The sequence below is a fragment of the Phasianus colchicus genome, chromosome 11, assembly GCF_987193195.1.
Source record: "Phasianus colchicus chromosome 11, bPhaCol1.hap1.1, whole genome shotgun sequence".
Classification (NCBI taxonomy): Eukaryota; Metazoa; Chordata; class Aves; order Galliformes; family Phasianidae; genus Phasianus; species Phasianus colchicus.
The window spans coordinates 3,770,324-3,834,547 of NC_143446.1; the positions used below are offsets into that span (position 1 = coordinate 3,770,324).

General features: G+C 55.8%; 4 protein-coding genes across 4 annotated transcripts; 2 read left to right on the forward strand and 2 right to left on the reverse strand.

Annotated features, from left to right (window-relative positions):
• The first annotated feature begins 6,753 nt into the window (after nt 1-6,753).
• Nucleotides 6,754-29,957, forward strand: TEX264 (testis expressed 264, ER-phagy receptor). Its single transcript, XM_031611663.2, has 6 exons — nt 6,754-6,884; nt 7,533-7,603; nt 8,453-8,743; nt 11,755-11,976; nt 25,313-25,481; nt 29,249-29,957. The coding sequence occupies exons 3-6, from the start codon at nt 8,465-8,467 to the stop codon at nt 29,560-29,562; spliced, it is 984 nt and encodes a 327-aa protein (XP_031467523.1). The 5' UTR covers nt 6,754-6,884; nt 7,533-7,603; nt 8,453-8,464; the 3' UTR covers nt 29,563-29,957.
• A 1,430-nt stretch (nt 29,958-31,387) lies between these two features.
• On the forward strand, nt 31,388-39,893 carry GRM2 (glutamate metabotropic receptor 2). The gene is made up of 6 exons (XM_031611687.2): nt 31,388-31,504; nt 33,705-34,313; nt 36,181-37,018; nt 37,579-38,642; nt 38,814-38,988; nt 39,205-39,893. The coding sequence occupies exons 2-6, from the start codon at nt 33,813-33,815 to the stop codon at nt 39,276-39,278; spliced, it is 2,652 nt and encodes an 883-aa protein (XP_031467547.1). The 5' UTR covers nt 31,388-31,504; nt 33,705-33,812; the 3' UTR covers nt 39,279-39,893.
• On the reverse strand, nt 34,651-35,680 carry IQCF6 (IQ motif containing F6). The gene is made up of 2 exons (XM_031611686.2): nt 35,157-35,680; nt 34,651-35,070 (listed from the first exon to the last, which is right to left on the reverse strand). The coding sequence occupies exons 1-2, from the start codon at nt 35,166-35,168 to the stop codon at nt 34,684-34,686; spliced, it is 399 nt and encodes a 132-aa protein (XP_031467546.1). The 5' UTR covers nt 35,169-35,680; the 3' UTR covers nt 34,651-34,683.
• Nucleotides 39,892-47,733, reverse strand: LOC149916401 (maestro heat-like repeat-containing protein family member 7). Its single transcript, XM_090148001.1, has 22 exons — nt 47,581-47,733; nt 46,085-46,295; nt 45,865-45,981; nt 45,620-45,699; nt 45,373-45,493; nt 45,172-45,258; nt 44,799-44,903; nt 44,493-44,673; nt 44,286-44,395; nt 43,916-44,065; nt 43,613-43,767; nt 43,367-43,514; nt 42,975-43,153; nt 42,754-42,891; nt 42,475-42,589; nt 42,187-42,324; nt 41,826-42,002; nt 41,541-41,696; nt 41,259-41,360; nt 41,083-41,188; nt 40,292-40,995; nt 39,892-40,165 (listed from the first exon to the last, which is right to left on the reverse strand). Exons 2-21 carry the CDS (start codon nt 46,292-46,294, stop codon nt 40,931-40,933), a joined length of 2,640 nt encoding a protein of 879 aa, XP_090004127.1. The 5' UTR covers nt 46,295; nt 47,581-47,733; the 3' UTR covers nt 39,892-40,165; nt 40,292-40,930.
• Between the last annotated feature and the right edge of the window lie 16,491 nt (nt 47,734-64,224).

Here is a 64,224-nt window from a genome sequence, read left to right on the forward strand (position 1 = left end):
TCGCCCCCGGGCTGGGCCTCGCCGCCAGGACCGGCTCCTGCGGCGTCTTCGGCGTCTTCGGGGCTGGCTGTTGTTCTCTGCAGCCCGACGTGTGAGAGGCGAGCGGCTCCGAGTCCGGGCCCGCCCTGCCTGCCTGGAGAGCAGCTCAGGCACCTGGGAACTGGGATCTGGTCCCGACGGTGCCTGGTTGGTGGTGCCGGAGCTGCTGCTCTCCCGTCCTATGGGGCCTTGGGATGGCCCCGGTCCCTGCTGGCTGGTGGTGGTGGGGCCAGCGCTGTCCACGTTGGTGCTGGAGGCTGGAAGGGGAGACAGCAAGGTGAGCGGGACAGATCTCCAGCGCTGGGGAGGGGCAGGGTCCCATTCGTCATGGGCCAAAGGGACTTGAGCAAGGCCTCGCCTGGCCCCAGCCCAGCAGCACGCGGCCGTTTGCCTCTTACCGGTGCCCTCTCCAGCACAGGTGTTGCACTCCCATGCAGATGTCCTTGGACTCAAGTTGGAGCAGAGTCGATGTGTGCCTTGTGCAGCACAGGAGCTGCAGAGGAGCAGCTGCCAGGGCCTGGGGAAACAAATGGTGTGTGGCCATGAGGACAAAGTGACTGGAGCTACGGAGTGCCCCTTCACAGCTCTGGTGCTCAGTCTGTTCCACCCCAGCCTGTGGTGAGGCCGCAATCCCACGCAGAGCCCCAGAGGGCTGCTGAGGTAACTCACCCCTCTCCTTCTGCCCGCTCCCTGCCACGTGGATGATGGCAGTACCTGGCATCACAGCGCTGATGCCTGACTCCCAAGGATGCATAGGCATAGTTGTCCTCCCATGTTGGTTTTCTGCCAGAGAAGGGAGAGAACGTGATGCCCAGGGCTAAAACTAATGCATGGCATCCCTCCCCTTCCACCCCATGCCCAGTTCCAGCTTCCCAGTGAAGCTGAGGCCCATCTTAATGGCCGCAGAGGGCCAGGCCTGCTGGGCACAGCTTGTGTGCCCTCACATCTCAAGGGCTGGTTGAAAGACACCAACCTGAATGGGATTCGGATCCCCGTAAAGAGCATGTCCATAATAAACCAGTCTCTGTCTCGGCAGAGGGGGCATTGGAAGCAGTAAATCCCTGCGCTCACGGCCTGTTCCTGCAGCAGAAACAGAAGCAGCGTGAGTGTGAGCTGGGCCCGGTGCTGCTGAGCATCTGCTGTGCCTGTTGGGTGAGGGGAGAACTCCTACCTGGATGCAAGCCCGGTGGAACCAGGCGTGTTTGCAGGCTGGGCACACCATGGTGCAGTACGATCTGCTCTCTGCCATGGGCTCCATGCAGATGATGCAGGTCGTGTCCTGTGCCGGCACTGCCTCCACTGCCTGATGCGGACGATGCACCCAGCAGAAGCACCTGGGGGAAGATGGGAGGGATGGGCAAGGTGAGAAGTGCTGCGAGGAGGGCAGAGGAACAGGAAGGAGCCCCAGGCCTTGGCTCTGGCTCTGTCAGGCTGCTGGGAGGTGTCACAGCACACTCCTCACTTCTTTGGCTGGTGCTGACAGAGGGGTTGGAGGCTCGCAGACGATGCCTGGCAGCCCTTACCTGAAGTCTTCAAAGAACTGGGTGACACATTCACCCTCTGAAGCGCAGGAGAGGTGGAAGCTGCGGTCACAGTCTGGCTCTGCGCAGGTGATGCTGGCCCCCCGCTTGCCACAGACGTAGCAGTGCTGGAATGAGCAGAGCATTTCCATCAGCAGCAGGCTCAGGGCCTACACAGCGGGTCCCGCACCTCTGTGCAGGGCACAGGATGGGGCAGGGCTGGGTGGCGCTCTGCAGAGCTGCCTGCTGCACAGGGCTCATCTGCAAGAGCGGGAATGTGTCTCGGGGCTGGTTGGAAGGGCTGGGATTGCTTTCTTTGGACCAGGCGAAGCTCGCCATGCCTCTGCTGGCACCAAGCTCCCTGTTCGGGTCCGGTGCTCACCGTCTGCTCTCCCTGCCTGATTGCACGTATCAGGCCTTCCTCGAAATGGCATGTATTTCCGTGATCTTTTCCTGGTTTACAAAGACCAGTGGAGAATATCTGTACAAGAAGAAAAAGCATGATCTTGTTAGGGCAGATAGGAGGGAAACACTGGTTGGAGGAAGGAGGCAGGAGCCACATGGGAACTCACAGCACAAAAAGTATGGAAGCACAACCCATTTTTCTCATGTTTGTGCCCAAGGATGCTCGAGTCCTCATCCACTTGGCCACACAGCACGCATGCTGGAGAGGAGAGAGGAGCACAGTGAGCGCCTTGCGGGGCCAGGTGCCCCCGGGGGCTGTCCCAGGGGCTGCTCTGTGCCGGCCGTGCCAGCTGAGGGGCAGGGCTGGAGGCCGTGGAGGGCAAGGGGCACTGCAGGCCCAGCGGTGCCAGCAGGCAGCCGCAGCCCAACCGCGGCCCCCCTGGCCAAGGAGCACACGGGCCCTGCGTGCCCCCGCCTCCCCTCTCCGCCGCAGGCAGACCCCCAGCACCCCTCTGCCCGGCGGCGGGGAGCTGCGTGCAGGGATACTTTGCTCTCACCCAGCTCGCTCAAGCCGGCGGCCTCCTGCGTCCCCTCGGACATCGTGTGCATCAACAGTGAGCCTCGCAGAGCGTCTGTCCCGGCAACACCAGGCTTTCTCCTCCGCGTGACAACCTGTGGCAGAAGCGGGACGAGGCTGAGTTCTCAGCTCAGGCCCTGAGCGCCGGGGAACCCGCCTCCCTCGGCAGCCCCAGGCAGCCCCTTCCTCCCTGCTCACCTCACCAAGTCGCACTGAGCTCGGCCTGAGCCCCGCAGCCTTAGCTGTGTTCCACACCCCGCGTGTCACCATGGCCGTTCCGTGCCACCTCTGTGACGCCATCACACCTCACAGTGGCTGGGGGCACCCAGGCAGGAGGGCGGAGGCTCTTGCAGCCAGCGCAGGGTGAGGGGCCCGGTGCCGCACGCAGCCCCGCTGGAACCCGGCGTGTTGGTGCTGCTGAAGGCACTGGGCGACACGTCCACCCTCCTGGCCCCACCTGGATGCTGCCGGGCTACGGGTGGCTCCATCAGTATCCCAATGGTGCGTTCAGGTGGTTCTGCGGTGTTCTGAACGCTTTACTTTTTGGTTGCTTGCTGCTGATTACCTCTCCTTACAATAAATGACTCGATTCACGGAATCACATTATCTCTGTGCTTGGCAAAGACCTCTAAGATCACCAAGTCCCACCGTCCACCTCCCCACCTGCCCACGTCCCTCAGTGCCACATCCCCACGGCTCTGGAACACCTCCATGGACGCTGACTCCCCCAGCTCCCCAGGCAGCTGTGCCAGTGCCCGGCCGCTCTTTCAGCAAAGATCTTCTTCCTGACATCCAATGGGGAGCTCTGCTGGTGCAACTCGAGGCCGTTCTCTCTCATCCCATCTCCCAGGCCGGCCTGGGAGAAGAGGCCAACCCCCACCTCTCTACATCCTCCCTTCACAAAGTTATATGGAATGCAGAGGACTAGGTTTTGCTAATTTGTTTGTGCAAATGCTTCATTTAATTTTCCAAAACTGTATTATGGTGTCAAAAGCTCTACTCTGTAGAATCCAACCTCTCCTGTTAATCTCAGCAGAGGGCTCGCTGCCTCATGGGTGCTGAGCGAGCCGTCCTTGTTGGTGGCACAGAGCGACGCTGGGGGCCCAAGGCTTCCATGGATGGTCTCAGCCCTCTGGGCAGCGCATCCAGGGATGGTGACTCAACCACCTTCCTGTGGAGCTCATTCCAGTGTTTAACCACCCTTTCTGTAAAGAAGTTTTTCCTGATATCCAACCTAAACTTAACCTGGTGCAACTTAGGACCACTTCCCCTTGTCTTGTCACCAGTGAGAAGAGACCAAAGACCAACCCCGCTCTCACTGTAAGCACCTTTCAAGCCTGCAGGGTTGCCTGGGGTTGTTGTGGGCAAAATGCAGGACTTGACATTTGACCCTATGGAAACTCATACAGTTAACTTTGGCTCATCAATCCAGTCTATCCAGGTCTCTCTGTAGCACCTTTCTTCCTCAGGCAGATCAACACTCCCGTCCAACTTGGTGTCATCTGCAAACTTATGGAGGGTGCACTCAATCCCCTCATCAAGATTGTTAATAAAGGTGTTAACCTCCAGTTACTGAGCCCTGGAGGACACCACTCATGACAGGCCACCAATTGGATTTAACTCCATTGACCACAACTCTTTGGGCCTGGCTGTCTAGCCAGTGTTTCACCCAGCAGAGCGTACACCCATCCAAACCGTGGGCAGCCTTCTCCATGAGGATGCTGTGGGGGAGTGACAAAGGCTTTACTGAAGTCCAGGTAGACCACATCAACAGCCTTACCTTCATCCACTAAGCGAGTCACCTTGTCATAGAATGAAATCAGGTTTATCAAACAGGATCTACCGTACATAAACCCATGCCTGATCCCCTGGTTGTACCTTTAAGTGATCCATGATGGCTCCCAAGATTGCCTGTTTCATGATCTTCCCTGGCACTGATGCAAGACTGATAGGTCTGTAGCTACAGGATCATCTTTCTGGCCCTTTGTGAAGATGGGTGTCACACTTGCCAGTCTCCAGTCCACAGAGATATCCCTGGTTAGCCAGGACTGTCAAAGGATGGTGGCAGCCACATCTGCCAACTCCCTCAGCACTCTGGGGTGCAGTCCATCAGTCCCATGGGCTTGTGAGTGTCCAGCTTTCAGAGCAGGTCCAAAACCATCTCATCATGGATTATGCAGGGCCTATTCTGTTCCTCATCTCTATCTACCAGTGCAAGGGGCTGTGTGCCCAGGGAGCAACTGAGGCAAATAAGGCTTTAAGTACCTCAGCCATATCATCAATAAAGATGTTAAACATGATGAGCCCCAGTCCAGATCCCTGGGGAATGTGAGAGATGCTCAACTCCAATAATTTCTGATCAGGAAAAGATCTCAGTGAAGCAGCAAACTTTTTATTCATTATTGCAAAAGTGGGCAGGCATCCCCCTTATGGCAGGGAGACATAGGGCACACGATCAGTTGAACATTTCTCATTATATCCCTCTTTCTCCCATCACAGGTTTTTACTTTACTGTTTCCTACTGGCTAAGTACTCTAGGCGTACAATCCATGCAACACAGTTAATAATTCATCTTTCCGTATGAGATGTACCACCAACCTCATGTTTTCAGGATCATTTTGTACATCTCCATGGATACAGAAGGGCAATATTTCTTGAAGCTGTTATGCCTGTTTCATCCTATGCCAAGCCTTCCCTACCCTTCTCTGTATTTTTCTTTCCCTTACTACTTAGAAAGGACATATTTAAGAATAAACCTACAATAAAATATCTAAAGGTTACTAAGCCCAAATTCCTGATCCTTACCCGCAGGGACTTAACCTGATCAATTCCAGCCCCAAGCTCAACAACATTGAAACACTGAGACCCCTGCCATTACACCTCCTTCGTTGCCTATCCCCTCCAAAGAGCTTATAGCCCCCCACTGTAGAAATACACATGTGGGAGTGATGGCAACTAAGTCATAGCTTGCCTGCTGCACAATGACTTCCAGCTCATCCCACTTTTAGCAGATGCTGTGTGCACTGATGCAGATGCACTTCAGCTGAGACATTGTCACCCCCCAACTCCAGCATTCTTCCCCTTCATACCTAATTTAAAGCTAGCATAATGTACTCTCAGCACCAGTGATGACATGCCTAGAGTACAGTGTTCAGTTCAGGGCCCCTCACTACAAGAAAGACATGGAGGCCCTGCAGTGTGTCCGTGGAAAGGCAACGAGACAGGAAAGGGTCTGGACAAAAGTCCCATGAGGAGCAGCAGAATGAACTGGGATTGTTCAGCTGAGAGGAGGCTCAGGGGAGGCCTCACCACTCCGTATGACTGCCTGAAAGGAGGTTGTAGGGAGGTGGGGGTCGGCCTCTTCTCCCAGGTAGCAGCGATGGGACGAGAGGGAACGGCCTCAAGTTGCACCAGGAGAGCTCCCCATTGGATGTCAGGAAGAAGATCTTTGCTGAAAGAGCGGCCGGGCACTGGCACAGCTGCCTGGGGAGCCGGGGGAGTCAGCGTCCTTGGAGGTGTTCCAGAACCGTGGGGATGTGGCACCGGGGGACGTGGGCAGGTGGGGAGGTGGACGGTGGGACTTGGTGATCTTAGAGGTCTTTGCCAAGCACAGAGATTCAGTGTTTTGCTTGGAGATACCTTTTTGACTGAAGAATGTTGGCCCTTCTCTGGGCTCCACTGGTCTGTCCAGGTTTCTACAGCACTGGGGAGCCCAGAACTGGGCCCAGTGCTCCCAGTGTGGCTTCATTGGAGAGAGAAGGATCAGCTCATCCTGCTGACAGTGCTTTGCCTAAAGCGGCTTCAGGACTTTCTGGTTGTCATTGCTGTTCTGTTTCAGTGCACGGGTTTTTTCTCTCTTCCACGGGATAAAAGAGGTAATAAGGAGACAAGAATACTGCAACACATGATTGTGACCCTCTCCTCTGCCTCCTTCCCTGTGCTGGTGCTAGTGCTCTGCACTCAAAATTCAGATGCAAATCACAGTTGGCGTTATGGCTAAGTAAACGACAGAATTAACAATTCCCCTGGTTCTTCCCTTAAGTGGATTTTCTTTCCCATTGTGTCACGATAGTCGGGATGGGACTCGCTTTGTAGCCCGCCCGCAAGGGGGCGCTCTCCCTCGCGGGGCGCTCCCGCTTCCCCAACAGGCGGAGAGAACCGCCCGCCCCCTGCCGGAAGCCCCGCCCCCCTGCCGGAAGCCCCGCCCCCTGCCGGAAGCTCCGCCCCGTGGCGCGCTCCCGAGCCGCTCCGTGCAGGAGATGGGCGGAGGCAGAGCCGCGTGGGGCGGGCCGGGGCGGGGCCGGGGCGCGGAGCGGGGGCGGCGGGGTCTTCGCCCGGCCCAGGTGGGTGCCGGAGAGCCCGCGGGGGCTGTCCGTGGTCTACCGGGGCTCCTTGCTGTCTGTTGCCGCTGCGGCGTTTTCCGGTGCGCGGCGTGGCCGGCCCTGGGACGCCGGGCCTCGGCTGGGTCGGGCCGGGCCGAGCTGACAGCGCGATGGTGGCCCCGCACCGGCCCCTCCGAGACGGCGGGAGGCGGCTCGGCGCTGCCCACGGGCGGCGGAGACTCGGCGGGGAGGACGGCCTCGCCGCCCGGATCCCGCTACGGCCCGGCGCCGCTCCGAGCCCACCGGGGTCAGAGCCCGGCAGGGCACGGCCGGGGAGACGCGGGGAAACCCACGCGTGCGCGGAGCAGGGCGGCCCCGGGCCGCGGAAGTCACGCGTGGATCCGGCGCTCCGCGCTCCCCCGATGTGGCCGCTGGGGAGCCGCACCCACAGCCCCTCCGCGTCCGTGCCTGATGCGCGGCCTCGCTGTCATGCGTGGATCCCCGCGCGGGGCCGCAGGAAGAGGGGCTCGGAGGGCGCTCATCCCGCTCGCACATGGGGCAGCGCTGCGCCTCGGGCGCGGTCGGACGCGGTTCTGCGTCCCGATGGGTTTTGCATTTGCTCCGTTGCGCTGGGGAGGAAGCAGTGACATGTATTTTTTCCTGTTGCAGAGGTGTGGGGCCTGCGGCTGTGTGGGGGAAAGATCATGTGCAGCTCCTAGCCAAACGTGGCTGGCTTGCAGGTGAGTGGGGCTGGTGAGCCCCGTGCTGAGCCCCTCTACCAGGATGTGGTTCCTCCTCAGCTGAGCAAACAGAGGCAGAGGGAAAAAGCTCCTCTTGGACAAAGTGTGTTTGTCACACCAAGCTTGAGGCAGATTGTTTATTTGCGGTGTGGGTTTCAAGCATTGCTCCAGCGAGGAATCCCAAAGGGCTGTGGCAAACAACCCTCGTCATCAGTGCTGTGCTTTGAGGGAGGGCATGGCACAAACAGCTCTGTTGTGCTGGGTTTGACTGTTCTCCCCAGGGCTGCTATGCTGGGGAGAGGGTGAGCCGTGGCCCAGCTGCTGCACAGGGAGAAGGGCTGTGGAGCAGAACAGGAAGGCTTGGGCTGTAGAAACTTGGAGATGGAAAAAAGCCACCTGTATTGAAGAGCAGCAGTGTATTGCAGCGTGGTGTGGTGGGGATGCTCTTCCACCTGGGTCTCTTGCTCTGATCCCGATGCATGGGACTCAGCCCTGAACCAGCTCCATCCTTTCTCAGCTCTGCAAATCCTGTGCTGCAGCTCAAGGCCTTTAGACAAAGGGTCTAAAGCCTCACTGCATGTCGATCCCCCTCAGACACAGGCTGTAGGCAGGCTGTTTTGTATGTTCCTGGTAGTGGAGATGGTTCCTGGTGATGGGGATGGACCTGGTACAGGTCTTTCAGTCCCCACCCCCACAACCACTTAATTGCTGGGAGGCACCACAGCAACATAATTGGTGTCTGGTGACCAAGCTGGAACAGGGGAGCTTGGCAGAGGGTTTATATACTGAGCACTTTGTACAAGCACTGCCTTAACTCCCCTTCTCTTTTCTTTCTGCTCTCGCTGTCAGCGCACAGGACGGATGAGGCACCACCCATCCATCATGTCCGACTGGATGCTCCTCGGGCTGATCGCCGTGCTGGTGGTGCTGCTGCTGCTCACCATCTTTGCCTTCGCCGTCTACTCAGGGCTCTTCACAGAGGTGGTGGTGAGCGCCGGCTCGCCGCCCGTCGGCAGCATCACACTGGCCTACAAGTTCCGGGTGGGCCCCTATGGAGAGTCGGGGCAGCTCTTCACTGATGGCTGCAGCATCTCCTCGAAGCTTTGCTCCATTGGTGTTTACTACGACAACCCGCACACGGTAAGGCTGGGGCAAGGCAACCCCTTGATGGTGCCAGAGGCACCCGTGGCTCGTCCTGCTTTGGAGAGCATTGGGGCTCGTGAGGTCTCCAGATCTGTGAAGGGTGATCTGTGTGCCAAGGCACCTGAAAGCTGAGGGTTTCTTGGGTAATCCTCGCCAGGTGACGAAAGCTTGCTATCACTGACATGTTCTGTTGGCCAAGCCTTACTTCTGCTCTGGATACAGAGCGGAACCTATTGCCTGTCATCCCACGGCAAGGAATTCCCCAGCTCCATGCCTCATAGAATCATAGATTCATAGAGTCATTATGGTTGGAAAAGATCTCTAAAGATCATGAAGTCCAACCACGAACCCATTACCACCATGCCCAATAAACCATGTCCCTACATGTGACACATTGCTGTATTTCTTGAACACCTCCACTGATGATCTCAAAGCAGGTGTTCTCTTTGGCTTGCTGGATCCATATCCATACTCCTCCTCTTGTTTCTGCTGCTGTCCCTGAGCTTCCCTATAGTCGTTTCATCCCCTGAGTGTTCTCACTGAACCCTCAACAGGTGCATGCTGAAATCTCTTGGCTGATGAAACGGCGCTGTAACTGCAAAGCAAACCACACTGGAACCTGCTGAAGGATGAAGGGCCTCTGGGTGGGCTTGTGCTGGAAGGGTGCGGGGTGTCACCCTGCAGGCTGTGCCTGCCTGTGCATCAGAAGTGTCAGCAGTGACTGCAGAGGGATGGATGGCAGAAAGGAAGCAGGCAGGGATGGCAGGAGGTGCATAAGGTGCCAGAGCTCTGCATGGTGGCACGAATTCCCTCTCTATGTTGTATGGATCTGAGCTTTGATGGTTCTGCATGCATATGCCAGGGCAGCTCGGGGGGTGCAGTGCAGGCTCAGGGAGAGCCTCCTATATTCCACTGTGTCCACTGCCTCCCCCTGCCCCTGGACACCACTGACAGAGCCTGGCACTGTGCTCTCTTCCCCTTCCTTGCAGGACTTTTGGACACAGACAAGAGCCCCTGGGCCTCCCCTTCTCCATGCTGAGCAATCCCAGCTCTCTCAGCCTCTCCTCCTAAGAGAGATGCTCCAATGCCTTCATCTCCTTGGTTGTCCTTCCCTGGGCTCCTCCGCTCTTTCCATGTCTCCCTAGCACTGGGGAGCCCAGAACTGGGTCCAGTGCTCACAGTGTGGCAGTCTGCTGGTCCTGGTGCTGTGGCAGGAAGGGTAAGGTGACTGCTGGGCTCCTGCTGGGTATCTGCAGCTCTGGCCACACTGCTTGTGGGCTGGCTTGTGACCCTGGAGGAAGGAAGGCAGGGCCGCCAGAGCAGGGGAGCAGCAAGAAAAGCACTATTGGTGGCTTTGAGTGCTGCAGAACCCCTGCCAGCAGTGCTTTAAGCATCTTAATGGACAAGATTAATATTAATACTCCCTTTTTCTTTTTTTTTTTTTCCTTTTTATTCAATATTTAGCAACCCAAAGGGCTTCTCTCACCTCTGGCAGGGACAAAAATAGCTGCTCAGCAGGGGCTGTATGTGGCAAGCAGGCTGCTGCTCAACTCCAGCCCAGCATTTCTGCCCAAGTTCAGCCTGGGGCATGCACTGGGGCCTCTTGCCTGCTGGTGCTCTGCACCCAGCCCTGTCCCAGTGATTGGTGGATGAAGCCAAAATGCTCCCCAGTGCACTCCCAAACTCGAGAGTGCCTGCAAGGCTGGGGGACATGGTCATAAAGCACAAAGGAGTTCCTTCCACTTCTTCCTGGGTGTGCCTCTAACAAGGTGCCCTTTTGTCTTGACTCTGCATTGTGGTGGGGATGTGGCCCAGGAGGAGGTTCACTTCCCGACTTTGCGTGCACTGAAGATGCTGTACGTGGCACTGGGATGGCTGTAGCACTTCCAGTGAGCAGAGACAGTCAACTTCCTGGTTCCTTGGGTCTCTGCCTGCTGTCTGGTCTATCTTTTGTTGCTCTGACCCCATAGCTGAGGTAGGTGGGTGTCTGCTGAACCTTCCTTCTTGCCATTTATCCATTCTTGTGCAAGGATTTGGGGATGCTGGAGCTTTCCTGCACCCACAACAGGGACCCTGTGATGCACTGGAGACCAAGAGCAGCTTCACTATATTATGGATGCTACTCATCCCTTGTCCAATGCAGCAAACCAGGAGTTGTTGCTCTGTGGAGGAGAATCTCCTTGTTCCAGCCTTTCCCTGGGTGCTGCACAGAGCCCATCTGCAGCTCCTTCTTGCAGCACACGAGGGCAAGAGTGAGCCATCTTGCCTGCGGATGGATGCTGCTGCTCCTGACGCTCTGCTCTTATTTTTTCTCTTACCCTCTGTGCTCATTTCCTCTCTGGGATGTCCCATCTCTCATGCAGCGCTGGAGAATGCTTGAGGGGCAGGGAGGCATGAGAGCCCTGTGATGCTGGTTGCTGCAGGGTCCGTCTGTCCATTTCACTGCTGCTATCAGACATCCTGGCGGTGCCTGGGGAGTTGTGCAGCCTTTCTCAGGGCGAGTTTGGAGGCTGTGGCCCTCCAGCTCTGGAGGCAGTAGAAGGACATGCTCAGCAGGAGGCAGCTCTCCTGGTTGCTGAACATCATGTCTTCTGTCTGTCCAGCAGCTTCAGGGACAGCTGGCAGGCCCCCCTGTGCCCAGTGTGTCCCTGCAGTGTGTCACACAGCGAGCTGTGAGCCTGAGTGCTGGGACTTTTAAGAAACATAAAAGGACACCTCCACCTGGGTGTGCTTTGCCATGGAGGTGACAGCAGCTCTCTGTCTCAGTTTCCCCACCCCTAAAGCGGGGTGCTGTGGTGGAGGCCATGAGATGTGCTTTCTGCATGGCTGCCAAGCATCAAGCAGCCAGCATGTGCCTGCACTGCACTCTTGTCCTGGAGAGCATGGCTGGTTTGAGGCTGGATCAGGCTCTGTAGGGAGCAGGTACCAGCTTGATGTGTATTGATCTCCTGGGTCTTGGATGATGTTCAGCTGCTCTCCTGATGCTGTCCCTCTGTCCCTCCCACCAGGTGTCTCCTGAGAAGTGCCGCTTTGCCATCGGCCGAATTCTGAGTGAGGGGGATGCAAAGCCATCAGAAGAGCAGATCAGGCGGTTCCAAAAATACGGCTTCAAAATCTTCACCTTCCCCACGCCCAGCCACGTGGTCATGGCAAGCTTCCCGTTCACCACACCTCTGTCCATCCATCTCGCAGTCAACCGTGTGCACCCAGCCCTGGACACCTACATCAAGGTAAGCACTGGTGGCACAAGCAGTGTCTTGCAGTGAGCACTGACTGTGCTCTGTGCTCCCTGTCCTTTGGGATCCATTTGCTAGCTTGTTCCTGCTGTCAGTGCAGCCATGGCAAGCGTGTTTTTGAGCAGCTTATGGAATGTGGTACCTGCAGACTGGGGATTTGCAGAGGGTCCTGGTTGCTGGGTAGAGGAAGGAAGGGGAACATCTTTCCTCCATAGGGAGGATGCTGGGGCGGGGACAGTGCTCAGCCTGCAGCTTATCTGGCTGTCGAGTTCCGTCGCTTTCGTTTGTTCGTGTTGAAGCTCACTATTTATAAACTTGCTTTTCCTGGCGAAACTCCCAGCCCTGCGGGAGAACCGTGTGAATCTTCCAGCCTGCGCTGCACTACGGGATCACTGCCTGGGTGCCAGCCCTTGGCTGTGGTCCTGGGATGGTGTCTGCCTAGGGATGCCCAAACCCCGGCTGCCACCACTGCTGCTGTGCCCTGTGATGCATGTACTCTTCCCTGTTCCCCCTCCTCGTGCTCTGTCCTCTCTGTCCCCTCCCAGGGACGTGCTGGCTGCTTCAGTGTGGAGGCGTAGAGAGTGCTGCCAGCCCTGTGAAGGACGCATGGCTATGGTGGAGACACATGGGGAGGGGGCAGCAGGCTGGTGACGTGGGGAGGGCACCCCGTTGCTTGGGGACAGGTGCTGGTGAACACATCTGCGCCTGAAATTGAGGCTGGAAAGGGACCCATGGGTTGTGCTGGGAGTACCCTGCAGCTTCTAAGGAGGGCAGCCATTTCTGAAATAAAATAATCAGCTCAAATCCCACGCAGCGTGCTGTGCAGTGTTCGGAAAGGAGGGGACACATCTCGATCCTTGCCATCTAGACCAGACCAAGTGCTCTGGCCTCAGGCACACCTCTGACACAAACACTGCCACCCCTGCACTGGATTCATGGGGAAGAGAGCATCGCTCAGCCCCAGCGAGTCTCAGAGTGCAATGGGAGGAGCCCCAAGCCTGACTTGAGATGCTGGCACCATTCTGTACTGCCTGGCCAGGACCTGTAAGTAGTCCTGCTCCCAGCTGCAGGTGTTGTTGGCTGGGGAAGGGGAAAGGGAAGGAGAGAGGGGGAAACTTTAATGGAAACAGGCGACCTGTGCCCAATTTGTGGTGGGAATGGGGGTTGCCATGGAGACAGCTTCTCCAAATAGCATCCTTCATCCCACCCCCAGTGCCCAGCTCCCTTGAGCAACCCCAGACGGCAGCGAGACAGCTCTGCTTTATTTATTTATTTCATGCTGCACCTGCTTTAAGCAGCATGGCTGTTAATGTAATCTGGGGTCAGGCATGAGGTGCAAGATCCTCTGCTCCTGGCAGCTTCTGGGGAGTGCAGCAGGGCAGTGACAGAGCAGAGTGGGCAAGGGAACTGGTTCATTTGTAGTCATGAGAAGGGGGAGTGGAGAGAAGAGGTGTGGGAGGGAGGGTGGGGAAAGGGCACTAGTGTTGTTGAGAAATAGAGAAGGGATCTGGGGAGGTGCACCAAGGGAAGGTGCCGGGGCTGGGGGCTGGCTGAGAGCAGGATGGTGGGAGCAGCCTTTGAGCATCAGGTAGGAGAGTCCTTCCCTGACTGGGGGACAGGACGCTGTGCTGCAGTGCACACCCTGCCTTGGCTTCAGCCCTGACCTTTCTGCCTACAGAACAGTAAAATCTGAAGGAGACACCTGCCTTCATGAGAGACTGAAGGCAGATGGGCTGGCACAGCTCAGGATACGGTGTGGCCAAGGTGTCCCAGGGCCAGGGTTTGTGTATAGGGCAGGTGACAGCTGGGGTCTGCCCTGCTGGGGTCTGAGCCCACTCCTGTGCTTGGCCTTGAGCATCACAGCAGCTGCTCCTTGGTGCCCCCAGCCACTCTGGGACAGTGATGGAGAGCTCCCACAGAGCCCATTCCTGGAGTGACCATCCTTAGCAGCTCAGGGAGCTGGTTATTAAACAGCGACCTCCTGCCATTTCAAGCAGTGTTTATTCTGGCTCGGGTTTAATTAGCTCTCTGCAGAGGGCTGCATGCACTGCTTTGGCAAGCCCTGCGCAGTGGGCAGCCTGGCATTGCCTGTCCCTGGGGTTCCGTGGGCAGTCAGAGAGGCACTAATTGCAGCCCCAGGTGACTGCTGGAGCCAGCAGCTCTCTTTCCCTGGGATTTTGGGTAGGAGGTTTGGGCTGGTGGAGGTGTGTGCTCTAACCAAGGCTGGCACGCAGGTGGAACAAGGAAGGAGAGGTGCTCTCACCAACCCTGTGGCTCCTGAGTACCAGCAGTGCGCAGCAAGCTGGTGAACACTGCAGTACTACAAAGCTCCTTCTCCATCTGCTGCGCACCCCAGTGTGCTCCCAAGTCCCTGTGCCAGGTGTTGCTCTTGCTGCTAGGAGGGCTGCACTCATGCCTTGTTTCTGCTGCTAGCCAGGGAACCTCATTATTCCTTTACCCACTGGCTTAAAGCGCCTATTAGCTGAGCTCTGTTCCCCTTGTCGGCTGAGATAGTTTAGGATGCAGTCATCTCTTTTACTCTTCTCTTTTCTCATCAAATGTACAGGGCTTGTAAAGCCTCACTGGCATATTTTCCAGTCTCTTCTGGGTGCCTGTTTTTGTCCCATTTCGAGCTCAGGAGCCTCCCTGAAGTGCCACCTGCAGGAGAGGACACTTGATTTCAGCCATGGTCTTGTTGTTGTGGGGTGCTGATGGCTCTCAGGGCGCATCCTCCCTGGCGTGACTTGCTCTGTCCACAAAGGACAGGGAACCCACAACTGGGTCTCAGTGCCAGGAGCTTACATGGCACTTTAGCATCTCCTACTTCTCCTTTTGTTTCCCTTACCCCTGTTGCTACAGCTTCTGGCTTTGTTCAGCTTTCCCAAGGTCACACTTCTCCTGCTTGTTATTATAAATGATTGTCTTCAGCGCTGTGTTCCCATCCCAGCCCGTCTGCATTCTAAAGGCAGAACTGCAGAGCATCCTTTCTGCAGGACTGTGCGAGAGGAGCTGGGGTCAGAGGGCTGACAGCTGCACAGAGCGCTCAATTATTGTGACATTTTCCTGCTTAAATTCCTTCTCCCAGCTGATTTTGTTTGTTTATTTCAGGCTCTGCAAATGGAGCCCTGTAAAATACCAGCTTGTTTTGTGCAAGTGCCGGGGGCTGCAGGCTGTGCGGGTTGGCTGCTGCTGGTCATACTGCAGCTGGGAACCAGTGCATGTCCCCTTGTCCCCTCCTGCTTGTCCTGAAGGGATGAGCAGTGCCTGGGGTGGCAGAAGTGACCCTGGCCCTGAGCCTTGGCAGTTTTCTTCCCAGTGCTTCCCAGCACACATGCTGGGAGGCAGCCCCAGGGTGGCAGGGGATGGTTGGATGCTTCTGGTAAAGTGGTCCCTGTGCATCAAATCAAAATGGGAAGAAAGTCTTGGAGAATCACAGAGGGTTCAGCATGTCCAGTACATCTTGATGGTAGAGACGAGCCCAGTGCTGACACTGTGACAGGCTGTGGCGTGGGGCTTGGCAGGGACATAGGGCAGGGGTCTGTATTCTGGGGGAGGTGTTTTGGAGGTGTGTTTGGCCCTGTGATAGTGTAGGATGGAAGTTTTTTCCTTTCTCTTTTTGTTTTTTTTTTTCCTTGACCTCAGCACCATGATCTGGCCCAGAGCAGGTAGTCAGAAAAAAGCCACATCCCTATATTCCAGGCCATGTCTCCACATCCCAGCTTTGCCCCACTGGTGGCAGCCAGCAGCAGAGCTAGCAAAGGCAAGGGAGAGCCAGGACCCCCTTTTCACACTTTGTGACTATATTCCCCTTTTGGAAAACCAGCTTATATGCTTCCATTGTATGTTTCCTCTTATTTTAGGGGAAGATGATTTCAGGATCAGGACAAGCTGCAGGCTTTCCCACCCATCTCCACGTCTCCCCTCCAGCACTGACACTGTGACTGCATGCTGGTGCTGTGTGCCCAGCACTGCTGGATCCTAGCTGAATGCAGGTGGCACAGCACAGTCCCAACCCTTCTGTGCCCCCTGTCCTGCCCGGGGGTCTCGATGTCTGTGTGGGTGTATTCATCCCCTGCTGATAGCTGGTTGTTGGTGGCCATTCTGCAGCGAGGCTTGGTGATAGCTGGCACCCCATAGCTGCGTGTCAGATTGCATCACTTCATGCATTCACAGCAATTTCTATTTATTGTATGTTTTTAGCAATTGTCCTGTGAGTACAAGTGCCCCAAGCCTTCAGTACCGAAGGAGGCCCAAGCTGCAGCATGTGTGAGGGCAGGGCAAAAGGGCTTTTTCTGGGGGGGTTGTTCACCATGCCACATTCCTAAGCCTCTATATCCTCCCCTGACATCCAAGGGCTCTGTGCTGCCATGCGAGCAGCCCCCCACACCACACTGCCCACTCCATGGGAGCTGGGGGCCCTGCTCCTCCTGCAAGTGGAGAGCTTGGAGGGCTTGTGTGGTACTGGCACTTCCTAACCCGTGTTGGGGTCAGCACTGTGCAGCAAGGTTCTGCCTCTAACCTGATTCTGCAGAGCAGCGCGCTCCTCCTGTGCGGCTAATGGAACATATGGGGAGCTGGGGCTCTGCGTCACATCTCCTGCCATTCACAGCGGGCTTCTCAACTTTCCCACTTCTCTGGGGGAAATTTGGCAGCCCCGGGCTGCTGCTCATCAGCTGTCACTTTGCTGAGTGTCCTGGCAGGAGGATGGCTGACCTGTGGCCGAGCGCTGAGCGCGCCTCACATCGGAGGTTTGTTCAGGCACCTCCACCTCACTTGCCTTTCCCCTGCTTTGCTTCTGCTGCATGGGGGCAGGTGTAAAACTGCAGCTCTGAGGCATCGCTGCTTTGAGCAGGAAAGAGGTTTTCTGGCCAGCTTTGCGCTCCAGTAATCGCAGAGGCTCCCTGCCTCCACGCTTTGTCTGTCTCATGTGTGAAATCACCGTTTTATCCCCACTTCTTGTTGACTCAGTGTGAACATTGGCCATGGAGCTCCCAAGATGCAGCTGCAGCCACATCTCAGCTGGGGCAGCAGCTTGTGTGGGATGTGGGCTGCCAGTGGACGAGGCTGCCATGCCCTTGTCCTGTGCTGTGGCACTGCCATCGCCTCTTCCTGGGGCTGGGGGCAGCTGGACCCAGTGCTGGGGTGAGGATGGGTGCTCTCATGAGGCCTTTGTGGTCTGAAATGTCCTGTCCCAGGCTGGGAGGTGTCTGGCTGCTCTTTGCTGGGACTGTGGGACATCCTGGCAGTGTGAGGGACATGTGGGATGTACACAACTGGTCTGCTGGGGCTGGCTGTGAAAGCTGTGGGGTTGGGGCAGCACCCAAGAGCATCTGAGCCAGCTCATCCCCAGCTCCAGCCCTGGAGAGACTGCAACCTGGAAGACAGAGCTTTGTGGCTGCTCTGTCCTTTGCTGTTGCACAGTGCTCCTCGGGTGGGCATTGTCACACCCCCAGAAGGGAGCAGAGCAGAAGCTGCTGTGCTTTCCTAGCTGCTGCTTTGCAGACTTCAACTTTGCAGCCTTGTGAAGACTTAGCCATGCAAAACTGTCATAGAGACGGATCCACTCAGGCACAAAGGTCCGTTCCTCCATCGCCTTTGCAGTGAGGATTAATGATCGTGGAGAAAGGCAGGGATATTTCACGTGGCTGTCCAAGAGAGAGAGCACTGAAATGCTTGCCTTGGGCAAGGAGGGAGAGTAAAATACTACAGCGCTTTTCTGTCAGATCTCTTTATGGACTCAATCTGTACGTGTGCTCTCCCCCGAATGTATTTATAGTGCATCCCGGAGGATGCTGTCAGCTCCTCATCAGGCATTTGAGGTGGCTTCAGCTCTCTCGGGCAGTGACACCGTCCCAAACCTTTGGGCCTTCCCTCCTCGCCAGCTTGTCAATTAATCCTTGGGTCTGTCTCTCCACAATTATTTTAGCAGTGGCCTAATGAGTTTCTCCTGGGCTGCTCTTCTCCATACCCCTCTGAGCCTTTGCCAGCTGTGCCGGCCTCGTGAAACAGTGAAACGAGCCCGAACAAATGGGAAACTGCTGCTTAGAAATCTTCCTTCTTCCCAGCCAACGCCGGCTGCCCCACTTTCCATCACTGTGAAGTTCCTGCTTTGAAACCCGCAGAGCAGCGAGATAATAGACTTGAAAGTAATGGCATTTTTATGTCCAGAAAAGGTACAGTTGTGCTGTGACTAACTTGCGATTTTTCAGTTCTGGTTAGATATAAAATGTTGGGGGAGAGAAGACATCGTGCTTTCCTGTTGGGTCGAGATGCGGGTCTGGTGGCTGCTGGGATGGCCAGGGGTGTCTGCATGGGGCCAAATCCAGTCCTGCTGTTACGACTGCTGCAGGTTTTGGGGCACACCGGGCAGCCTTTGGTTCTGTTGCTGTCCAAGCACATGGCAGTTCATTGCAGCCTCTGCTCCAGCAGGACCAGGGCAGCTTGGTGCACAACAGAAATGGGCAGCTGGCACCTCTCCTCTTTGCCCCGCTGCATGGAGCAAGATGCTCTGTCCTGCTGCCATACCACAGTGGGCTGAAGAGATGGCTGCACCATGGGCTTCAGCTCAGAGGTGAGACACATTCAGTTGCCCTGAGCTGGCTTCTCTCATCACCTCTTCTGCTGCATTTGTCTTAGGTAAGAGATCAGAGGAGCCTGTTAGCCCCAGTGGGCAAGCCATCACCTTAGGAATAGTGACAAGCCAGAAGGAGGCTTCTGCAGTTACATGGAGGTACAGCTTTTGGGATGGGAAAGACCATGGCCACTTTCTCCATATCTCAATTCTTAAAAGTCAGCAGTGAGAAGGGTATTGAAGACTGTCATTTTCTGGTACATTGTACGATTGCTGCCAGGTGCTTGCTGTGGGGCTGCTATGGGCTCACTCCCATGGTGGGCACTGATGTTTTCTCCCTGGCCAGGCACTCTTGGCTGGGATTTATGTCTGCCAGGAGCTGATGACAGCTCCTTCACATGCTGAAAGGTGGATATCCATCATCTGCTGAGGCCAGCTGCTCTGCTGTTCATGCCGTGTGGACTCACAGTTTGGGGTGAGATCTGATAACCAGACTGTGAGTTGGCAAAAGCTCATCAAGAGGTTGGTGTGGGAGACAGGTTTGCTCTGGTATCTCTCTGCTGACCGGCTCAGGAGATGGACCCATGTGGCTGCAGGACCTGCCCGCTGTGTCCCCATACCCACAGGAGTGCTGGGGAAGTGCAGGAGGGGAGCAGGCTCTTGGAAGGGCAAAATCTGGCTGGACTCTGTCCTGTTTCCTAATCTCTCTGTTTTCATCTGATTGATCTGCGCAGTCAAAGCTGTGATCCTGGGCTGGCAGAAGAGAAGTTTCCAGACTGCAGGGGCCACCAAAGCAGCTGCTGCCCTCTTTTTCTGCTGCCTGTGGCTGCTGGAAATCTGGGCTTTGGGGCTGCAGGGTGTGTGAGCCTGTTCCCTCCTGCCTGTCTGCCCACATGCCCTGGTACCACAGTGCTTGGCAGTGTTCCCCCCTCCCAGACCATACTACAGCCCTAGTGAGATGTGGCTGCTGAGGAGGGGGAGGAAGAGCAGGGCTGTGATGGGGAGGCAGGCATCCACCGACCTCCCCTCCAGCCCCTTGCTGCAGGCAGTGTGATGGGAGGGCTGTCAGCACGCCCAGCTGCCAAAATAGTGCTGTATCTATGGTTATTTATTTCATTATTATATCTGGGCATGGAAGAGGCAAGAGGCTGGGGTCACTGTCCCAGCCCAGGTCTCAGTTTTCCTCCCTGGACTCCACACCCACCTTGGGCTGTGCAAAGCCAGCCTGCTTGTTAGCTGCCCTTAGCTCCTCTCCACCCTACCTCTGCCTGAGTTTCCAGCACCTGGCCCCATCTCTGTGCCTTTTCCTGTTGGCCAGCAGCACTGCCTGCCTCAAGGATGCCCTGGGGCAGGTTGTGAATGTGGCCAGTGACTCTGGGGCTCTGCTAGCTGAGCTCATCTGCTCATTGCACTGGAGCTTGCTGGGATCACCAACTCTCTCCTGTTGGCCTCCAGATCATCAGCTTTTTAGAAGAGGTATAAGCTCTTGGACAGGGCTCCTGGAGCCCTGCAGGGAAACTTCTCTCTTGTTTGCTTACGCAGGCTGATAAAAATCCAGAAAGGAGCTTGTCTTGGAGTTTTGGCTTGCTTTAAAACACCAGTTCTAAAACAGGAGACATCTGTCACTGGGGCGAGCATCCTGCCATCTCGAGCTGTGGGTGATCCCTGTCAGCTGTGTCCAGCTTGAGCATGGAGCAGGAGGTCGGGCAGCCTTCCTCTGCTGCTGGCTGCACCTGCCAGGCAGCAGGAAGAGCCTCCTGCCTCAGGGATGCACCTCACAACGATGGGTCTGTAGAGATGTTGTGCTGGGTACAGGCTGGTGGACATCAGAATTATCTTACTTTCTGCTCAGCAAGCCAGGCTAGAAATGGTAGCATTTCTTGCCTTCTAAATTAGACTGATGTGAATTTCTTGTCAGTGGGAAGGGAAAGACTTGTTTCAGTTCACCAAGAACCTGTTTGGGAATTGGACACTGTGCTAGTGGCTGGGTCTGCACAAGTTCAGCAAGTCCTTAAACATTCTCTTTTCCAGTTTTCTCATCTGTGAAGGAGTGGTGTGAGGCTGACTGACTTCAGCTCATCATGAAATGTCTTCTGTTAGAGCCAGGAGTGTTGCAAAGAGATGAGGTTGTTCTGAGAGGTGAGGAAGGACAGGAGGGTCTTTATCCCACTGTGCCATTTTCTTTCCAGAGTTGTGAATGTGGAACATGTCCTGAGTGTGTCCTGGTGACACGAAGGGATGGAAGAGCAGCTGGGGATGCACACCCTCCAGAAAGCCTATGGAGCCTTGAGATTCAGAGAAGACAGCCCAGATCTGAGCTCTGGTGACTGAGATCTCCTGTGGCTGTGGGCAGCAGCAAGGCACAGTTGGGAGCTCGGGCTCCCAAAACATCACTGGGGCTCTAGGTTTAAACTGAAAGAGTTTCATCAGGGACATGAGAGGACTGAAAATGGCAGAACTGGAGCATTATTTCTGATGTGGAAAAGGGCAAACACTCAAATGTCAAATCTGAAATCCGTGTGGGTTGGTACCTGTATCCACCTTGGCTCTCCAGGCTCTCAGCTATGAGTTAGCAATGGAAAGTCTTTCCCCACAAGAAACTAGGATCTGCTGGGCATCCCATGGCTGATGTGTTGCTGTAGGTTTATCTCAGCCTAGTGGAGAATGCATGGTTCAGGGTGGCTCCTTTTCACCGTGTAATGCCCCATGTAGGGTGGGAGTCTCCAGCAATGAATCCCTTCCCAGCCAGATGCTTTAAGGCTCTGCCTTGACGTGAGGCAGAGAAATTGCCACAGCTGCTGCTCCTGGCAGCCTTGCCAAGGCAACAGAGCAAAGCAATTTAGCACTGCTCCAGTCATCCGTGATGGCAGAGATCATCGCGTCGACCTCTTCTTCAGCTTTGTGATTAATGCTGAAAAAGCATCCTCTGAGGGCTGAAAGGCGAGCGCTGGTCCCTGGAGAGCCATGCTGCCGAGTGGAGGCAGCACCTCCAGCTGTGGTCCTGGCCTCCTGTGGGCTCCTCTGCACCTTGGGGCTGGGTACTCCTGCAGCAATGAAGGTAATGGGAATGGGAGCAGGAATCCAAAGCTCATTTCTCGAGTGAGAAGAAGTTATGTGGCTTTATGCAGATTCCTTTTCATATAATGAAAACCCAGGGTTTGAGCTTTCCAGTGGTTACACTCAAAGTCCCCTTCGGAAAGCTGCTATGTGGAAGTGATGGGGAGGAGAACAGGTAGGAAGGGTTGTGGTTCGGACATCTGGGCTGGAGTGAGAGGAGTGTGAAGCACAAAGCAGAGCACCAGCACCAGCAAGCAGAGCACCAGCAAGTGGAGAAATGGCTCCCATCTCTGGGACAAGGCAGAATGGGTTGGCAATGAGTTTTAGGCAGCTGGGAAAGAAAACTTATTTCAAATGCAATGCTTGCTTTGTTTCTGAAATTCTCTGCTCCAGGACTACCAATATCCAAGATGCTGGGAGGACCCCATTGCTGTGAATTATGTGCTCTGTCTGCTGTTCCTTCTGTTGGTGAAGGTCCCATGGTGGGGAGCATGAGATATGTCCCTGACAGCACAGGGATGCACACACCAGCTCTCTCTTGGTCTCTTCTCTGTGGGTGGAGTTACCACTGACCACGCTTCAGGGTTTTTCCTGCAGATGCTGTGTGAGCAGGGGAGAAGAGGCCCTGAGCATGTCTGTGCAGCAAGGCTGGAGGAAGGCAGAGTTGGAATTTCCATGTCCATCCTGCAGAGGAGCATCCATGGCTCCATGCTGCTCCCAGCAGCTCCCAGCCCCTCTGGGAAGCTGTTTCCTGCATCTCAAGGGCTGTGAACCCCCCAGCCCACTTGGGATCGGTCCCACGGCTCAGCCACACCGACACCAGCCTCTTCCCAGCTCCTCAGCCCTCCAAGGCGCCAGGAGGGCGAGGTGTAAATTGCATGACGTGCTGTCTCTGCAGAGGTGAAAATGAAAAACTCTCCCTTTGCTTGAGCCGGGCGTTTCACACAGTTCCCACAGCCCACGTTTTTCTTGGTCACAGTATCATCTTCTGTTTGTGCAATGCCTCGCAGCTCAAAGGGCTTTGAAGGGAAGAGGCAAGCGGAGCAGTCCTAGCATTGTGGTCAGGTGGCTGTGTCCCATTGAGGAGCTATGTCCCAGAACCATGTGGACCTTTGGGGTCACCTGGTGTCACCTCAGCTCCACGAGGCCACCCAGAGCAGCTGGCCCTGCCCCCTGTCCACATCTCCAGGTTATGCCCACCATCTCTCAGCCTGTCTGTGGGCACCTGGTGTAGCCTCATCCCGTCTTCTCTGCCCCTCCTTGCAGGTCTACGTGGACACTTGACAGAGCCCAGTCTTGTCCCACTGAGGAGTGCTGCCCTGCAGTGCCAGGAGCAGTGCAGACCTGGTGGCAGAGTGCTCCTGGTGTGAGCTAAGGCGGGATGACACACTGAGCGTGGGGCGTGCAAGAAGAGGAGGAGGATGTGGCACACAGCACCGTCCCTGCAGGGCTGGCTGGTGGCTCACTTTCAGCTTGCTGAGCTCCAGCTCTAATTTTAGTGCCTGATTTTCAGGCCCTTCATTTCCATGCAATTGGGGCTCTTTGTGTCTGGGTTTGTATTGTACGTACCCCCAAGGTGGGACAGTGGGTTGGCTCTGTGTGAAGCAGAAGATCGGTGTATCTGGAACGGATGTATGTGTCAGCATCAAACCCATGGACTCTGGAAGCATTGGTCTTTGCTGTATGTGTGGCTTGTATGGATCATATGCAGTAAGTCAAAGAATCACAGCACATTTGGGTCGGAAGGGACCTCATAGCCCCCACCCCTGCCGTGGGCTGGCTGACCCCCAGCTCAGGCTGCCCAGAGCCCCTCCATGGCCTGGGGCATCTCCAGGGATGGGAGGATCTATGAGCAGCTATGTCAGCACCTCACCATCCTCTGAGCAAAGAATTTCTTCCTAAATCTGATGCATTCCTTCCCCAAAGGTGATATGGCAGATCCCCAAGAAAGGCAGAAAGAAGCTGTGAGTAATGCAGGAAGGGTGAGCTTGCAGTCGGTGCCACATGACCTTGGGAAGAGGCGAGTCCCCGCTCTGCCCCACTTACTGTGCTCCTGCTGCCCTGCCAGAAGCCTGCCTGCTGCCTCCCGCTGGTGGCACCTTGCTGAGCTCCTCCACCCATGCAAGCCTGCATTTCATCTGCCTTGAGGGCTCTGTGTCCACCTTGCTGCTCCATCTGTTGGCCTCACACCAGCCGGGGGGCTTCCTTCTCAGCCGCAAAGCCCTCTATTGCCTGTTGAGCTCCTCTGTTGTTTTGCCACATTGTTGAGTTTTCACCAGTTCACTTCCCAGTTGTCGTGCCTTTGCCTTTGGACTCAGGGTGCCCCTTGATTTTTTGGGACCCTTGTTTTCAGGATGGTCGCACATGTTGGCTGGTTGTTCTGGACTGCAGCAGCAGGGGCTGGCACCACTGTTCTGGATTGCAACTTGATTTGCAAAGGCATAAATTAGGCAACTGGGAAAGGGGTGAGCTCATCCTGCCCGTTTATAGTGGTGGGGGCAGAGTGCTGCCAGTGTCTCCTGCCCCACATCCTTGGAATCCAGCCCTTAGAGCTGGCTGGGCATCCCAGTGTCCATCCCACATGCCAGCTCTGCCATCCCTCTGAGGCACAGCACCAGTTTCCCCAGTGCCTGTTTCACTGCCACCCAGCATGGGCAGAGATTTCCCTCCAGCTGCTTTAGGAATTGGGTGGAATTGGGAAGAAATCAAGTATTGAGCATCCTTGGTGTCCTGGAGGCCTGCCTTCAGCCCTGCGGTTTTAGCCTGCTCGGAAAATGGACTCAGTGGGGTTCTCTTTGCTCTGAGATCCTTTGTGTTGTCCCCGACTGTGTTAAATGGTGGGGGGGCAGCTGGATGCATCCAAAAAACCTGTGAATCTTGGAAATATCCGTCTCGGGTACGTGTTGGAGTTACCGAAAATAGCAAAACGAGCTGAAGTTGGGCTTGTGGTTGGTGGAGCAAGGGGCAGAGTGGTGGGGAGGATGCTTGCCTGGCTTGTTGCTTAAAAAGCAAAAGTGAGATGAGCCGCCCCTGCTCCGTTGCTAAAAACAGCCCAACTTGCTTTTATTTAACACGGTGCTGATCTGCGTGTGTTTGCATTTCACCTGCCTGCAAGTGGGAGCTCCGGGCTGTGAGCACTGGGATGCCGGCCCGTGCTGCTGGTGCTGGAGCTCTCGAAATAAGAAAAGGTCCTCAGGGACCTGAGAAGGGGAAAAACAGAAAAAGAGCAAGCACAGCAGGGTGCTTGCTCTGCTCACCCAGCGGGAAGCAGCCTGTGCTGTGCCAGGGGGAGTGGGGCAGGCGTGGGGAGGAATAGGGGAAGAGGCGGAGGGGAGGCTGTCTGAAATGCCACGGCTTCATCTCCAACCCCCTGCCCTTGTGCTTCTGAAAGGAGCTGCTGGAGCTGTTGGGTTTGGATTATATTAATTAGCAGAGAAGCACTACGCCTGCCGTGGGTCCTTGCTGAGAGGCGGGTGTGGGGATGTGGCAGGCAGCTGCAGGTGCCCCAAAAATCCCCAGAACGACCCCCCTCTGGGGACTGCACCCCACTATGGTGGGGGGCTGCCAATAGGAGCACCTCGGGGGGGGGAGGGGCCGTGGAGCAGTGGGCACTGGGGCTCCTGCCCAAGGTGCCAGATGGGTCCTAACCAGTTGGGACGAGGCGGAGTGCGCAGAGGCTGATGGTCTGATGCTCTCTTCCAGGAGAGGAAGCTGTGTGCCCATCCCAGGATTGAGATCTACAAGGAGGACCGCATCTATTTTGTGTGCCCCCTCGCCCGCCAAGGGGACTTCTATGTGCCCGAGATGAAGGAGCTGGAGAGGAAGAGCAGGGCAGCAGCCGAGGCCGAAGACACCCAGACTGATATCACAGGTAGCACGTCTGGCACTTGGGCTCCTCTGTTCTTCCGTGTATCACCTGCCCTCCCCAGGTGGTGTCCTGGTGTCCTGGCTGTTCTGAGCAGGAGGTGAGAGGGCCTGCACTGTGTTTGGATTCCTGCCCAGGGCTCAATTCACCTCATCACATCGCTATGATCAATTTGGCACAGCTTGACCCCATCCTGGGGGCATGCCGTGCCCTGGGCAGCACACAGTCCTGTTGATGGCAGGGGATAAAGCCACTCTTGGTGCAACTACAGCACCGCCAGCCCGTGGTGGTGAAAGCAGAGCTGGGTGCCGACGCGTTTGCTTGCAGCTGGGCTTGTTTTTCTCCTTGTCACATACATCTTTCTTGATCTCATCTTCATCTGTTACATGTTGGGATTGTGAAGAACTTAAATACCAGGTTTCTGTAGCTGGTGGTGGAGTTGCCCGAGAGCATCTGCTCGCAGAGATCTGTTGGAGCCTGGGTGTATTTATACAGGAAGGGACCACAATCGCTGTAGGCGCGGAACAGCAGTGCTATAGTAACCCAAAGTGCTGGCTGCCGTGCTGGCCCACGTGCTCACATGGCTGTAGGACGCAGTGTGATGGAAGCTGTGGGCTGTGGGCTGCAGGCAGGGCTCCGGCCGTGGCCCCACCAGGCACCCACGTGTGCCTAAAGGGCATGAAAGAAACATGAGCGCGTGCAGCGGCTGGAGCACGCCTCGCCGCCTCGCCCCTGGTCTGGTAATCTTTTTACACATCTTTGGTTTTGGATCACTTTAATTCTTAATTGCGTTGGTCGTAAAAGCAAGCCTGGGAATTGCTTTCTGAGAGCTCTGTCCATTTAGCATTGGAATGAAGAGCCTAATTGGAGCGGCTTCCCAGCGCTTGCAGTCACGGCGTTTTCTGGGCGCTCTGTCTGCGCTGTGTCTCTGCCACAGCCCCAAATGTGTCCCCAGCACCTGCCTGTGCCACTGCCAGCCCGGTAGCATGGTGGGGTCACGCTGCACGTGTGATGGTACGTGTGATGACACAGCACAGGGTGTTGGCCTGGAGAAACTCTGCTCACTGATATGAGACACTGGGGAAATCCCATGGCTTTGGGGTTCATCCTGCAAGGTGCTGGGTGCCTCTGGCTTTGAGCAAGGCAGCTGCTGGCTGTGCTGCTGAGCCTGAGCTGGAGCTTTCCACCCCTGCACACACGGAGCTGATGCTGGCTGCTGCTCTGAGCACGGCTCAGCACGTGTGCAATGAGCGGGGTGGTGCAGCTGCCTCTGCCCCAGCTCTGTCCCTCCTGGGCCATCACTGAGGTCTTTGCAACGACTGATGGCTCTTCAGGGTCCAGTGTCAAGCATGATTAGTTATTTTCTACTTAATTGTTTTTGAACGGTTTGGTGCCAGGGTTGTGCTCTTCAGTACGGCCCCACCGCAGTGCATGGAGGAGAAAGCAAACAGAAGCGGCCCTCTTGACATGGACACTGATGGTTTTGGTGCACATGGCCCTCCCCAGAGACTCGGGGCTGCTTCCCAAAGGGCTGAGCCAGCTCTGGAGGCTCCCTCCAGCTGTGGAAGGGGAAGCTGGAGGAGGGAAGTGCCAGCTGTGAGATGTGGATGCTCCCGGAAGTGAGGGCTGCCAGCAGCAGTAGTGCCCATGGGAGGAGAGCCAGGGCTGTGCTTACCCCAGGGCTCCACCCAAGGAAGCCCCCCTTCCCCAGGAGCGACGGCTCCTTCCCTCACCCTGCACGCTGAGACCAGCCCTGTCCTGCACAGAGGAGGACACGGCTGCCGCATCGGGCAGATGTGCCAGCTGGGGCTGCTCAAATATGATCCGAAGTGACAGAGCAGGGAAAAAGCGCCTGGCTGAAGGGATGCATGGCTATTTATTGTCACCCTCGGAGCAGGGCAGAGACAAGGCAGCTGGGGGCGAGGACAGCCGTCTTCTCAGAGCAGAGTGCCAGAAGCCATAGGTTGTCTTCACCCATCTTCAGCATCCCAAGCCGGTGCTTGTCTTCTCTTGTATGTTGCAGTGCGTGGGTACACGACAGCTTGGAGCCAGAACGGCCCCCTTGGCGCAGAACAGATGCTGTGCAGGCAGGGGAGGGCCTGGCAGGATCGGTGCCCTCAGCTCTCTGAGGAACCTGTGGTGGGTGTAACTGATGCAGCTTCAGCCTTGACACCACGCTCTGTGCCTTGCCATGGAGTGTCTGAGCTGTTTCAGAGCACTGGCACCACACTGGGTCTTTGACCAAATTTGACTTTTTTTGAGGTAGAGACCTGGAGAAGCCTTGCCTGGGACCAGGAGCTCTCAGGCTTCACACAGAGGGAGAGAGGAGTCACTGCTGTGCCATGTCCTGGAGGATGGGTGCCCAGCCATAGGCTCAGCAAGGATGCATTGAGCTGCACATCCTAACCATTTCCTTCACATCCCATCGCCAACCCAAAAAGCCCACAGTGGTCCCCGTATGCCCCTCCCCTTGGCTGACCCCAGTGTGCCCCAGCTGTGGTGACGTCCCCTGCTGCTCAGCCCTGCCTGGTGAGCAGTGGGACCCAGTGCTGCTGAACCTGCCTCTGCCATAGATGGGACTCATCCCACTGGCTCCAGGGCCCTGCTGCCTTCCAGTCCCTTCATGGAGGCTCTCCTCTGACCTGTCTGGTCAGGGGCATCCCTGTGAGCACTTCCCAGGGAGCCTGCTGAACACCTCTTGAAACTTAGAGGAAATGCATTTTCTACGTTGAGGTGTCAGCACAGGCTGTGTTCCTTCTGCCTTCCAGGTGGTGTCACCATGCCGGGCTGGGGCACAAACAACAGGGATGCTGCAGCGTGGTTGGGCAGCACCCAAACCATCCCCACTGCTCCCCACCCTAGTCCAGGCACCCTGGCCATTTAGGGAGGCTGGAGATGTATCTTGCATTGATGCTCTGAGCAGCAGCCAAGGTGCTGAGCACCCAAATCCCCTACACCTTTGGTGGGGCTATCCCTGCTGTGCTCTCTTCCCAAGTGGAGAGGTGGGAGGATGGAGGGGAGGAAGGAGGTGGCGAAGGCAGCACCGGCCAGCAGGGGGACGGAAGGTTGGCCAACGTTTGCTGCTGTTGTCATAATTAACAATGTGAATCTGTGATGTCATAATTAAAAATGATTAATGTTTTATAGGAGGGCTTTGTCTCCCAGCTGGTTGCTCTGGCAACAGCACTCAACTGCCGGTCTCAATTTGACACTCTTGTCTCGTTGTCGACTCCCTAATTGCGTTGTCGACCGAGCTAATGAGATTGTGACACAGGGAGGGGTGGTGGGCTTGGCCTGGGGGGGCTCCCAGTCACTGGACACCTTCCTCCTCCTCATAGACACCCTATGCTACTCCATGCCAGCACCTGTGCCAATGACCACAGGCAAATCAGGGAACACCTTCAGTCCTCCATCCCCACAGGCAGTTTGGCTCACCACAGGGAGTCAGAGGACATGGAGTTGGGGCAAGAAGGAAGGAGACAGACTGCAGTACCCATGGCAGGAAGCAGGGAGGGATGTGGTCACCTCCACCCAGCCCTGTCCCCCTGCACAACACTGTCAGCCTTTGGGAAGCCAGGGGTCAGCCCTGGCACATGGCATAAGCGAGGCCACCAGCATCCCATTGCTTGCCTGGTCAGGTCACAAGGATTACAGGTGGTCCCAAAAGGTGCTTTGCTGCACTCTCCAGGCTTTGGTGGCTTCAGAGACACGCTGATGTGGCACCCAGCCTCCTCCTGCAGCATTCACACCCTCCCCTTGTCTCTCCATCCCAGGGGCTGACACCATGAGCGAGACCAGCTCCATCAGCATCGAGGCCACGACTGACAGCAGGGACACCTCGGTGGCCACCTCAGTCCTGCTGCCTTTCCCCACCAGTCGTGGCCGGGAGGAGGCTGACAACCGCAGCGAGCACAGCTACAGCGAGTCTGGAGCCAGCGGCTCCTCCTTCGAGGAGCTGGACCTGGAAGCTGCTGCGGATGGGGAGGGCACCCCGGGGCTGCTGCTCACCTCGGGCTACGGGGAATCCCAGGAGCTCACAGACAAGTGGACCAAGGAGCCCATCGCTGCTGAGCGAGGAGAAGAGTAGAGCTGGACCTGGGCCCCGGCCTCGTGCGCCTCTCCTGTCTCCTTCTTTGGCAACACGACATTCCAGGCACTGATCCCTCCTGCCACTGCCCTCGCAGGAAGGGGATGCAGATGGGGCTGCTGGGTGCAGGCTGTGACATACCTGCACCCCCTGGGTGCATTTCCAGGGGGAAGTGTGGGTCTCCCCTTCTCTGCTGGTGCCCCTTTCACCCACAGCATCTCTCTGCCAACACGGACGTGTGTTCTCTAGCACCAAAGAGCCATGAGTAGGGTTGGTTTGTTTCGTTCCCCTCTTCTCTTTCCCTTTGCTGAAAATGAAAACATCCAGTGTCAAGCTGTCCTGGACCTGCCACAGGCACTTCCAGGGTCTGTAATAAAGTGGATGCTTTTCCTCCATGCTGCCTGCTGCCTTTCCTGACCGCCAACCTGCTGTCCTTGCTGGGCAGAGGGCTGCCCCTAGCTATCCTACGCTGCAGCAGCCCTGCTCATCACCCATAGTCCCCATCACAGCAGTTGTGGGGACTGTCCCCTGCTGCTCCCAGCTGCACTGCCAGCTGCACCCCAAGCATTCACTGCGGGGAGAAAGGACTGGGGCACTGCCTCTCCTGACCCAACTGCCACCTCACCCTGTAATGTTCAGTGCCAGAGCACTTTCCCCAGCAGAGCACAGCCCCTTCCCTGTCCCAGTGCCCCCGGTGCCCCTGCCAGCCCAAGGCTTGTTCCCAGTGTGCAGCCCAGCACCGGGGCCAGCAGCAAGGGGCACTGGGTCTGGCTGTCCCTCGTGGGGAGATTTACCCTCTCTGGTTTGGAAAGGTCTCGGTTAGTCCTCATCCAGTGATTGACAGGAGATTATTTATAAATATTTTGTGCTCTGAGTGATAAAATATTAAACTCCTCCAGCCCACATGGTAAAATATTGCTCTTCCCGGTGTTTATTGCTGGTTATTACAAAACAGCCAAGCCCCCTGAAATATTCATGCCCAGCTGAGTCTGTGGGTACTGGAGACAGACAGCAGCTCCTAACCCTGCTTGTCCCCTAACCCCATGGAAAACGGAGGGTGAGGGGATCTTAGCTGCCAGAAACGCTGGAGCAGCAGCAGCCAGGATGCTTCCTGGTGGGATGTGGTTGCTGCTGGGTGCCAGGACCATATGAGCCGGGCTGGGAAGTGGGGTTTTGGCTGTGCTGGTCCCACTCTGCTCTCCCCCCAGCAAAGGCACCTGGTGCTGCCAGAGCCCCGCTCCATCATCCAGTGCTGGTGCTCCAGCCTGGTGCTGTAGGAGATCCGAGGTGGGGGCCTTGTTGTGGATGTCCTAGGTTATATCTCCACATCTGGCTTGTGCCCCAAAACCCGGGTTATGCCCACAGTTCAGGACTGCTGGGAGTTGGGGCCAGTCAAGCTGCCGGCACAACATTGAGGGGAGGGAGAGGGGCGGGGGGGGGGGCGGGAATACAAACAGCAAAGTGGGATGCTGGGCATCCGAAGGGCTACGAGAAGAATTTGGGCAAACGGTGGAGTCCGTCGAGGTGTCGAAACCACAACTGCACCCCGAGTCGCCCCCCTGGAAGCTCTGCACTGCGAATTGGAGAGGGGCACCCGGGGAGCATCACCCAAGGTTTGGCGCTTGGGTGCCGGGCGTGGGCAGCGGGGCTGCAGCTCGGCGGGGGCGGCTGGGGGCGCGGGAGCCGAGCTGCTCTCCGGACCGTCGCTCGGTGTCTCCACGGTGCCGCCCGCCCTGCCCGTGTTCCGACCGCTGCCCCGCGGGGTGCCGCTGCCCGGGGCCGGGCCGGGGCGGGGGCCGGGGGCGGAGCGGCTCCGCCGGGCTGGAGCTGGCGGAGTGTCAGAGGCGGCGGCGGGAGGCGGGCGGCAGCAGCAGCTCCGAAGAGACAGCGGCATCGGCACCGGCATCGGCACCGGCTCCCGGAGCAGCCCCACCGGGCCCAGGTAAGGGCTGCGGATCCCGCGTCTCCGCCGTACTCGTTCCCGTGGTCTCGGGCCGCCCGAGCTGCCGTGCCCGGAGAGCGGGGGGTCGGCCGCTCCGGGAGCCGTCGGGTCCGCGGCACCGCTGTCAGTGCCGGGAGTCGGGGTGCGGAGGGAGAAGAGCGCAGGCGGGGGGCCGGCACCGTGCCGGGGGCCGCGGGTTCACCGGGAGCTTCGCTGCGAGCCCCGGAGAAGATGCCGTGGCCACCAGTCGTCCGGCTGCGGCTCCGGGTGCGCGGCGCCGGGGCGCGGAGGTGACAGCGCGGCAGATGCGGGGACAGCCCCCGCCTGCCCTTCGCTCGCTGCTCCGGGTCCCTGGGGTGCTTTGGGCCGGCTGGGTGCACGGCTGACACCGCATCTTCCCCGAGCGCACGGGTGCTGCCGCGGGGCAGGGGCACCCTGACGTTCTGCCAGCCGCTCTTTGCGTCCTCCCCTCCTGCTCCCGCCGGCTGGATAAGTGGCTGCAATGTACGGGTCGACCCAAAGGGAGGAGGTTTTGGAGGCGCTTCCAGGTGTCACCCTGCTCCCGGCGTTGTGCACACGCGTGTGTGGCCGCACGGCATGCGTGCGCTGCAACGTGCCGCTCTTGTACACACGTGTGGACTCGTGCAGGGCATGGCCCGTTACCCGCGTGCTGCAGGCATGAGCACATGCAGTACCCCTGCATGGGTGTGCCTGCAGAGTGCATGGTGCTGGTGTGCAAGAGTGCAAAGTGCAGGTGCTGGTGTGCAAGCCCCCACGCAGTGCTTGCCCATGCACCTTGCACGGGTGCACACCTGCATGCACAGTGCTGAGCCCAGGGCAGGGTCCTGGCTGCAAAGCTCCATGTCACAGCTGGGCGAGCATCCCCTCCTGAAAGCAGGGCAGCAACCAGGGTCCTCCCTGCATCTGCAGGTGTCAGGGTGCTCTGGGGAGCACGGGACCAACTGTGTGATGTAAACATCCCTGATTGCTGATGCTTTCAGGTAGAGGGAGGCTGCAAGCAGATGGGTGCTGGCAGAGCCTTCCCAATGCACCGTGGCCACTGGGACAGCTGTGGCTCTGCCCAGCTGGGTGCTCTGCACCCCTAGATGTTCTCCAGATGTTCCCAGGGCCGGTTTCCCCCCAGCACCATGTCAGCCCAGTGAGCAGCTCCAGGTATGGCCGCAGCCATCTCTGCCTCCCTAATGGAGCTGATGATTTTGGGAGCGCCTTTTGGGAGAGCTGAAGGTGCCCTTCCTCTGATGGGTCTCACCTGGAGCCCCCCGTGAGCTGTGGCCACCTGGGGCTGGGGCTGTCAGGCTGAGGGGGTCCCCTTCTTTCACAGCCCCTGAAGCCTTGGCCCTGTGGGATTCCAGCAGCTGACTTTAAATGGGAAACAAATCTCTCTCATGGTGTGGGAAAAGACAACTCATCTCTGAGGGGACCTCATTTACTGCCAAAAAAAGGCCTGTCTGTTGCAAAAGCCTTTGATTCCCCAGCTCCTCCGTGGTTTATGCAGAGGAAGCCAGCAAACCTGGCTCTTACTTCTACTGAAATCTCTGAATTTAGTGTACGAGGAAGGAAGGGGCGGTGGTGAGAGAACAGCCTCTAGAGCACTGCGGGATGGAGCTGGCACCCAGTGGGGATGGGGCTCGGGGGCTGGATGGGGTGGGAGCATGGCTGTGCCCCTTGCATTGGGATGGAGCAACTGGCCATGGCCAAGCAGGTGGCACTGGGGTCGGAGGGCTCTGATCTGGTATTGAGTCTGACTCAGTCCCTGCTCTGGGTGATGTCCCAGCCCCTGGGTGACATCCATGGCTCTTTTCCCAATGCTTCACCAACCAGAAAAGCTATCCCCCACTAGGCTGCACTGCCTGGAAGTGCTGCAGCACTGACTGCCTGCCTCTCCGCACGTGCCAGCTCATCCCAGGGAGCTGGGCAGCCAAGGGTGGCCCTGCGTGTCTGCCCACATCTGTGTCACTTGCTACATCCTGCAGATCCTGGGTTGCTGCTGGAGCTGTCACATCTGCTCAGCTCTCTCGTGGGTATCCTTCCTGGGGGGGACGTGGGCTGGTGGGGGCACAAAACACCTGCATGCTGCCCTGGCTCAGCCACCCCAAGCATCTCCTCACAGCTCCCAGGTGGACAGCCCAGCTCATCCCACGATCTGCCAACCCAGCACCTCTTCCCTTTGCCTTTCCAGGTGCTGAAGGCTCCACCAGGGTGGCAGACCCCCTGCCACCACCACGCTGCTCCGTCCTCGATGCCAGGGCCCTGGCTGCCCTCACCTTAACAGGCAGTGCTGGGTGACATGGGGCGTGCGGATCCCCAGCCAGCACCAGCACACCCCATGGCGGTCCCCATTGCTGCCTGGCTCTGGCTGATGCACCTGGCCTCCTGCCTGGCTGCTGGGCACGGCTCCACCCACAGCAAGAAGGAGATCAGCACTGAAGGGGACCTGGTCATTGGGGGGCTCTTCCCCATCCATGAGAAAGGAGTGGGGAGCGAAGACTGTGGCAAAATCAATGAGCACCGGGGCATCCAGCGCCTCGAGGCCATGCTCTTTGCACTGGATGAGATCAACAAGGACCCAAGCATCCTGCCGGGGGTGAGGCTGGGTGCCCACATCCTGGACACCTGCTCCAAGGACACCTATGCTCTCGAGCAGTCACTCGACTTTGTCCGTGCATCCCTGACCAGAGTGGATGGCTCCGAGCACATCTGCCCTGATGGCTCCTATGCTGTCCATGATGACGTGCCCACAGCCATCACTGGTGTCATCGGGGGCTCCTACAGCGATGTTTCCATCCAGGTACCACTTGCAAGATAAGAGCCAGGGCTGTGGGCAGAAGTGGCAGAGGGCATTTACTGGCTGTAGGGTTGCCAAACCTCAGCCCTCACCAGGTGGGAACCTCCTGGAGCTGGGGAGCATGGAGCCCATCCCCTTCCTCAGCCCTACTTCTCTGCTGGGCTGTGTGTCAGGGAGCTCAGCATCTGCTAAGGAAAACACCCAGTCCAGGCTGCTTAGGTCCCATGCCATGGGATGCTGCCCCATCCCCAGCAGCAGCAGGGGGGCATTAGCCCCTCAGATGGAGCCACGTGTTTGGTGCTGTGGCCCCACCGGCCACAAACACAGGGGTCAGCACCCGTGCAGGTGGCCATCCCTCCGTGGGGATGGTGCTTTATTCACTCTGGGCTCCACAGTCACTCGGAATACCCAGGACAATGTCAATGTGCAGATCCACATCCTTGGTGCACTTTCCAGCCTGGCGCTGCACGTACTCCCTCCAGCAAGTCTGGATGGTGCGGGCGGCCTCCTGGCAGCGTTTGTACTCTGTCCGCATCACCCACGCCCGGACCTGAGCCTGCAGCAGGACAATGGCTCTCTCCAGCTTGATGTACTCTGCCAGCACCCACAGGCGCTGCTGCTCCCTCCGCTGGTTGCCCACCCGTCGCCACCAGCCCTGGATGCGCCGTGCGCTGCTGGCCGCCACCAGCAGTGCCCTCCGCACCAGCTGCCCTCGCCACCACGCCTGGATGGCCAAGGCTGCGGCCGTGTCGGGGTCCGTCTGTGGAGACAGAACACGGGTGGCCTCAGTGGCAGCACCATGGGTTGGGATGGGATTTAGGGATTGGCTGTTCCCAGGGAGCTCACCTGCGTTTCCATGGGTCCCAGGTGCGTGGTTGGGTACAGAATGTTCAAGGGGGGCAGCGACACCTCCTGATGTCAGAATGGCCTTGAAAACCTTGAAAACAGGAGGAACTTGGTCCCCGGCTGCCCGATGCGATAGAGTCACCAGACAGTGACAGCCCCACATTCTTGATGTCCCCACAGCATCACTGCCCTCTGGGACTTTTGTGCCATTAGGGCGATGTGCAGCTAAAAGCATTTGTCCACGTTAATTAAGCTGTATTTCCTGCATAGGAAGCAGAGCTGCGTGCGGCCTGCGAGAGCCGTGTTTTCTAACAGTCTCATTAGCAGGGCTCCCTCCTTTTTGAAGATAACGAGGGGAAGGAGCAGCCACAGCAGTCAATCGCGGTGCCTGGCCCACAGGGCTCAGTGGGACAGTGCTCACTGTGCCCCCCCAGCCCTGCGGGCACCAGCTTTGTCCTCGCGGATGAGCATCGCTCCATTCGCCTGCGGTGGAGTTTCAGTGTTTGCCATGAATCTACTTACTCCCCACCCTGAATCTCAGAGGGGGGAGTATAAAATATTAATAAAAAGAATAATGAGAAAAAGAAAAAGAAAAAGAAAAAGAAATGAGTGGAGGCTGCAAGGAGTAGGAACACACTGGGATTGCAGAGTGAGAAACCTCTGTGAGTAAATGACCCCAAGGCCATGTGCCAGGCATCAAGGGCTGGATGTGGCCAGGCTTTCCAGTGCTACAGCCCTTGGTGGTCATGGACGCACAGAGACCTCACCATCACCTCTTCCATCCTGTCCTCAGAAGGATGCATTACACCCCAGCTCTGGGTCAACCACAGTTCCCTGTGTTCCAACACAGGACTGAGGGCTTGGACGACCTGTGTCCATCCGACTGCTGGGCACTGGGGTCCCCCAGCCTCCAGATGGGGGTTGCCCATTGGCCAGCCACCCACCATGTCTAGGAGTGGATGCTCTCAGGAGATGCCTCTCATGGGGTCATGTCCAGCTGTGCTCACCTCTCCCCCCCATGCAGGTCGCCAACCTGCTGCGGCTCTTCCAGATCCCGCAGATCAGCTACGCCTCCACCAGTGCCAAACTCAGTGACAAGTCTCGCTATGACTACTTCGCCCGCACCGTCCCGCCCGACTTCTACCAAGCCAAAGCCATGTCGGAGATCCTCCGCTTTTTCAACTGGACCTACGTTTCCACGGTGGCTTCAGAGGGCGACTACGGCGAGACGGGCATCGAAGCTTTTGAGCAAGAAGCCCGCATGCGCAACATCTGCATCGCCACCTCGGAGAAGGTGGGACGCTCCATGAACAAGAAGACCTACGACGGCGTGGTGCGGGCGCTGCTGCAGAAGCCCAATGCCAGGGTGGTCGTGCTCTTCACCCGCAGTGAGGACGCCCGGGAGCTGCTGGCAGCCGCCCACAGAGCCAATGTCTCCTTCGTATGGGTGGCCAGCGATGGATGGGGAGCCCTGGAGAGCGTGGTGGCGGGGAGCGAGGCGGTGGCAGAGGGAGCCATCACCATCGAGCTGGCAGCGTACCCCATCCAGGAGTTCGCCACATACTTCCTCAACCTCCATCCCTACAATAACAGCCGAAATCCCTGGTTTCGGGAGTTTTGGGAGCAAAAGTTCAAGTGCAGCCTTCACATGCAGGACTGCAGCCGGTACTCCCTAAAAACGGGCAAGTTTGAGCCAGAGTCCAAGATCACCTTCGTGGTCAATGCGGTCTATGCCATGGCTCACTCGCTTCACAATATGCACCGGGCGCTGTGCCCCAACACCACCAAGCTCTGTGACTCCATGAAGCCTGTCAATGGCAAGAGGTTCTACAAGGACTTCATGCTCAATGTTAATTTTGATGGTGAGTCCAGAGGTGGAGACGGGGCTTGGCTGCACAGCCGAATGGGTGGAGGGGCAGGGAGGATCAAGAAGGTCACACTCTCACTCTAATCTTCCACCTCCTCCTTGAGGTCTCGGTCTTTCCTTGGAGACTTCAGCCACTTGCTCTGTGATTGATTTAGTCACCTCTCAGGGACTAAGCTGGAGGGAGAGCCTCAATCAGAAGCCCACAGCTCTGGGGTCAGTCAAAACCATCATCCCCTCTGGGCTGAGCCCTATGTATCACTCAGAACCATGGAGGTTTGGCAGGCAGTGACACTGCATGGCTATGCAGACCCCCCCCTGCTTTGCCCTGCAGCATAGCTAGGGGCATGGTGAGAGCATTCTGCACCACTGCTCTCACGATCCCAAATAATAATGCTGCATTCTAGGAACGAAGGGCAAGGGGACAGGAAATAGTCTCTTGGCCATGGTGGGCTGTGTCTCCCCGGTGCATCCCTGTGAGAGCGAGCGTGATCCCACACCGTGGCCACATGGGCCAGCTGTCCAGGCAGTGACCATCTCCCTTTCTCATCTCTCCAGCTCCATTCAGGCCAGCAGACACTGAGAGCGTTGTTCGATTTGACCGCTACGGTGACGGGATTGGGCGCTACAATATCTTCAACTACCACCGCATGGACGGGAGGTACCGGTACCAAAAGGTGGGCTACTGGGCCGAGGGGCTCATTCTCAACACCAGCCTCATCCCCTGGGCAGGGATGTCCATCCCAGTGTCCCAGTGCAGCGATCCATGCAAGAAGAATGAGATCAAAAGCATGCAGCCGGGAGACATCTGCTGCTGGATCTGCATCCCCTGCCAGCCCTACGAGTACCTGCTGGATGAGTTCACCTGCATGGACTGTGGTTTGGGTTACTGGCCCAATGACACCCTGAATGGCTGCTACGAGTTGCCCCAGGAGTACATCCGTTGGAAAGACGCCTGGGCCATCGGTCCCGTCACTATCTCTTGCTTGGGATTTATCTCCACTCTCTTTGTTTTTGGCGTCTTCATGAAGAACAATGACACTCCCATTGTGAAGGCCTCTGGACGGGAGCTCTGTTACATTCTCTTGACTGGGGTCCTCATGTGCTACAGCATGACCTTCATCTTCATTGCAAAGCCTTCCACTGAGGTGTGCACGCTCCGGCGCTTGGGGCTAGGCACATCTTTTGCTGTCTGCTATTCGGCCCTCTTGACCAAGACAAATCGCATCGCCAGGATCTTCAGCGGGGTGAAGGAGGGCGTCCAGCGCCCTCGCTTCATAAGCCCCACATCACAGGTGGTCATCTGCATGGCCCTCATCTCCTGCCAGCTGATCATCGTCATCATCTGGCTGCTGGTGGAGACCCCTGGGACAGGCAAGGAGACCGAGCCTGACAAGAGGTACATTGTCACCCTCAAGTGCAACAACCGTGACTCCAACATGCTCATTTCGCTCACCTACAACGTCCTCTTGATTGTCCTGTGCACGGTCTATGCCTTCAAGACACGGAAATGCCCTGAAAACTTCAATGAGGCCAAGTTCATTGGGTTCACCATGTACACGACCTGCATCATCTGGCTGGCCTTCCTGCCCATCTTTTATGTGACCTCCAGCGACTACCGAGTAAGAGCCTGAGTTCTGGGGATGTCCATGGGGCCCAACCAGAGCAGCCCGCATGACCGGGTCAGCACAGGGCTGGGAGGGTCTGGGGAAGGGCTTATGAGGGCCTCATCCTCGTTCTTACCTGGGCGTATGACGCTACCACACCTGTGACGCTCACTCCTCTGCCTCCAGGTGCAGACCACCACCATGTGCATCTCAGTGAGCCTCAGCGGCACGGTGGTCCTCGGCTGCCTCTTCACTCCCAAGCTCCACATCATACTCTTCCAGCCGCAGAAGAATGTGGCCAGCCACCGCGTGGGCACGACGCGCTTCAGCATGGCGGCCGCTGGCTCCAGCCAGTCCCACGGTGAGTTCAGCTGGGCCGGGGAGGGGCAGGGGGACAGCTGGGAGGGGGACCTGCGGAGCAGGAGGTAGGGGTGCTGCAGCACCCAAGGGATCGGTCGCTGTATCCCAAGTCCACCCCAGAGCTGCTCCTGGGGGTCTGTCACTGCACTGGGATGCCCCAGGTGGGTGCTGCTGCTGCTGGATCCCCCCTCTCATAATCGGTGCCTTTCCCCACCAGGCTCAGCCTCACAGTACGTGCCCACAGTGTGCAATGGCCGCGAGGCGGTGGACTCCACGACGTCGTCCTTGTGAAGGCTGGGGGGAGGCCATGCCCCAGCCCACCCCCTCGCAGGGAGCAGCAGCCCCAGGGTAGGGGCTGAAGGAGCAGGAAGGCAGCCCCCAGCCCAGCCCCAGCATCACAGCACTCATCCCTCGTGCCCGTCAGTGATGCGCAGCCCCATCCCCAGCTCCCTTGCACTGAGCTGCGCTGTCCATCACGCTTTGCTTGCCCTGAGCCATGCCCCACCATACCCCTCCTCCACGCAGAGCCCCACTGACAGCACGCTGCCCTCACTCACCCCACTTTCTCTCCAATGTCACAACCTTCTCGGATGAGCCAAGCATCACACCAGCCTCCCCTGCACACCCAGACCCCCACACCTGTACCAGTGGCACTTTTCCCCTTTCCTCTTCATTTTTACTCCTGGGTTGCAGGGTCCCAGCCACGGCCCTGTCCCTGAGGAGCTCTCCATGCTCCCATCCCATGGCGGCAGAGGGACAGGAGCCTCCCCAGAACCTGCTCCATGCCTCGGGGCACTGCAGACCCCAGCAGCACCTGGAGAGGGGCTCAGAGGGCTGTTGAGCGATGGGACCCCAGAGGGCTGAGCCCTTTTTAAGAGTAGATCTTTTCTGTGCCCAAGATTCCTTTTTTTTTTTCTTTTTTGTAATTTATGTAAATAAAGTGTTCTTTTGTTGGTTGTGGTTTTTTTTCTTTTTTCCTTTTCCTTTTCTTCTTTTAAATGTGTTCCGCCTTTCCCCAGGGTTGGCTGAGCCTCAGAGGGGCACCATGTGTGCCCAGAACAGAGGTGGGGGCCTGACTGCACTTCTGTGTGCTTCCTCAGCCTCATGATGCCACTGTGCCTGATGCTCTGCGCTGCTCCTTGGTGAGCTGGATGCAGCCAGTAGAGGCCCTGCGAGAACTGACAATGAGCAGTAGCTGTGAGCACACTGGAGGGTCCTGTGTAGGATGCAGAGCCCCAAGCACAAAAGGTGCACAGGTGGCCCCTGAGAACTTACAACCTCCTGGGAAGGGATTTGCCTCCCACCTTCCTTCCTGCATCGAAGGTTTGTGTCAACATGAGGATAGGGCCAAGCAGCACTGGTGACAGTGCGTGGCTCTGCGTGGCAGCAGTCCTGTCACCACAGCGGGTATTTGTGACCTGAAGAGATGCTGATGCACAGAACGTAACCCCGGGGAGCCTCTCCTGCCTCGAAAAGTGCAAATGAGCCATGCATAAAGCCCACGGCAAGGCACCCTGCCCTGCTCCTAGTCAATCAATCACAGCATGGTTGTGCTGGAAGGGACCTCCCAGCCCCCAGCCCCACCCCTGCCATGGGCTGGCTGCCCCCCCAGCTCGGGCTGCCCAGGACCCCTCCCTCCATGGCCTGGGGCACCTCCAGGGTTGGCATGCACAGCTCTGGGCAGCAGTGCCAGCACGTCACCGACCTCTGAGTGAAGAATTTAGCCCCAGCATCTCACCTAAATCTCCCCTCTTTCAGTTTAAAATCGTTACCCTTTGTCCTATCAGACCGTGTAAAAAGTCGCTCACCCCGACGTTCCAGGTGCAGAACCCTCCTCCTCCTCTCCGGGCACGAACCGCAGGGTCCCCCCCTCCCCGCCGGAGCGCAGCCGTGCGCGGTGCCCCGCGGAGCCGCCGGAGGGCGCCGGGTTCCGTCCCGCGGGGTCAGCGCCGCCCGAACCGCCACCACCGGGTCCGCGCCGTCGGACTGTCGTGCCTCCCAATGAGCTCTGCGGTCATATGTTCAGCGACCCCGGCTGCTCCCTGGGTGCCACGCGGAGGGCCGGGGCCAGGGGCAGCTCAGTCTGGTGGCTCACCGATGAACCTCACGGCCTCCCGGCGCAGGGGCTCCTGCGGGCTCTGTAGGTAGAGCAGGCTCTGGCCCAGGTAGTCCTGTGCTGCGCTCCTCCTCCTCTCCACCAGCTGGAGAGAAAAGGGCAGGCAGTCAGCGCGGAGCAGAACCGGCCGTCCTGGGCTGTGGGAACGTGCGTACCAGGCACTCGCCGATCTGCCAGAACTGTGCCACCTCTGCCAGCTGCTCCAGCCGCCTCCAGCGCAGGAACCGTGTGGCACCAAGGAAGGCTTTCTGGGAGGCCTGCCAAACAGCTGAGATGCCGCTGCAGCCCAAGCAGCAGCAGAGCCTGCGTTCCTCGCGGCCCCTCCGCAGGGAGGATGCAGCTGCAGGGGCTGACGCTGCCGTGGGCTGCAGTACCCCTGCATTTGGAGGGCACCACAGGGGCAGCGTCGCCCTCCCCCAGATGAACACACTTCCCACCTTGGCCACGCTCTCTTCCTCGTCGTGCAGGTGCAGATACAGCGGGACCAGGCTCCTGTACACCTCCTTCCGCATCTTCCTCTTTTCTCTGCCCTCCACATAGCTCAGCGTGTCGAGGAAGAGGTGGATGGAGAGCTGACGCACCGTGCCGGACTCCTGCGGAGGAGGAAGGAAGGATGGAAATGTCAGCTCCAAGTCTACCGTGAGCAGGGCCGGCGCCGCCAGCGTGGGGACACTGGGGTCACGGCCACATCCCTAGCAAGCTGGGCTCCCTGCTCCCCTTACGTCCTCAAAAAGCGCTGGGAGATTGCCAGCCAGCTCCAGAGCCACGAGGCTGAGCTTCCCCCTCTCCAGGAGCCGCAGCAGGGCGCTGAGCACTGGCAGGGCCATGGCGCGGGCGCCGCTGTCTGCATCCTGCAGCTGCTCCATGATGCACGGCAGCAGGCCGAGCAGCTTCCTCGCCTGCGGGAAAAACACCCCTTTCTTTGGCACAACAGAGACCATCGCTGGGGCAGAACCGCTGCAGCTGCAGCCTCCCTGCTGGCTTGTCATCACGGCACGGTGCGGCGCTGGCAGGCAGGGCGGCCCCACACGGCCCCGGGGCAGCAGGCAGCGAGGGGATGGGCAGAGAGCCGCTCCTGCTCACCGTGTCCTGCCTCTTGCTGAGCTCCAGGATGCTCCTGAGCACCAGCTGCTGCGTGCCCACGCTCTGGCTCTGCAGATAGGTGTTGAAGAGGCTCACGATGCGGTGCAGCTCTTCACTGAGGTCCACACACTCCAGCATCTGCAACCCATGCGGCTCTTAGTGCTGAACCCTACCGCCAGCTCAGGGCAAGGACAGCAGGGCACGGCCAAGCCTGGCCCCAAGGGAGGCAGCTGGGCCGGTGTGGCGTCCCGCAGCTCCACGTTCGCTGCTTCTGCAGCTGTTGCTCACCTCAACGAGGAAGACCATGGCCACCTTCTCCCAGGAGCAGAGCTTGGTGCTAAGCAGCTCAACCAGCTGATGGAAGATGGGGTCACGCAGAGCACCAGGCAGTTCCCTCATCACCCTGGCAGGATAAGAAGGCACCACCAGCCCTGAGCTGGGCAGACACAGCTCTCCTGGCTGTGCTCTGCTCCCACAGAGCCCCAGGGGCCACAGGCTGTGGTGCTGCGGCAGCACTTTGTCTGAGAACCGGGGACTCCCCATGACACCACAAGGAAGGGCTCTCACCTGGCCACCACCTGCACGCCCTGGAGGTGGGTCACAGTGCTGAGAAGCGCGTCCCAGCCGCCCTGCTCCTGGATGGCCTCCACCTGCCTCTGGAGGCCCACGCTGCAGAGCAGCACCTTCAAGGCCTGCACCGCGCACCTGCAGGTGGAGAAGGGTGCGAGTCCCATCGGGAGCCCCAGCACCGGGGCCCTGGGTGCAGCGGGGGGACGGGGATGTGGCACCTGATGGGGGTGAGCTGGTGCTGCTGGTGCTCCTCCCAGAAGATCTCCACCTCCTGCAGTGTCAGCTCCGTGGTGAAGGACACTTGCAAGAGGAGGGCCAGGAAGAGCTGGGGGAAAATGGCCTCGGCCTCCTTCATGACCAGGGGCAGCTGGAGTATCTCAGGGATGGTCCTTGCTGCCTGCAGAAAGCACCAGGACCCTGTCTTTGTCCCATCCCCCAGGTTTCCAGCCCACCTCGAGAGGTGTGGGAATGGAGGGATAAATGGAGAGGGACACCCCCAGGGCACCAGGCAGGTCTAGGGGTGTGTCCCAGTGCCACAGGGCAGAAAAGAGGCTGGGGGGAGGACAGGGAAGTGAGGACTCAGGCTGAGCTGGGTGAGTGAGGAACTCACAGCCAGGGCGAGGACACGTGGCCTGTCCCCAGTAGATGCAGACATGTGGTACAGAGAATGGTTTGTGAGCACTTGGAGCAGCTCCTGCAGCACCTTCTCCACAGCTGGGGGCTCCGAGAGCATTTCCCTCCACATGATGACGGTGACACTGCAGGTCCCCAGGGCTGTTAGCATGGCTGCCCCTGCCTGGCTGATGGCCATGGGGTGGGGAGGGGAGAGGAGCTTTGAGGGCTGTGGGCCCCGTACCTGGTGCAGGTGGGGGAGCAGCCCAGCAGGCTGCTAACCATCTCCCTTGGGTATTTGCTGGCCAGCACGAGCAGGGCCCTGCCCAGGCTTTCAAGAGCTGGCTCAGCTCTGATGGAAGGCAGACTGCTGTAGATCATCTTCACAATCTTTCGCACCTGGAGGGGGACACACGTGAGAATGGGATGGCACCGGGTCAGGGCCCTGCTGCCGTCCCCTCTGCTGCCTGCTGGCCAAACACGGTGCCAGTGCCAAGGATGGAGCAGAGCCCCGAGGGCTGGAGCTGTGGCAGCAGCAGGTTCCCACCTGCCCTGGAGGGAAGTGAGCCTCTGCTGCGAGCACATCCACCATGTGGGCAGCCAGCTCGGTGCTGTGGAGGCTTGGCGCTGTCATGCTCTCGATGGCTGTGAGGAAGATGCTCACCCTTTCAGGGTACTGAAGGTATTTCAGAAACATCTGTGGGAGGAAGGAGAGGAGGGACAACTTATCCCCTGCATGGCTGCTTGGCTGTGCAGGTGCCTAAGGAAAGCTGGGAGCAGGGGCTGTGCTGGGTGATGCCTGGGGTACAGACTGTGGGGGCCCTGAGGGCACCAGGGCTGCTCAGGAACAGTCCCTGCACTCTTCCTATCACTGCAGGCCTGGATTCTCCTGTGGGCGCAGGGTTTGCTCTTCTTACCCTGAAGATTTTGTTGGCATTGTTTTCTTGGGAAACGTGTTCGTAGAACAGTGTTTGCCAGCGTTCCCGGAGCTGTGGCTGCTTGGGATCCTTCTGCCACAGCCACATTCCTGGAGAGGAGCAGACACAATGTCAGTGAGGGGCTTGGGTACCTGGGGGTTGGGCCAGGGCCAATCTGGGAACTTGGCACAACACAACTCCTCTCACTTTGGGAGGCGATGAAAATGAAAAGCTGACGGACAGCCTTCATTGCCTCATCTCTGGTCCCCTCATCAGTGGAGGTGCAGCACAGGATCAGCTGTCCAGTCAGCTTCCCCAGCACAGGGAAGCGTTGGTTCTCTGTGCAGTGATGCCGGAGCACCACAGCTCCTGTGAAGCAGGAGCACACCTGGGCAGAGAGGCAGCAGAGATGCACGGCTGAGCAGAGCAGCAGGGACCAGCCCAAGAGACAGGTGGGCTCCAGCTGGGTAGAGAGGATGGGGTGCTGGAGCTGTGCGCACCAGGGCTCCCTACCTTGGGCAAGGAGCAGGTGTTGCTGAAGGTGAGCAGCCTGCCAATGCACGCCACGGCCCTCTCCTCCACGGCCGCCAGCTGGCACATGGTGAAGGGCAGCAGGAGCTGTGGAGAGAAAAGCTGCCGGTGTGCCCACAGCACGGGGCACTCGTCCTTTTTGCTCCTGAGCTGCAGTGGGGGTGGGTGTTTGCATCCCTGTCCTGCTGCAGCCCTGCTGCCTTCCCACTGATCCTCACCCATCCCTCTGACCCCACAAGGGCCGGTCTTGGGCCGGCACCCCCTGCCCGCAGCAGGCCCTGGGGAGATCTTGCATGGATCCCCCCTTTACGGCCTTGAACCGTCCCCGCAAATCCCAGCCTTGCCACAGCCAGACCTCCAAGATGTTCTGCAGCTCCATGAGGACAGAGGCGCCTGCGCTGCCCACCAACACCTGCAGCAGGCGGTGCAGGGCTTCCATGGTCTGCAAGGAGGACAGGGGTCAGGGCGGCCTTCCCTGCTGCGTCCTGCTGGCAGCAGAGGGGCAGCCCGGGTGGTGGTGCCCAGGAAGCGTCCCCAGGGCCCAGCCCGTGCTCACCTCCACGTAGAGTGCAGCGTCCAGGTCCTTTGTGTCCTCGTGGCGAGGGAGGTGGAGGACGCTGCTGAGGCAGGCACGCAGGAGGCTGCTCTTCCGCTCCTCTGGAAGCAGCCACGCACTGCTGTAAGGGGAGAGAGGGCAGATGGGATGCTCTGCTCAGCACCCTGTGCCCCGCTGCCTGCCCTGCTCGGGGCCTCCGGCTGGGACCAGTGCCACCACGTTGGCCAAAGCTGGGCTGGGGCGGTACCTCATGGCGGCGATGGCGCTCATGGCCTGCTGCCGCAGCTCCGTGTCCAGGCGCTCGGCGGGCTCCTCCTGCAGCAGCACCTGAGGGCACGGTGGGATGGGAAGGGATGGGATGGGGCCCCCTGCACAGCAAATGACCTGCAGGGCACCCCATCCCAGCACCCCATCCCAGCTCCCGGGGCTCCCCTGCGACCCTGCGATGGGAAGGGCTGCGCCCACCGCCCGGCCCTGCAGTGCTGCCCTTACCTCAATGCACTGCGCCACCTCCAGCGGGCAGACACACAGCCGGTAATGTGCACCACAGTCCTCCGCTTCACAGACAGCACAGACAGAGGCCAGAAAGCTCAGCTTCTGTGTCTCTGTCTGAGACAGGGAGGGGAGTTACAGGTGTCAGCATCAGGGGACCCCTGCACCATCTGGGCACAGCCAGGCAGGGGCAGCCAGAGAAGCACAGAGTGCCCGCTACCTGGGGTCTGAGTGTGCAGCAGGTGCGGATGAAGCTCATGGGATTCTCCTGCTGTGGCGACATGTCCGAGGCAGAAAGATTCTCACCTGGGCCCAAGGACACCTGCACCTCACACACCGCATCAGAACCCCACTGGGGCCTGGAGACCTGCGATACCATAATCTTCTCGGGCCAGGCCTCTTGGGGGCAGCTGGGGCGTCTCCGTTCCATCCTGCAGAGAGGAGACAGGCAGATGTGGCTCCTGCCCTGTGGCAGGGCAGAGATGTCACCAAGTGCCACCACCACCTCTCTGACCCCCACCCCCTCTGCTCACCACCTCTCCTTTTACCATTGAATGGCCCCAGAGCCCAGAAGGGTCCTGGTGTGGGCCTGCACACATTTCTGCCTGCACTGGCAGTCCCCTGTCCTGACTGCCACTGTCCCCACCATCAGCCCCTGACCTGGAGCAGCTGCAACAGCTAGGGCTGCACAGGGCAGCACCCCTGGGTGTTGCCTGGCCCATCCTCCTCACACAGCAGCACCCAGAATGGCGCACTCAGAGCTGCTCCTGGCACTGCAATACAAACCAACTCCGTTTTGTCTGCCGTGTCTGTTGGGCCAAAGCCCCAGTTCCAAATCCCACCAGCGCTGACCCAGCTGCTCCCGGCATCAAGACTGGCTTTACGTGGCAAGTTGCCTGGACTTTGTGCTTTTAGTTCTCACTGTGCTGTTCTCAGATAGCGATAAACTCTATTAATCTTCCCCAAGCTGAGTATATTTTGCCCGTGGTGGTGACTGTTGAGTGACCTCTCCAACCTTATCTCAGCCTTTCCTCCATCAGAAAGAACCTGAGTCGGCAATTTTGCTACGCTTTCAACCAGAACTAAGGAGTCTACCAGGGAACAGCACCCAAGAAGGACACAGGAGGGAACCACAGAGTTCTGCTGTTCAAGGTGGTTATCCCTCTGCTCTATGCATTACAAGCCATGATCACTGTGCTTAGGCAATTCCACCAGACTGGAGAGTCCTTCTCTGCTCTTCTGAGGGCAACATTGCACAGACTGGGCTGCGTGCCTGTTGGTAGCAACAATATACAATGGGGCTCTCCTGCACACCAGGAAAAGCTGTGCTTGGTACTTCAGGTAGACCCAAATGGGGAGTGTTATGAGCTGGTGAATAGTCTCTTGCCAGGCTTAAAAATCACCCCATGCAGACACCAGCCCTGGGCCTCCAGCTTCACTGTCTAGAGACTTCTTCACCCTCCCCATTATATTAATTGCCTGGGACTGCAAGACTTTCATCTCAGAAATATTTGAACAGCTGGGAAGGGGCAAGCTAGGAGGCTCTTTCCACAGGATCCACAAGGTCTTGGATGCCAGTCATCCTGCAATACTCAAGGATGGTCTCCTTGGGCACATCTCACCCTTGAGGACACAGCTTTGGTGAAACAAGCTGGCACTCTAAGGCAAAACTGGGTTCTACGGGGATACTGGAGAGAAGGGATCCCGAAGTAGCACCTGGTGGAAGTGGGAGATGGAGGCCACTTCCTGAGAGAACCGGGATCCAGAAGCAGCGACTCGAGGGACTTGGGTTTACCGAGAGCCAGCGCGGTGGGAGCAGCATTACTTTTCACAAGCCGGGCGGCAGCCAGAACCGTGGGGATCCCAGGGGACCGGAGCGTGTCCGTTTGGAGCGGACCTGATTGAGAACCGCGGCCGCGCAGCCCTCCGCAGCGCGGCGCGGGTCGGACCTGATTGAAACCCGCGCCCGGTTCCGTCCCATCTAAAGGGAGGTGGCGGGGGCGGGGCCTTCAGTGCGAGAGCGGCTGCGGGAGGGGTCAGGTGGGGTTGGGGTTCGTGAGCGAAGGGCTCCTCTTGGTGTCCGAGTCTGAAGCCTCCGTTTGGAGTCCAAAGCCTTCTTTCTGAGGCCGCCGGTGCTTTCTCTTTACGGTCCGAAGCTCTGGTTGACGGTCCGTACCCACAGCTGTAGAACCCAAATCTTAACTCATTAGGGTTCGCATCTTCAATTTAATGTCAAAAGCCTGATTCCGGGGGTTTAAAGCTTTATTTCAAAAATCAAAACTTTTTTTTCCTGTTTGTTGAAAACCACTTTTTCTTTTTTTTTTTTTTTTTTTTTTTTGAGGTGAGACTTCTTTAAGCTTAATTTCTCCTTTTTTCAGCCCCAAACTGCCTTCTAAACACCCGTTTGAAGCGTTCTTAGCCTTATTCCTAAAGCCCGAAACCTGAATGCTATTCTCTAAACACATTAGAAATGCCAAAATACTAATTTTTAGGGTTTAGATCTACCGCTTTAGACACGGACCTGTTATTAGTACTCAAAATCTGAGGGACCAAAGAATCATTTTTGAATGTCTGCCACCCCAATTCTAGGGATTAAATCGGGATCCAGAAGCAGCAAATAAAGGGACTCGGGTTTACCGAGAGCCGGAAACACGGACAAGCATTAATCCCCAGTAGCCGAGCGGCACCCAGAGCCGCGGGGCTTCCACGGCGCGATCATGTCCGTTTGGGGCGGACCTGATTGAGAACCGCGGCAGCACAGCCCGCTGCAGCGCCTTGCGCACATGGGGTTCGGGGCGGACCTGATTGAAGCCCTGTTCCGCCCCTTATAAAAGGCTCTGGCAGGGGCGGAGCCGTCAGTGGGAGGGCGGTTGTAGGTTGAGGCGCGTTGTATGGAGGATCTTCCTTAGGTTACATAGCATCGATTTTATGGGCCCAGACCTCATTTTGTGGTTAAAGCCTCTATATTTGCTTGCTGTGGTTCCAAGCCTTCTTCTAAATCCCAATGTCTGCCTGGACCCTCATTTCTCTACATCCCCAAGTGTGATAATAGTGCCCCCCTCCTCACTTTCATTGTCCCTACACCATCAAAAAGGGATTGATGGTGGTGACTTGAGCCCTAAAACTGGTTGTTGGGAGCCTAAAAAGGAGGCTTTGCACCCTGAAACTCAGACCCCCTGAATGAGGCTAGAAAGGAGATCTTGTGCTCTCAAATGAGTGTGGACCCTGACAATAAGGCTTGGCGCTTACAGTCATTTTTATAACTGTTTCTGGGCTCTAAAAATAGGATTTGGAACCCTAAGGATGATTTTAAGAACATAAAATGGGGAATTGCTGTCCTTAAACTGAGGGTTTGGGCACCAAAAAGGAGTGTTTGCATCCTATAAAGAGAATTCAGGCTTTGGACCCTAATCTGTGGCTTTGGGTGCTAAAAAGAATGGTTTGTACTGTACTTTGACATTAGGAGGAAAGGTTTTGCTCAAAAATGAGACTGTAGGCCCTTAAAATAAGGTTTTGGGGCTAAAAATGTGGGTTTAAGGCATAAAAAGAAGGGTTTGTAATTCAAATTGAGTCTCAAAAGCTGGATAATGTGTCCCTGAGCTCTAAAAATTGAAAGCCCTTCTAGACCTTACTAATATGCTTTAGTCTTGTTAAAAGAGGTCTTAGACCCTGAAGTAGGGTTTGTGCCCTAAAAAGTGATGGTTTGGTCCTCAAAATAATGTGCTGGACTTTAAAAATGGATCTTTGCACCCTTAAGCAGGTGGTGTGGGATTGATGGTGGTGACTTGAGCCCTAAAACTGGTTGTTGGGAGCCTAGAAAGGAGGCTTTGCACCCTAAAACTCAGAGCCCCTGAATGAGGCTAGAAAGGAAATCTTGTGCTCTCAAATGACCCTGACAATAAAGCTTGGTGCTAAATATGAGTATTTAAAATTGAGCGCATAGATTATAAAAAGATGACTTTGGATCTCAGATGGGTCCTCTGAACTCTGAAAATAAGGGTTTGGATCCCCCAAAAGGGACGTTTACACTTACAGTGAGACTGTGAGCCTTAAAAATCAGGGGTTGGGGCCCTATGACCAACACTTTGAAGCAAAACTGAGGTTTGTGTCCTGAAAAGAAGGGTTTGGCTCTAAAGTCCAGGCCTTGGCCCTTAGAATGAGGCTGTGGGCCTTAGAGAAAAGGGGCTGGAGAATCAAATAAGGCTCTGGACTCTAAAAATGAGGCTTTGCAAACACACATAAAAAGGTTGCTGGGGACGCTTTGTGTCCCAAAAATGAGACCCTCGGATGGAAAAAAATGAGCATTTATTGCCACAAAAAGGTATCGCACTCTAAAAATGAAGGTCTGGACCCTCAAATCGTGCAGTTTGGATCCTAAAAGGAAGCTTTGGTCAGTAACAGTGAGGCGTTGTCCCGTTCCGTGGAAGTGGCCGAGCAGTCACAAGGTGGCGACTCCGATCCGCGTCTTCATTCTCTGCTCTCCCAATGCCTCCCACGAGCTCGCAGCCCTCCCTCCCCTTCTATTTTCCCCTCCCGGTCGGGTTGTTCTTGCATGGAATTCCAGCTAACCTTTGATTTCAGGCCCAGTTCAGAAAGCACGGAACTTCTCGCTAGAGTGGGTCCGAGTTTAGCAACTAAATGGAAAATTTACCTTCAGTGTCGCAGGACCCGCTTCTCAAATGTCCTATTAATATTTAAAATGCTGAACACTTCGGTCTGTGCAGGACTGTGCCAACTGGGGGACAGGGTAGGGTTTACACAGCCACAGGGAAACCATATTTTCCTGTGAAGGCTGAGGCTCTCAGAGATGAGGGGTGAAGGGAAGCATTTGCTGCCTATAGAGGAGGCACCAAGAGAAGTGGGGTTGGTTGGGGTAATGCACACAATCTAATGTGGACCCAGCAACTGCACCTAGGTCTCCAGGGTACTAACAGAAGGAAGATCATCCCATCTTCCCAATCATAGCATGGGTTTTCTGCAGCTGTTTGATGTCCCATCCCAATATAGGCAAGAGGGAGGGTTTGAGCAACCAACCCTGCAATGCTTTGGAGCATAAGAACTCAACCAGCTGGATGTTCTGTTCCTGCCCCTTCCCATCCAGAGAGCACAGCCAAAGCAGACAGCTACAAGCAGGCAGAAATCACAGATACAGATCAGGATAGCTGAGATTGCTGTTTGTGTTTCCCTCATCGCTGCTGTAGAAGGAAGCTCAAGCCAGCTTTCACACCATGGAGAAAACCAAGGTGGGAAGCTCAGCCGATGAGAACAGCGGTCCCAGTTTCTTCCATAAGAAGATATTGCTTTACATCAGCTGAAGACCTAAAGCTGCCACATCAGTGATTTTCTCTGCTCCTAATGACTTCATCCTCACAGCTGTGCCAAACCCGTTCTGTCATATCATGTTTTTTTTCCACACCTGCCTTTGTGATTGCATTGCTTCCTTAGGGATTTAAGAAAAAATGGCAGAGGGACAAAATCTTTTCCGCAAGCAAATCTCTCACTGCCCCACCTGCAAATTTGTTCAAGCAAACTGGGAGAGATTTGACCTACGTAGGGAAGAGGGGGAAGGGAGCAGTCCATGTTATCAGAACCGATCTTTACTGCTGGGTAACAACTAGGCAATGAAGCAAAAGCCACCAAAGTTTAAAGAGGAAGCTGAGCCAAAGGTCACCAGGCTGTCCTAGAAGTTTGTTATCAGAACCTTGAAAACTGGGAGGAAGGTTGTACGAGTTGACTGCAGCAATAACCTGAAGAGGCTGGTGGAGCTGAGGGAGGCTGTCATGTAGCTGCAGTGGGTGATGAGGGAGCAGAGACTTACTGATGATAAGATATAGCCCATCCCGGAGTGCTGGAGGAATGCACTGTCACTCCTTATGCAAAGATGTACAGCACTTCAGTCATCTGAGAGAGCTGGAGGGAAAGGAAAGTCAGAATATCTGTTTCCAGAACTGGCCTAAAGGAGCAGGAAGGTCCAGAAGTGAGAAATCCTGGAGAGCTGGACCTGGACTGAACCCCACCAGCAGCTTTCTGGCATCTGTGAAGTTGTCCTCACTACTGTATCTTAAGCCACTGGAAGGCACCCAAAGCTTCTCCATGAACGTAGTGCAAAACCATCTTTAAAATATCTCCCAGTACAGCTATGGATCTGCACCTCTGGGCACATGCACTTCTTTGGCCCTGAGGTTTCCCCTCTTGCAGCATGAAGAGCTCCATTCCCCACATTACAGACTAGCCCTAAAGTCCTTGGTTCCAGGGGCACTGTTTTATTTAAATACAGGCTCTTGCTAAGCAAGCAGAGACTGCTGATCTCCCTGACTGAGTGCATCCAGCTGCCTCCAGTCCTGAACTTTCTCTGCTGTTTCCCACTGGGGTGAGCAGAGTTCACACTCGACTGAACTCATGACTGTGTCAATCCAGGGGGCATGAAGATCAGGACCAGGCAAAGGTGAGCAGAGTGCACAAGAATGAGGCAGAGACCTTTGGGACAAAGAGTTCCCCACCCGTGGGGCCATCGCTGCATGGACCCTGATGCCAGGACAGAGCTGGATGGAATATGCTGCACCATCTCCCTGTTGGAGAGCAGAAACATTCTTTTGCTTCTGCCTCTCCCCTCAGTGCCAGCTCTGCAATGTGCCTGCTAAATAAAGTTAGCCCTATCAAGACCGAGCGCGTTCCTGCCTGTCAACTCAATCCACCATACATGGCACCAGACCTATTTTATCAACTCCTGGAGCTGTGGGGGGCAGCTGGAACCCATGAGCTGTGGCTGGAAGGGATGGCACATTGGGCAGCTGAGAAATAGGAAGAGCAGGATGGTCAGACTCCAACCGAGTGAGGCAGACAAAGCCCAGAACCCCTGCTGGGAGGATGAACAATGCAAACAGTGGATGCTTACATCTATAGAAGAGATTTTTTCCGAGTCACGGCAGAGGAATGTGTTTTAGGCAGCTGGCTTTTAGCCTTCTGTTTTGTTTATTCCTCCAAAGACAAAAACAAAAGTGATGCCATATCAAAGTGCAGCAGGAAGCAGCCAGGAAGGGGACACAGCACAGTGCCGAAGTTCAGGCAGCCGAGCACAAATGCTCCTGCCTACCCTGCTAAAGCAGTAGACAGCTACCTACGCAGCCAATTAGTACAGCCTGGGGATTTTTTCACATGGAAAGTACCTGCTGGGCTTCGGGATGCCCCACACAGCCCATGGAGAGCTCAGGATTTGCTGGTTTCTTTGATAACCCCAGCACAGGAACGAACCCCTGGTGATGTGAGCCTGTACCATGGCTGTGCTCACACTGACACAGCCCGAGAGCCACGAGACTGCTGCCTGATTTTCACTTTGCATGTAAGGGAAATGAGGAAGTGATCCAGTGAGGGGTTTCCATGTGAGGGACTTCCTTTGCCAACCAGCACGAGGACGGCGCTGCCCACACGGGGAAGGGCTGCTTCAAGCTGGGTGCTTTGCTCACAGAATGCCTCTGCTGAGCCTGGGCAGAGGCTGAGTGCTGTTATAATTAGAGCTGAGGTGCCAGGCCACTTGTTTGCAACCCCTGTTGTTTTTATTACACGTCTTTCTGTGCGTTGCATTCACCCTAAGAGCACCAGTGTCTGCTTTCAGGGTGTAGGAGAACTTCATGCCAGCAGCACCCACAAATGACCAGAACCAGAAGGCAGAGGGAGAGGACCCCATGTGTACCCCAATCCAGAGAGATTAAGTCAATTTCTTGAACAATTACGGTCAGAGGCACTTAGTTCTGTCAAATGACTCCGAGGGTATCTTCCTAATGAGTAAGCAGTTATTAGAAATTGCAGCTGTACAGTAAGGGGCTGGCACAGGGAGGGTTACACAATTTTATCGTCAGCTGTCCTGACCTTCAAGGAAAGAACCTACAGCACTGTGTAGTTGCCATAAATACTTACTCCATGACAAAGGGCGTCAGAAATGCGAGCTATTGACTGCAGGCTTCACCAGAAGGAAACCTTACACCTTTCAGCCAGGGAGCTGTAAAGACCAGTGAGTTTTATTGTGGTGTGATAGGCCTATCTGAGATGTTAGAGGGCAGGCAGTGCAGCTCACACGGGGCACACAGCACCAGCTTATATGAAAGAAGTGGTTTTTTTCTGAATGATACACAACTGCCTATCTCACTGCTGGGTCCTGGAAGCAACCCAATGGCTGGGCAGTTCATGGGGAGTGGGCTCAGCTATGTGCTGGGCTGTGCCAGGGGCTGTGTGGGCACATTGCCTACCCACAGACACCTCTTAGCTGCACGGACTTTTGGTCTGACCCATTAGCAGCACACAATGAGCTGAGAATCAAGGTGTAACACTGCACTTCTTACCAAGTACGTGAGTTTTGTTGGTGCAAAGTGAGACCTCCTCACCTGGTGCAGTGGGATTTTACATCCTTGTGCCCCAAAGCTTTTTTCTTCTGTTCCCCTGTTGAGAGCAGACAATCTGCTGTGGGCTGCACTGCTCCTTGTTTGTGCAGCATTACAACATCCTGGGCAAACAAACAGTCCAACCTCGGGTGAAACAGACATCTCAGATAAATCCCATGCGTGGGATGAGTCCCGCTGGTGTCGCAATCAGTGATATCATGGGTAAAAATGACCCAAAGAAGGGGAGTTTGAGAACCTCCCATCACTGCTTGTTTGCTGTAATTACAAACAAAGCCTCCTGATGGCCTTGTGCCCACCTGCTCTGATGATGCCTGTAGCCTTAGATCAGGGTTGCACTGAGCATCTGCCCCACGTCTGGGGCAGATCTTGTCTTGTAAAGATAGCCCCTCACCTTCAGATGACAGAATTATAAGGCAAAAACCCTGGTGCTGGGCACTATAAGCTCTAACACAGGTGGATGTGGTTGCTCAAGGCGGCGTGGCACCAAGCACGGACATTGATGGATGCATTGAGATATCCCACTGGTTTCCTTAGGAGGAAGTAATCAGTTCCAGGGACTGTGCAATTGCTCTGCCTCTGCTCTGCAAACACAGCCTGTTGTCCACACACCAATACCTGCATTCCTATGGTTTGCATGCATGTTGTAAATAAACACGTGGTGGCTCTCAGCTGATAAGCTTGGAGAAACACAGGGCAGGGTTATGTAACACAGGCACAGCCAGCACCTGTGCACCAGTACAGCCACGGCACAGCCATCTGTCATTCTGAAGCTGCTGGAACAGGAGGCCAATAGGCAACCGTGTCACAGTCCAGCAAAAATCCTTTCACAGGCAATAGATTTGAAGCTGGAAAGGCTTCAAATCAGAAAATTCTTGCTTGTAGTTCATCTCATCTCCCAGAGATGCAGACGAGTCCTCACACCCACGGTGTGAGCACTTCAGAGCTGGCTACCAGACCTTCAGCTCTGAACCCCTAGGCAGGAGTGAAGCTCTTCCATCCAGATCTGGAGTCTGATTCCTCCCATGAACACTCGTCAGCCACAAATGCCCAGCACAACACACCCTGTCACAGGCAGAGCCAGCCCTTCATCCCTGCAGCCCATCTCCCTGCAGGACCGCCTGGCACCACTGGTGAAGCAAGCTGTGTGTGAATGGATGGCTGATTCATGCTGGGACACTGGGCTATTTTCTTGTCCCCACTCACGGTGTCATCCAGCACAAGAGGGCTGTGAAAGCTTCTTTGCATCCTCAAGACTCTCCTACCCTGGTCTGTTACTCTACAAGGGAGGTAGGCTGGTGGACTGTACGATGCTCTCAATTAAGGTTGGAAAAGACCTCTCAGACCATCCAGTCCAACCATCCAGCTACCAACAGTATTGACCACTAAGCTGTGTCCCTAAGTACCACTTCTACATGTTTCCTGAACACCTCTAGGGATGGTGGGCCACCCTAAAGGAGCATTTCAGACAGAGACACATTATCCCCCAACTTGAGCCTTGGGTTCCTGGGACATGCTCAGTACTGGATGTGGGGTTCTGGCATTGCCACCTCATGCACATAGCACAAGGAGCTTCCCACCAGCCAACAGCACACCACGTCCTGACATACACCTCAGAGGACAGGGTTGGGATGTTAGAGAAAAAAGAGCCACAGAAACCAGCGTGGAGCAGCCACTCAGGGAGCAACACAGCAGCAGACCAAACACTTGGGTGCCTGGCACACAAGAGCCACCGAACAATGTGAGCCTGGGGAACCACCTGAGGGCATGTTTGAGCACCTGACTGCTATAGAACAAGGCTTCTAGTCGCTGTTGAACTGTTTCCCTCTGGCACAGGCCAGTGATAATAAGTGATTGGTGATTTTCAGGTTCTAACAGGGGAAGTGTAAAAGGCATGCTGGCTCGCTTTATTGCAGCTGCAGGCTAAAAACCACCTGGCACTCCTCTTGTGCAGATTTGTCCTCAGATTTTCTCCTTACATCCACCTCATTCTTGGAGTTAATTATTCCCCTAGCTGCGCTAGGCAGATTAGTGAGCATTTATTTCTATCCATCCCTGAAGAAAGCGGCACCACCAAGCACCAAGCCTGCAAACACAGCCTGTGCAGGCACAGTCCCACTCCAAGCTGCTGTGGCCACACTGGGCTGAGCTCACTGAGAAGGCAGTGGCTAAGGAGAGATGTGATCCTGAAGGCTTTGTCTGGTTCTCATTAAGCTGCAATGAAGGCTCGGTGGGGAAGGCAGCCTGCTTGCTTTACTTGGAGGTGTGTGAGCAGCCACAGTGGTTCAGCAACGTCTGGGGCCACAGCAACCATTCTACTGTTGTCCCATGGTTTGAGTGAAAACCTGAGTTAAACAACGTCACGACTTATCTCGGGATGAGCTAACCAAAGCTGAGCAAATAAGCAATGTGCTCACGCAACAGAGCTGCGCAGAGCCCCACACTGTGCCAAATGCTGTCAGCTAGAAGCCCGAGGGCCACCCAGCCCTGTCCCTCATCCAGACCAACACCAGATGCTTCCCAAGTAGATGCAAGAGCCCCGGCCTGCCTGCTGGGGTTTGAGAACCCCAGGGTTAAGGCACTCCATCTCATGAAATTTATGGCCTCGCCAAATTCTGGTGGCAATGAGATAGACGTGAGTAAGCTCAGCTTTGTGGTGGTTAAACTGATTTGCTCCACAGCCAGCCATCCTTTTGTTAAGTTCTCTCATATTGTGGAAACAAGTCTCAGAGAGGCTGGAGATGCTGGGAACAGGAGGTTCTCCCCAGCTGCCATACAGTGCATTCCTGTGCAGCTCTTTGTGGCTACCGATTGCGCTAGAAGCATCGCCGTGCTCTGTGACACACGGCATTTGAAGCTTCCTTTGAAATAAAACCAAAGAAGAGTTAAAAATAGGGCAGCCTTGATAAGGTTGATTCACCCCTGCTGTTGTATTGAGTGTTGTTGGAGAATTGCTCCATGCAGGGAACAATTCAGAAAAGTCTCAATGAAGAAAGCCTTGTGACGAGGAAGGCTCATCTGCTTCCCTTCAGAGCAGCTGTACCCTGCCAAGGACAGATGCACTCGGCACATTTGTGGGGATGGCTCATACATAGTAAATGAGCAACTCATTCAATAACCACACATTTGCGAGACAGTTTCTAATTGAACCCTTCCTCCAAGCAAAGATAACAGCGGCCCTCCATGTTCTCACCATGGGTACGTGACAGCTCCGGCCCTTTGCCATCCACATGGTGCACGGATGTGCAGAGCCGACGTGACAGCCCCAGGCTGCCCTGCCCATCCCCTGTCTGACTGCAAAGATCTTGCACGAGGAAGACTTCTAAGCTGTGTGGGAAGCAGACTGCACGGCTGTGCCCATGCTTCCCCAAGCAAGAAGCAGGCAGGGCACAGGGTGTCTCCAGGCCAGCTGATATTTAGGGGATTTGGGAAAGAAGAGAGGATAGCGAGGGGTATTAAGGGTTATTGCAACATAGGCAAGTATGAGTGAAGCTGGACTTCACTCCTCCAAGCCTCACAGCAATATGTCCTGGCTGTAGGTGACAGCTTGCACTGAGGGCCTCCTTTCCTCTCCATGGGTATCACATAGTGTCAGCTCTGCTGTGTGCAGAGTGGAGCAGCCCCAGACTAACTGCAGCAGCACAGTGCTGAGACAAGCTTTGGTTTGAGCCCCATTGGCACCCAGAGGCTTTTTCTTGTTCCACATCCCCTTTTCACCCTGGTGGGACCATCCCACCTCCCAGCACAGACTGCTCCCCAGCTCAGGACTCTTGCCATGCAGGCACATGGCTGGCAGGACAGACCTAATTACCGAAACCAAGCTCATTAAAGGACAAAAAGCCCAGACCACTAGTAGACTTGAGACCTGCTGTCTGCCTCTGTGCTCCATTCCCTCATCCCAGGGTACACCAGACCCTGGGCAATCTGCCCACTCTCAGGGCAGCACACATCCCTCCTCCATCATCCTGGGCAGAGCAGTGGAAAGGGGAAAGGCCAGACTGTCTGCCACAACTTTCCATGCTTTTCCAGAAAGACCAGTCAGCAGAAGAGCCCTGCTAGAGTTCTCCTACTCCTGAAACTGTTTTCTTCCTTCAAGCTGGTGATGACCTACATAATAAGCAGGTCACTGGAACATGAGAGGTTTTTTTTCTGAGGCGGAGAAGAAAAGCCAAGCAATTCCCCCACTGTGCTTGCTTCTGAGGACAAAGCAAAGTGCTGCTTCCCAGGGGTCTCATTCAGCCTGACAGCCAATTCTTCCCATCTGAAAGCACTGGGAGCTGCTGGGATCCCACTGGGGAGACCATTGGACCCTGCATGGAACATCAGGCTGGTTGAGGACTGGCTCCATAGGGGGTGGCTGAGGAGAGCCTCAGGGACCACGAGCCCTCCTCACATGAGCAGCAAATGTGCCATGAGCAGCCCTGTGCACATGGCTGGGAGCCCACACTGCATGAGATTCAATCTGCTGAGCTCTCATCAATCTGAAGGAAGGGAAGGAGAGAGCAGGGGAATGTAGAGGAGACAAGGCCCCAACATGGAGCAACCCATGCCCAGCTGAAGGAAGGGATTTGTTTTAGCAAACCGCTGAGTTATTCCCATCTGGAACAATGCTCTGCCTGAAAATCTGGCAGGTAACAAGAGGGTTAGCAGAGCTTGACTTTCTCAGACTCTAGGCAGTTCTGCTCCTTTAGTCCTAAAGTCTTGCTGCAATGATGCACAAGCTAGAAATGAGAAGGAACTGAGTATCCCTGAGAGATGAAAAACCTTCAGCAACAGCGTGGTTTAGGATCTGGTAGCACAGAACTGGATGTTCCCAAGCCATTTTTCTCACCTCTTTCCCCCATCTTGCAGCTGATCTCTGCCCACCCTCAGCCCCCTGCTCCGAAATGAAAACAACACTATGAAAGATGTAGGCCAGCAGCTCTAATCCCCATACCTGGTGCACCATGGCAAGAAGCTTGCAGTTACCTACCCAAGGGTAATGTGTGTGTCTGTTAGGGAAATGGATGTAACGGGAGCCCAGCTGGGGCTCAGCACAGTGCTGTCAGGGTGCACAGAGCCAGTAACCAGAGCAGAGCAGGAGAAGAAACTTCATCAAGCAGGCTGGCAGCTCCGGGAGCTCCAGTAACAATAGCATCAGCTCGGTAAGTAGGTCACAGTTATGATCCTTAATTAATCCTGAAGAGACCCCCATCTGCCATGGGGAAGATGACAGATAAGGCAGCTCATTAAGCCAACGAGCAGGTGGAGGGAATGGCACAGCCCAGCCTCACCCCCAGAGATAGCAGGACAAATCCTATACGGTTGCAGTGGCTGCTCTGCCCAGCCTGAAGATGCTCCAGGCTGTCCCTGTCCCCTGCGAGGAAGCCACCACTCAAACCACACCAGTGTAAGCCTGTCACAGGGGAGAGCCTGGAGCAAAACCAGCCCAGGGGCAGGCAGAGCTGGGCTCCAAATGAGGAGAATACTGAGTGAACCCCAGCCACTGTGCAGTGCTTACCCTGAGCTCAGCCCTCCCCACACCTCCTGGTTCTGCAGGCAGCCAACATCAGCAGGGAGAGCAAAACCAAGCAGGGCTTCAGAGGACTCACACAGGGCAGGTACATCAAAAATAGTGCTCTCGAAGGAGGGATGTGTGACTAATAAGCCCCAAGCTGGCAACAGTGGTAGATGGGGGCAGCTTAGTACCAAGGCCACATCTGCAGAAGCCCTTATTAAGGTGTCACTTGTGCTTGCTGCCACCCCCAAAGGCATTGTGTTCAGCACTGTGAACAACTGACAGCGTGCCAGAGCTCAGATGTAGCTGCATATGATTCAACCTGAACAAGAAGCAAGCAGAAAAGCTGCCAAATAGACATAAAACAGTATTCTTTCCCCAAAAAGTTTTGACTAACAGAGGAACTGAGCTCCAGCCATATGCATCACCACTCTGCTGTGCACTGTTCCCCCCTGATCCAAGTGCAGCTGGGTGAGGGACTGCAGTGCCATAAGGTTGGTCCATGAAAACCAGGTCACCAGCTAACAAGCACAGGAGATAGTGCAAGGACTTTGGGAAGTATGTACTGAAATCACTTCTTCCAATTAAGACACAAGCTTAGAAAACAGTTCTGGTTTATTTCCTCTTGTAATTGGAGCTTTAAATCTCAATTACTTGCTCAAAATCTCATCATCCTTCGTGGTAAATACATCTTTACAGAGAGACTGCTGTGAAGGAGATGTGGTTTGGGGAACCAAGCTGAAGGAAACGTGAAAGGTCATCACTTTTTGGAGGCAGCAGAGCAGACAGCACAGGCAGTGTGGGGTGAGCTGCAATCCCAAGGGCTCACAGGGGAACCCAGAGCTCATCCCCTCTTCCCTGCTGCAGTTCAGCAGCACACTCCTTTGCTGTGCCTTCCCCCTGTCCCACCAGCCAAAGTGCAATTCCAGGTGTTGTGCCAGCTCTGAAAACCTTCTGGACACCAACACAAAACAGCATAAGGATCCAGAGTGTTGGCTCCATTTTGTGTGTTAGAGCTAGTGGCTTCTGTTTCACGGCTGATGCCAGGGCTGCTTGGCAAATCACCTCTCCACTTGTTAAAGAATGGAATGGAACGGAACTGAATGGGTTTCAGTTGGAATAAACCTATAAAGATCATCGATTCCAACTATTAGACTTCTGCCCAAAGCTGAAACATATCATTAAGAGCACTATCCAAATTATTCCCTTAAACATGGACAGGCATGAAGCATCAACCACCTCCCTAGGAAGCCTTTTCCAGTGACTGATTACCTTCTAAATAAAGAAATTTTCCCTAATATCCACTAATCATGATCCTAATGTCCACTAATAGGCACCACTTCAGCCCTAACATCTCAGCAACAGCAATGTGCATTTTGTTAGTGCTGCTGTTGTCTGGAGAGAGTCAGTTACCTGTCACCCAAATTTCCTCCCCATGTAGAGGCAGCAGCCCTCCCAACCATATTCTCTCATGTCTTGGTCCCTTCTCCCTGTTTGAGCCAGGAGAGAAGCTTAAACTGATGGGTCAGCCTTTATCAGTGCTGAGTGGGGTGTCTCAGGAGGGATCTCCTTCACTGTTATTGATTTAAATATACAGACATATAAACAGCACGTCGCAAAATTTCACACTAGGAGCAGGATGCAACATTTTAAGAACGTGAACTGCAAATTGTGGGTTTTTTTTTTTTTTTTGTGTTCAACTTTGAAACACAGACTTAGCAAGATCAGAGGTCTTTAAAAGTCACACCGCATCACAACCACTCATGTTCTACTAGGAGCTTGTGGGATGGCAGCAGGAATCCTTGGGCAAAGTGCTGCAAGGGTGAAGATAATAGATTTTCTGATGTATATAAAAGCTCCCTGGGATAAAGTTCTATGTAAAACCACAGCACAAATGTTGATTAAATGATCCATCGCTAAGCCAGCAGCACACATAACTCCCCAGCCTCCCTTGGTTTTCCCCTACAATCATTTCAGTGTGGGAAATTGGACGTGAAAGTAAAGAGAATGACTTTAACGTGTTTTGATTTTTGCCATTTCATAGCTGGTTCCTTTCAACTTCTTTGTTGCACAACTTTTGCACTTCTGTCTCTTTCAAGGACATTTCCTAGAATCAGCTTTTATCTTCCCTCACCCAGGGCTGGAGCAATGGATAGTTACAAGAGAAACCACATGCATCTCATCCCAAGAAATGGAGCAGTTCCTGAAAGAAGACATTCAAGACATCACCACCACCAAGCCAACACCCAACAAGGTTTGGTTTGCTCGGAACACCAAGTCAGAGACTTCAAAAGCTTGCTCCACCAAGCCTTCTAACATCACAGATTCCAGCTGGAACGGAGTTCAAACCTCCCCAAAACCATCAAGTCAAATAACCTACATGCAGAAAAGGTTGGCTGGGTCACAGTACCCCATGAAACCTCCCATCCCCAGCCCTCCTTGCTGGTGCTCACTGGTACTTCTCCCAGTCTGAGCACTGCCACCTGGCAGGCAGATTGGCCTGGGAGCCTTGGAAGCAGAGCTCACAGCTTTGCGTGACTAAGCTTGTTTGTAAGATAATGCAAACAGAGCATTGGCCAGCTTTTTGATCAGCTCGGTACAAAGGCAAATGAGGAGTGCAAGCCTTGTGCACTCTGATAACCTGAATATATTGCAGAGTTTCTCTGGATTGCAGCTCACAATTTGGAGATACGATAATTTCCTTCCTTCTTCAGTGCTGGCTCCTTCTCCCTTATTGCTGACATTCTTCTCATTTTAATACCCTATCAATGTCTTCTAGCCTACCCTCAATCTTCAGAGGAAAAATAAGTATTGCACCCCAAAGGTTAAGCAACCAGAGCTATTGCAAAGGAGCAGAGCAAGCCCCGTGAGCAGGAGGAACCTACACTTACACTGGGAAATGGACAGATTTGGATAAGAAAAGCATAAGCCAACAGTAAGTAGTCTGGCAGGTAGGTGTGCTTCACCATTTCAAGGTGACAGCCTTTTTAAGCCACATCATTTCTGTCTGCCCAAAAGATGCCCTGGGATGTCACAGATGTCAAAGAGGTGATACACATGGGATGAGGAGGACAGAACACACAGCATCCTCAATTTCCAGCAACCTTCTAGAAGCCTTCACATTGACATTGCTTTAGAAGAAACAGCCCCAAAGCCCCATCGAGGCATTTCCAGTAGTGTGTACTGATTTCTTGTTTCCAAGGACCCTTCCAGTCCCATCTCTGCTCTGACATCCACCTTCATGCCAATGCCCACAGGTGCAAGCAGTGACTGTAGCTCACTAGTGCTGCATGGTGTAGCAAAGATTCTCTACTATGCAAGCGTGAGTTGTGTGTCTCTCATCAGATACAGAACCTTTCTCTCATCACACACACACCTTTCTCTCCTCTACCAACTGTCCTTCCAATGGAAACCCAGGTTAAAGAGAGCTGGAGAAGGCTGTGACTTCAGAGCAAAGTCTTTTCCCTGCCCTCTCACCTCTGTCCTTCCATTCCAGCCCCTAACACAAGGATTGCTCAGGCACTTGGTTTTGGAGAGATTTCCTCTTCTGCCATGTGAGAAACACACGGAGTGCACTGGATCCAAGCAGGGAAAATCTGCTAAAGAAATTCAGCACGGGAGGAATTTTTGCTATGCAGCTACTCTCACAACCCTCTAATTTTGCCTTAAAAGGTAAAGTAAGTTCTCTAAGAATTGCTGTTCTCAGTGCTGGAGGTGGAATTCCCAGATCTGAGCCTGGAATTTGACTCTGGATTTAATCCAGATGTCAAGATCACATCCACTCCCTTAGAAAATTCAGATCTCAATATAGAGCGTGGCTTGTGCGTGGGGAGGGGGGATTGTTTTTCTGGCTTGCCCTCTCATGATATTGACTGGGTGGGAAAAAAGAAGGAATGTGCACAGCTCTGGGTGAAGTGGGAAAAAGGGATGAAATGCTGCTAGCGGTACAGTTGTTCACTTTAGATCGCACAGACTGAGTACAGGGAGGCTTTGGCTCTTGCTTTTCTCACAAAGTGTCCAAACGATCCTTAAAAAGCACAAAACCCATTAAAATTCTAAGAAAGGAGCTATCTGCTGACAGATGTGGGACTGAGCGAAGGAAATGTACTCTGCATCAAATGCTGCTTTTGGGAATCCTGGGAAAACTTGCTCAACGAATGAGAGATAGGAGGGAAGTACCAAAGTTAACTTTAACCTGAGCCTGGTTGGCAAACCTGCAGCATGAAAGGGAACATCTTCCACAGCAGCTCTTCATGGACAGCTGCAGAAATCAGTTTCCCATCCCCACCCACCCCCAGGGCAGGCTATGGAAGCCAGGGATCAGCTCTTTGTTCTCCATTCAGCCCAAAGGTGCTGTCCCAAACTCTTCTTTCTGGAGTGTGGGAAAGGGAAATTGCATGGCAATCCAAGTGAGCTTCTCCTTAGCCCTGGAGGGTGATGGTAATACATTGCCACACTTAAATACCATGT

Excerpts from the sequence above, each read along its gene's own strand:
- TEX264 (XM_031611663.2), top strand. The coding sequence starts at position 8,465 with ATGAGGCACCACCCATCCATCATGTCCGACTGGATGCTCCTCGGGCTG. Across the intron at positions 8,744-11,754 it reads ACTACGACAACCCGCACACG|GTGTCTCCTGAGAAGTGCCG; the intron begins GTAAGGCTGGGG and ends CCCTCCCACCAG. Across the intron at positions 11,977-25,312 it reads CCCTGGACACCTACATCAAG|GAGAGGAAGCTGTGTGCCCA; the intron begins GTAAGCACTGGT and ends GCTCTCTTCCAG.
- GRM2 (XM_031611687.2), top strand. The coding sequence starts at position 33,813 with ATGGGGCGTGCGGATCCCCAGCCAGCACCAGCACACCCCATGGCGGTC. Across the intron at positions 37,019-37,578 it reads GCTCAATGTTAATTTTGATG|CTCCATTCAGGCCAGCAGAC; the intron begins GTGAGTCCAGAG and ends TCATCTCTCCAG. Across the intron at positions 38,643-38,813 it reads TGACCTCCAGCGACTACCGA|GTGCAGACCACCACCATGTG; the intron begins GTAAGAGCCTGA and ends CTCTGCCTCCAG.
- LOC149916401 (XM_090148001.1), bottom strand. The coding sequence starts at position 46,294 with ATGGAACGGAGACGCCCCAGCTGCCCCCAAGAGGCCTGGCCCGAGAAG. Across the intron at positions 43,768-43,915 it reads CTCACTTCCCTCCAGGGCAG|GTGCGAAAGATTGTGAAGAT; the intron begins GTGGGAACCTGC and ends GTCCCCCTCCAG. Across the intron at positions 42,003-42,186 it reads TCAGCAAGAGGCAGGACACG|GCGAGGAAGCTGCTCGGCCT; the intron begins GTGAGCAGGAGC and ends TTTTTCCCGCAG.